Below are 72,089 nucleotides of genomic sequence, written 5' to 3'. Positions count from 1 at the left end.
TTGAAAAGTACTTCATATGATGTCATATTCATTTTGAAGGTACTTCATATGACAATACTTCATATTCATTTTAAAAATGAAAAAAATTGTGACCTGGGGAAGTGGGAATATTAAGGAAGTGAAATGACTTACATGAAGTCACCCAGGCAAAAAGCATTGGTCAGTATTCAAACTGGTGTTCTTTGACTGTAGAACTAATACTCTCTCTACAGTATCATAAAAATTTTTAAAAAGGGTCTGTGAACTTCTATAATGAAAGAAAAAAAATTGGAAGAGTGTTTGTAAATGAAATTAAGTATTGTGTTTAAATGTTTGAAATAGGTCTTCAGAGGTCTACTAAAACCTGTAAAGTTTGTGTTTCTTTGGGGATTGTTTAAACATCCTCATTCTTTCTACCTCAGGACTTTATGAAATTTAGTTTAGTATATTGAGGACTAAAATGATAGACAAGTTTTAGAGAAAAGGAAAAAGCTAGACTTTAATTTTTGTTATTGTGAACTTAATGAAGGATCTATGCAAGATGATGGGGTTATAAATATTAAATGAAGAAACAGTACATCGTCTCAATGACTGTTGTAATACTTATTAACAAATACAAACTTTTTTAGATACGAAGAAGAACATGTTTAGATTTCCTATTAGGATCCTCAAAGTTTTCTCTCTAGATAGTGATGCAAATGAACTTGCATCTAGTTCATAATGCATTTTTTTCCTGAGATCTTTGCCATGGGAATACAGTAGTGAGTTATGACTGAATCCTCAGGAGTGGAAAGAGTTTGAAAATGTTTCAAAAGAAACATTGCATCTTTTCTTTTTCTTTAAGAAGGAGTAAGCACCCTTATTGTTATACATATTGTCATGAGAAATTGTGAATATATAAATTAAAGAAAAGACAGAAATGTTTTGGAGAGTGTTCAGTAGGAGTTTAGATTGGGAAGATACACAACACCAGAGCATTTGCAGGCAAAAATTTTTCCTTACACTTGAGGAGAGTAGAAAGCATGAGTTACCATGCACAGGATGGGGCTTTTCCTTCAGCAAACATGGATTATGATTACAGGATAGAGAGTGCCAAGCCTGATTCCTAATGCAAGGCTACACTAAGGACTGTGGTAGAGATCTATAAAGAAGGCATATAAATAGTTGTATCTCATGATGTTATTGTAAGGAAAGTACTTTGTAAACCTTTGTATAACTTAAAAATAATTTTTAAATTTTCTCCATCCTTTTTGTAAAGATGTCTATATGAGTATCATATTTGTTGCTATATTTCTCTTGCTTTCCCCCACAAATTCTACAAAGAATGGTATATTATATGTGAATGTATTTTTCTAAGAATCCAAATGTCTGATAATATAAATGACTATAGAATGAAGACCATGTCATTCTTCATTCTTGACTCAATCACATACATCAATAGGAGTATTTCTAAGATATATATACATATACACACACACACACACACACACACACACACACACACACACACACACACACATATAAATTCTTAATGCAGTCACTGGGGAGGCTGAATAGGAAAGGAACAAGTTAGGACTTGAAGTCAAAAGATGGATTAATTTTCAGCTCTGTAACTTATTGAGTAATCTTGGGCAAGTTACTCAACCTCTTACTGAATTATTAGAACTAATACCTTCTTTAATGCATTCTTTCTTTTTATTTTCCCCATTTCCTCCCTATTGCTTTGTTTCAGGAATTCATTTCTACACCCAAATCTGTGTGGATCTACTTTCTTCTTCTGACTAGAACAGATGAGAATGAGGTTCATGGATCAATTCATTTGTCATTTTGTATAGATGTCTACATGAGAACCAAGATTATGTGACAAAATTCTTTTTACCATCATCCTCTTCATCTACACCCACACTAGATTTTTGTTCTTCTCTTCCCTTTGCATTATTTTAATGAAATAAAGACATAACAGTATAACACTTTCTGTCTAAATATTTTTCTCTCTAGGAAAACATATAACTTCATAGTTTAAAGGAGAAAAAATATATCATTTTTCCATATTAGAATTTAAACACTTTGATCTTATTTAGGCCATTATAATTTTTTTATATTTAACTTTTTAATATTTCCACTGACATTTGCAATTCAAAGTTTCTATTCAACTTATCTTCTCATCAGGAAGGTTTACTTAGAAGTCTTGTATTTCATAAAAAAGGTCAATTGTTTTACTTTCCAAAGAGTTAAATTCATTTTTATGGGGTAAATTATTCTTAATTGTAACTGTCATGATTTACCTTTTAGAATATCTTATTGCCATCTCACAGATCATTTACATGCTGACTACTAATATTCCACCATCCTGTGATTCCTCAATAATTACTTTTCAACTTGGCATTTTTTTCTTTACCTAGAAACACTGAATTTTTACTCTAATATTTCTACAAGTTTTCATTTTGTGATTTCTTTCAGGGGGTAACTGATTCTTTTTTCATTTTACTTTAAGATTCTAAGAGATTTAGACAGCTTTCCTTTATGATTATTTTGAAATATGACATCTAAGATTCTTTTTTGGTCATAATAGATAGGAAGTTCATCGATTCTTAAATTATTTCTCTTCAATTCCTTTTTTCCTGGTGAATTTTTTTCAATGAAGTAACTTACATTTTTAGTTTTTTTTCACCTTTGTTTTTGTTTTAATGTCTTCACATTCTTTGTGGTCCATTTTAGCTTTTTGGGAATTTAATGCTTGATTGAAAGATTTATACCTCTTTCCTCAAGTTGCAAATTCTCTTTTCAAATATTTCTTCTATAGCTATCATTTTTTGTTTCTAATTTTCTTTCTAGAATGTTCATTTAATTTATAAAAATATTCTATTTTATTTTTCAACTCAATTTCTTTCCTCATGGAATTCTTGTTGAAATTGTTCTCAAATGGTGTTTTTCTTTGGTACTTAGCTTATAAATGCCTTTGACTCTTTCTCTTGTGAATTTCCATATTAGCATCTCTGTCATGGCATATCATAACGAAATTCTTTTTTACTTTTTGCTTATTTTTCCAACTTGCTCCTTGTCTTTCAACTTTGTATTTTGATGAGATTTAGAGTGTCTTTACTGTTCCTGCTGCTGCTTTCTTGGATTATTGAATGGCTTTTCTATTTATATTATCAGTAAGAACAGGTTGGGCATCTATAAGTTTTCAGTTCTCTCAAAGTGGATGACAGGAAATGTTTTATAATTTCTCTCCAGGTGTGAGTTGTATAAATTCTTAACCTGCATTTTGGTCTGAATAATAGATCTGTGTACCTATTCTTATTCAGAATGTTAGAAGGCTATTGCTGACTCAGTGACTATCAGCCAACAAAAAAAGGTCTATTAGTGGTTGAGTGATAAGATTTCAGATCTCCCTTTGGTCTAGGAGATCAACCCTGCTTTTTTTTGTCCATGAGCTTCAGAATATATTGGAAGATAGAATAAAAACCATATTTTAGTCATAAAGCAGTATGGCAAAAGTCTATATTTTCCCATTTTTTGGACAAATTGTACAATATAGAATTTTTTTCCCTTTGGATTTGATAATTTGAATAATAATTTGTTAATGTGGAAATAAGTTATCTCCCAGATACTTTTCCTTTTGAATTCATTTATTATTTGTTTAATTTCTGTTTATAAGAGATCATACTGCTTAATTTTCTATTTTTCTATAAAGTTAGAGTCATGTTTATATAAATATTTTTCTTTTAAATTGAAGGTAATAATTTATTGGGAAAATAGTGTCTAATAATTTTCTTTATTCATATATTTTCTTATTTTTACTTTTGGTATTGATAATTTACAAGTATTCTTTCTTTTAAAAATAAAATTAGCATTTATCTTCTCTGTCATTATTTTACTCCATGAGTGTAAGCTTGACTTTTATCAATTAAATATTTTGCTTTCAATTTTGCTAATTTATCCTTTGATTTTTAATGTTCTATTTTGTTGTGGAAATGCATTTTTAACAATTTGTCAATTGGCATGGCAAACAAAGAGTATTTACATTGTAGTATGCTAAGTACTAGAGACACAAAGAAAGGCAAAAGCTGCAAGGATTTTGCAGTCTAATGTAGAAGAAAATATGCAAACTATTATGTATGGTGAAGCTATTATACAAAGCACATTATAGATAATCAATGAATGGACTGTATTTGAATTAAGGAGGACCAACAAAGGCTTCCTATATAAGTTAGAATTTTGACTTATATTTGACAGAGTCCAGGAGACAGGTAGAGATGGCATTTCAGAAACATGGAGGACAGTCAGTAAAAATAAATGCCTTGAGTTTGGAAATAAAGTATCTTGATTGAGGAATACCATGAGCCAGTGTCACTAGAATATAACCTCTAAGGGTGGATACGTAGAGGGATAGGGAAGAAAGGTATAAAAAGACTAAAAATATTGGGAGGTAGGTTATCAAGGGAATTGTATAGGGATAGGAATAATTTATATTTGATCCTGGAGGTGATACAGGGCCATTGGAAGTGATCCAGAAGGAGATCTGCTCTTTATAAAGATGACTTTAGCTATGAGGCAAGGAGACAAATGTTGATTGCAACAGTCTAATTATAAAGAAATACACCGAGAAATGCACTTAATAGAAGTGTCAAAGGAAAAAAGGGGTCATATATGAGAGATGTTTAAGTATAAATTAATGTCTTGGAAACCCCAATTAAATACCAAATTAGAAATTCTAAAAATTAAAGGAGAAATTAATAAAATTGAAAACAAGAAAACTATTGAATTAATAAATAAAACTAAAAAGTTGGTTTTATGAAAAAAGTCAATAAAATTGATAGACTTTGGGTCAATTTGATTAAAAAAAGAAGAAAACAAAATTTCTAGTGTCATAAATGAAAAAGGTGAACTCTCCACCAATGAAGAGAAAATTAAAGTAGCATTTCAGCATTATTTTCCCCAACTCTATGCCAATAAATTTGATAATCTAAAGGAAATGGATGAATATTTACAAAAATATAAGTTGCCCAGATTAAATGAAGAGGAAATTAAAAACCTAAATAACATTGTCTCAGAAAAAGAAATTCAACAAGCTCTCATTGAACTCCCCCTAAGAAAAAAATCTCCAGGGCCAGATGGATTCACAAGTGAATTCTATCAAACTTTTAAGGAACAATTGCTTCCATTTTTATATGAACAAATTAAAAAACTCCAATTAAATACCAAATTATAAATCTAAAAACTAAAAGGAGAAATTAATATAACTGAAAGTAAGAAAACTATTAAACTAACAAATAAAACCCAAGAGTTGGTTTTATGAAAAAAATTAAATTGATAAATCTCTTATCAATTTGATTTAAAAAAAGAAAGAATAAAGCCAAAATGCCAGTATCATGAATGGAAAAAGGTGAATTAACCACCAAATCAAGAGGAAATTGAAATAATAATAATTCATAATTGTTTTGCCCAACTCTATGCCAATAAATTTGATAATCTAAGGGAAATGAATGAATATTTAGAAAAATATAAGTTGTCCAGCTTAGATGAAGAGGAAATTAAATACATAAATAACCATATCTCAGCAAAAGAAATTCAACAAGCCATCATTGAACTCCCTAAGAAAAAATCTCTAGGGCCTGATGGATTCACAAGTTAATCCTGATGGATACACATTAAAGGAACAATTGGTTCCAGTTTTATATAAACTCTTTTGAAAAATAGGTGAAGATAGAACTCTGCTTGACTCTTTCTATGACACCAATATGGTGCTGATACCTAAATCAGGAAGAGTTAAAAAAGAGAAATAAAATTATAGACCTATCTCCCCTGATGAATATAGATGCCAAAATCTTAAATAAAGTATTAACAAAATTACTACCATAAATTATCACTAGGATGATACATTATGGCCAAGTAGGATTTATCCCAGGAATTCAGGGTTGGTTCAATAGTAGGAAAACTGTTAATATAATTAACTATATCAATAGCAAGCCTAAAAGAAATCACATGATTATCTCAATAGATATTTAAAAAGCCTTTGACAAAGTGCAGCACCCATTCCTAATAAAAACACTAGAGAGCATAAGAATAAATGGATTGTTCCTTAGAATGATAAGCAGTGCCTATCTGAAACCATCAACAAGCAATATATGGAATGGGGATAGTCTAGAGGCATTCCCAAAAAGATCAGGGATGCCCATTCCATATATAGCTTGTTGTATTAGAAATGTTAGCTTCAGCAATAAGAGAAGAAAAAGAAGTTGAAGGAATTAGAATTGGGAAAGAAGAGACAAAACTCTCACTCTTTTCAGATGACATGATGGTATACCTACAGAATCCCTAAAAAATCACCTAAAAACTGCTAGAAATTATTCACAACTTTAACAAATTCACAGGATATAAAATAAACCCTCATAAATCCTCAGTACTTCTATATATGACTAGCAAGATATAGCAGAAAGAGCTAGAAAGAGAAATTACATTCAAAGTCACTTCAGACAGTATAAAATACCATGGCAGACTCAAAATCTTTTTGAAAACTATTATACAGCATTTCTCACCCAAATAAAATCAGATTTGAATAAAGGGGAAAACATCAAATACTCATGGATAGGCCAATTTAATGTAATAAAATGACAATTCTACCAAAACCAAACTACTGGTTTAGTCCCTACCAATCAAAATTCCAAGAAAATTACTTTAATGAGTTAGGGAAAAAATGTAAGTAAATTCATGTGGAGAAATAAAAAGTCGAGAATTTCCAGGGATTTAATTTAAAAAAAAAGTGCAAAAGAAGGTACCTTAGCTCTACCAGATCTAAAATTATATTATAAAGCATCAGTCATCAAAACTGACTGGCATTGGCTAAGAAATAGAGTGTGGGATCAGTGGAATAGACTAGGTGCAATAGCAGGAAATGATTATAATAATCTGCTGTTTGACAAACCCAAAGAGTCCAGCTATTGGGATAAAAACTCTCTCTTCACAAAAAACTATTGGTAAAATTGGAAGTTAGTATGACAGAAACTTGGATTATACCAGCACCTTACACCCTAAACCAAGATAAGATCAAAATGGATACAGGATTTAGACATAAAAATAATATTATAAGCCAACTAGGAGATCAAGGAATAGTTTACCTGTTAGTTCTATGGAAAGGGAAGGACTTTATGATCAAGGATGAGATGGAGAACATAATTAAAAATAAACTAGACAATTTGGATTACATTAAATTAAAAAAAGTTTTTGTACAGATGAAACCACTGTAACAAAGATCAAAAGAAATGTAGTAAACTGGGAAATAATTTTTGCAACTGGTATTTCTGACAAAAGACTCATTTCTAAAATATACAGAGAATTGAGTCCAATTTTTAAAAAAGACAAGCCATTCCCCAATTGACAAATGATCAAAGGATATGCAAAGGCAAATTTACAGATGAAGAAATCAAAGCGATCCATAGTAATAAAGAAAATTGCTCTAAATAATTAATTATTAGCAAAATGAAAATTATTAGTGAAATGCAGACTGGCCAATGTGACCAGAAAGGACAATGATCAATGTTGGAAGGGATATGGGATTTCTGGGACACCAATACATTGTTGGTGGAGCTGTGAACTCATCCAACCTTTCTGGAGAGCAATTTGGAATTATGCCCAAAGGGCAACAAAAATATGCATACCATTTGATTCAGCAATACCATTACTGGGTCTACATCCTGAAGAAATTATGAAAAAAGGGTTAAAAACATCACTTGTACAAAAATATTCATAGTGGCCCTGTTTGTGGTGGCAAAGAATTGAAAATCAAATAAATTTCCTTTAATTGGGGAGTGGTTTAGCAAACTGTGATATATGTATGTCGTGGAGCACTATTATTCTATTAGAAACCAGGAGGAATGGGAATTCAGGGAAGTCTGGAAGGATTTGCATGATCTGATGCTAAGCGAGATGAATAGAACCAGGAAAACATTGTACATCCTAACAGCAACATGAGGAGTGATGATCAATCTTAATGTACTTGCTCATTCCATCAGTGCAACAATTAGGGACAATTTTGGGATATGTGATGGAGAATACCATCTGTATCCAGAGAAAGAATTGTGGAGTTTGAACAAAGACCAAAGACCATTACCTTTAATTAAAAAAAACTGCCATTTTATTATGTAATTTTGCTATCTCTTATACTTTGTTTCTTCCTTAAGGACATAATTTCTCTCTCATCACATTCAACTTAGATCAATGCCTACCATGGAAACAATGTAAAGACTAACAAACTGACCTCTATGGGGGGAGGAGGGGAGGGAAACAAGATTAGGGGATAAATTATAAAATTCAAAATAAAATTTTCTTGGAAAAATAAAGTTCTTTATGTGGTATTTAAAGCTATTAATGAACTATCCCTTTTTTACCTTTCTTATCTTCATATACATTAGTCCACTCTGTGTACTCCACAATCTACCTATACCTGTTTTGTGTTCCTTTCACAAAATTTTTCTATCTTTTTCAAAACTTTTCTCTCTATCATATTTGGATTGATTTCATTACTCATCTTTATTACTTAGTATATCCCTGAATCATCATTAGATTCAGGAGACCTTTTATACTCCACTATATGCTAATGACTTTCCCTATAAAGTTACTTTCTACTTACTCTCTATTTTTTTTGCCAATTCTATGGATAATTTTCTCATCATTAGCATCAAGCTCTTTGTAGGCAGGAGCATTTTGCCTTTCTTTAATTCTTCATGGCTTTTAGTAATATTTCTTCCAAAGTTAGTGTTTGATAAATTATTGCTGATCAATTGGAAAGCAGTCCATTATATATTGAGAATTAAAGAAAAGAGATATCATTCCTAGTGCTATGTTAAGACCCCTGAAATAGTAAAATAATCAGAGTAGCAAGTTTTAATGAATTAATAGAACAGTTATGGAAAATTGTGAAAAAAATATGAGCATGAATTTTTTAAGTTGCAAAAAGAATGAAAATGTTGTGGTCTGCCTTGGAGAATTGATTTTGACTCTGTTCAATCAGATATTGAGACTCACCAAAGTGTTAAAGTGCTGCATGTTTTCATGGGCACACATTGTAAATTTTGGAGATAGCATTCCACGGAAAGATTATCAGCCCTGGAAGAAAAGCAAATATGAGTCTGAATACTAATTACTTTCCTACTTGAAAAGATGTGGTCTTAATCCAGTGAATTTCCTTTCAGAATTGTTCCAGCAGGAGAGTTATTTCCAAGGTCATTTGGATTTAGCATCAGAAATGTTTATAGAATGTGTTCTGCCAAGTTATAAAGGTGCACAGCTGACAGTTTTATTTTAGTCAAATGGAGCAGTTGGCACAGAACTCAGTGATACTGCTATGGCAGTCTTTCTTTTTGTCACAGTTAGAAGTAGGAGGCATACAAATAACTTTTGCAGTAAGAAAAAGAGGGATGGAAGTTTATGTGTATATGTTCACAAATGTATGTGTATATGTGTGTTTGCTTGCACAGTGTTATGATAGGACATGGCATGCAAAGGGAAATAATCCAAAGAAACTTTAGTTCTTTGAAAATTGCTTGCTTGTATGCTCAAAGGGCAACAAAAATGTGCATACCCTTTAATCCAGCAATACCACTAGGTCTATAATACCCTGAAGAGATGATGAAAAAGGGTAAAATCATCACTTGTACAAAAATATTCATGGTAGCTCTGTCTGTGGTGGCAATGAACTGGAAATCAAGTAAACGTCCTTCAATTGGGGAATGGCTTAGCAAACTGTGGTGTAGGTATGTCATGGAACACTGTTGTTCTATTAGAAACCAGGAGGGATGGGAATTCAGGGAAGCCTGGAAGGATTTGCATGAACTGATGCTGAGTGAGATGAGCAGAACCAGAAAAACACTGTACACCCTAACAGCAACATGGGGGCAATGATCAACCTTGATGGACTTGCTCATTCCATCAGTGCAACAATCAGGGACAATTTGGGGCTATCTTCAATGGAGAATTCCATCTGTATTCAGAGAAATAACTGTGCAGTTTGAACAAAGAACAAGGACTATTACCTTAAATCTAGAAAAAAAAAACCTGATATCTTATTATCTCATCTTGCTATCTCTTATACTTTGTGTTTCTTCCTTTAGGATATGATTTCTCTCTCATAACACTCAATTTGGATCAATGTATTCCATGGAAACGATGTAAAGACTAACAAATTGCCTTCTATGGGGGGTAGGGGGGAGGGAAGTAAGATTAGGGGAAAAATTTGAAACTCAAAATAAATTAAAAAAGTAAAAAAAAAGAAAATTGCTTGTTTTTTTAGTCTAATATATATTTTCTTTTCAGAGAGGTAAGGGAAAAGCTCACTTTTCCATTCATTAGCATACCTATTTGGTGTTTTCTATTTTGTACCCGTTAGCATTTATCACAGTGCATCACATACAGTAAAAGCTTCATTACTATTTTTTTAAAAATCAAACTGTACTTGAGTACTATGAATAATGAAGTGATTTCTGTTAGGATTAAACTGTCTGGAGGCAGCTAGGTGGTGCAGTGGATAAAGCACCGACCCTGGAGTCAGGAGTATCTGGGTTCAAATCTGGTCTCAGACACTTAATAATTACCTAGCTGTGTGACCTTGCCACTTAACCCCATTTGCCTTGCAAAAATCTAAAAAAAAATTAAAAAATCAGATTAAAATGTCTGCCTAATCTTTTGAGCTACACTGCATAGTCTTGGTATACATGCCTCATTGTTTTGCTAGTTTTTGCTATATTGCTGGAAGGGACTAGGTTTTAATCATTATTATATAGCTAGCCATTCAATTAGTGGGAATAAGGAATTCTGTAAAATGTTCATATTACTTGAATTTGAACAACATTTTTCCAATGGGTTAAAACTAATTGCCATGTTATAAATAATTATAACTCTGAATAGTGCAAATTTGATTATATCCTACCATAATGCATTACAATAGTAGCTTCTCAAAAGTTAAATGAAAGAATATAATAATTTTAAAAAGTAACATTTTTATTTGATTGTTTATGCATCATGTGATCATCCGTAGCACTGCATTTTAAATAGGCCATGAACTTATGAAATAAACACAAGCAGAACAAAACACAAATTTCAATAGATGTGCACCTATCAACAATATTGCAGACATAATAGCTAATCAGTAATAAATAAAGCTAGTAGAATGCTCAAATATTAAAAAATAAAAGTTTTCTTCTCTTTCATCTAGTTGCAATATTTGATGCTCTTGGCTATCTTCTCTATGACTGTTTCCTTGATTTTGTGATATACTATCTAGATTTTTCTATTTGTTTCTTTTGTTCTCTATGTGCTTTATCTTTCTTTCTGTCTTTTTTTTTGCTTCTATCTCTCTTCCTATCTGTATCTGTGTCTCTCTGTCTGTACATTCATATGCTTTCATTTGTTCAGCAATTTATTGATATTTTGTATTGTTCCCAGGAAGTGTAACTTTTGAATATTACAATGTTTTGAGATCTTTCTCTTTCTCTTTGACCATCTTGAATGTCATTTGTAGGATGGATGGTCAAAGGTTGAGAAAATTTTATTGTCTGATCTTGCTTATTTCCAAATTGTTTGGAATTAGAATAAATCATACCTTAATCAATTTTGTGCTATTATGACCATTTAGTCATAATTTCTGCCATGTTGATTGCTTCTTTTATCATCTTTACAGACTACTGTGAGGTTAAATACTTTTTTTAGCATTTTGAAGCATTCATTCATTCTTAGGGCTGTTCTTAATGTTATTTTCCCTTTGTTAACTTTTTGTGCTTATATTTCGAAACTTGTTAAATAACTCTTCAACATATGTTTCCCTATTTATTTTAGATCTTTTATTTGTAAATTGTATTTATTTTGGGTAAATTTCCTATTTATTTTAGATATCTGATGTTTATGAGAGATATATATTTTCATGAATATTTCCCACAATCAACAGTATTTCTTTTTCTGATTATATTTGTTTGGTTTAAAATTTCTCTTTTTTCTCAGCTGTTTTGAATTTTTTTAGACCACTTCTATCCCTTGTTTAACTATAAATTCTGTACCATCTTCACAACTGTGAAAGGTACTTTTACTCTATCTTCATCTATCTATCCTATTAGTTTTTATTTCTAGTATCTTTTACAGGAGTAGTACAGTTCTGTTATCTTTTATTTGAAAAAGTTAGGGGATTTGATGTACACAAAAATTATTTTTTGCGTATAATGTAGGCATATATCTATTGATAACTGTATTATTATCTCATTGTCAATGTGTAGCATGATATATTTTTCTTTTTATCTTTGCTTTTTATCACAATATATTACTGTTATCTTATCTGAAAAAATTATCACATCTCTTGATTTTATTTGAGTCACTTGAAACATGAGAATTTTTCCAGTTCATGTTCATTTTTCTATTTTCTATATATTTTGAATAAGCTTCTTAGATTCAGAAAGTATTTGAGTTGGGTTTTATTATTGATCTTCCATTTTTTTTCTTCTCATTTGAAAATACAAGCAAATTAAAATTTGAATTATGTTTATATTTGTCTTTTATTTTATAGTATGCTAGCAAATTTTTATCAAATAGTTCTCTATAAAAATGTATGCAGGGCACATTTTTCAATAACAACTGCATTATTTACATTTTTCATTAGTATTTTGAAGCTTTCATTCATTCATTCATAGGGCTGTTGTTAATATGTATTTCTTCTTTTCTTAACTTTTTTTGCTTATATTTTGAAAATCTTGCGATATAACTCCACAACTCCATGTATTTTCCTATTTATTTTAGATTTTTATTTGTAAATTTTCTATTTTAGATAACTGATGTTTATGAGAGATATATTTCTCCTGACTATTTTCCCACAATCAGCAATTTCTCTTTTGTGATTATATTGTTTTAGTTTATGAATTTCTCTTTTATCTCATCTAGCAGTTTGAAATTTGATCTTTTAGATCACTCCTGTCACTTGTTTAGCTATAAATTCTATACTATCTTGACAATTGTGAAATGTACTTTTGCTCTATCTTCATCTTTCTTAAATCTTAGGTCTAGACAATCATCAGAACAGCAAATTAAGTCCTAATTGGTAGCATGTGCTTATTTTCAAGGTATAGTCAGACTGAAAATTTAACAATTGGCTCTCAAGTGTCAATTTACCCTTTTACATTTTCCCCCAAATTTCTTGAATTTACTTAACCAATTCTCTTTTTCTCCAACTGTCTGTCTTTATCTCTGTCTTTTTATCTTTCTGTTCTTCTCTCTCTCATTATTTTACTTTTACCAGGTCAGTTAAATATTTAACATGGAATTATTTCTCTCCCATACATTTTCTTGCTTTGAAGTATAATAAACTATAATGATACTTTACTGAAATCCTTTACCATTCTTTCATTCCAGACTTATTATTCTCCTATCGCATGAATGTATTTTAAAATTTAGACTCTAATTCTACCTGGCTAATTAATTCAATTATGCTTCTATCATACTGAGCCTGTAGACCACCACCTCAGATACTTTGCCCCTTAAATTCTCTTGTCTTTAGATGTTTTTACTTTTTTCTCTCCACATGATTATTAAATCAAATAAAATGGTTTTTTTACATAAAAAGGCAATAAAATTCATTGAATTTTCCTAGTTAGTTAAAACTTTTAATTTCAATAATTAATCTTACTTAAATTTTTTTCTTCTTTTGAATATTGATTGCACTTTTTATTTGCTTGTTTCTGTTATTTTTTGGATTTTTTTCAAATTCCTTTTGGTGGCAAAGATTCAGGTTATGGTACTTCAGAGATGGAAATGAATAGTCCTTTCAAGATTTTAAATTTCTTCATCTAATTGACTTTTCATTCTAGAAGAGAAATTTTGTGTGATCTTAGTCAATTATCTTTAATACAGAAGGGTTTCCTTGCTCCTATCTATAACATTTGTGATTTGATGGTGAAGTTCTTTATTGGATCATAGTTCTTGATGAGGTTAACTTTGGACTTTCTCAGTGGGTACTGATTTTTAACTTTGCTTTCTACTTCCATTATTTCTGAACATATTTTTTTTTCATTTATCCTGTTGTGTAACAGCTAAATATGTTAATTAATTGTATTTCTATAAAAAAAATCTTTATTTGATTTATTCTTCTTCTATCTTCCAGCAGTTTGCTTAGCTTGCAAAGATTTTGTGTGTCTTTCCAAATTTATTTTTTTATCTTGTTCACTGAATTTTGTTTTACCTTTGCATTTATAGCATTTAAAATCTATAATTCTCTTTTGCATATCATATACTATTTTGGAGATTTTGTTTTTCACTTAAATTCTCAAATGTTTTGTTTTTTTGATTGTTTTATTTTTGAGGAGGCTAATTAAATCTTAATTTCTCCCTTTAATTATGCTATTGCTCTTTTAATCCATTCAGGACCTCTTCACAATCACTTTGTTTCATTTCTTAGAATATAAGAATTTATTGTAGAAATTGTTAGAAATATTTTGAAACTATTTTATAGTTCTTCAATGTGTTGGTACTTTATTTTTTGGTCATTTTGAAAAACAAAGTGAATTTCTCTACTAGATTTTCTTTAGTGCTATCCTATTATCATCCTTCTCAGTATGATCCCATGTCAGGCTGGTACAGAATTTAAACCAAACAAATTTGTTACTTATTTTGGAGGATCATGATTAAGGGTCCTCTAGAACTTTTAAGTCCCTCATTGAGGTGTAAGTCAGGTACCCTGCCATTGTCACTTCAATCATCACTTACAACTTGGTTCCTTAAAAGATTTGGGTATTTCTTTAGATACGATTTTGATTCTTGTGGGATACTCAGCTAAAATTCAGTGTGGTGTGTTTGGATAAGAAACATCTAAGGTTATATAGTGCCTTAGTGCCTTCACCTCACAACTTCAGGGTTTATCTTCAACCCATTAACTGAAGTGTATAATTCATTTTTCTAGAAATTTATTTTATTTTTTCTCCTATTGGCATTTTATTTTATAAATTATTTGTTATAATTTTTTAATGTTCATACACATGCATGTCTATATCTGTCTGTCTATCTATCTGTCTATCTATCTATCTATCTATCTATCTATCTATCTATCTATCTATGTATTTCTTTTTTGGGGTTTTTGCAAGGCAATGAGGTTGAGTGATTTACCCAAAGTTACCCAGCTAGGTAATTGTTAAGTTTCTGTGGTAGGATTTGAACTCAGGTCCTCCTGACCTCAGGGCAAGTGCTCTATTCACTACACCACCTATCTTCCCCTTGCATATGCATATTTATAATTTTCTTTCACCCTCCCTTCCCACCCCCCAGTGGTGTACAGTGTAGTTGACATTGTACATACAAATTTGTGTTTAACATGCTTGCATTCATTTTTATTATGCTTATAGTCATTTTCTGTATGAGGAATTAGATCTAAGGGAAAAGAAAGAAATGTATGAGATAAAAAGGAAAAAAACAAAAGAGACATTTTTAAAAAATATAATCTTCATTCTCTGTTTTGCTGTGTTTTGTTTTTCTTCCTCTGTATGTGGAAAGCATTGACCATAAGAGGTCCCCCAAGGTGGTCCTAGCTCTCTGAATTGCTGAGAAGAGCTGCATCCATCAAGGATGAAAAATTCTGTGTTGTTGATAATGTGTACAATGTTCTCTTGGTTCTGCTACCTTTGCTCAGTATCAGTTCCTGCAATGTGTTCCATGCTTCTTTGGAGTCTGACTAATCATGGTTTCTTATAGAAAAATAATACTCTCTAACATTTATATGCTATAACTTGTTCAACCATTCCCCAATTGATGGATATCCTTCAGTTTCAATTTTTTTGACACTACATAAAGGGCTGCTATGAATATTTTGGAACATGTGGGATGTTTATCATTTTTTAGGATTTCTTATGGCTATATAGATTAGTATTGTTATTGCTGGGTGAAAGGGCATGATCATTTTTATTGCTCTTTGACTATAATTTTACATTACTCTTCAGAATGGTTAGTTTGGTTCATAACTCCACTAACAATGCATTAATGTTCCATTCCCCCAACCTAAAAATCATCGATCCTTTTTCTCATCTTAGAAAATCTGATAGGTGTGCAGTGGTACTTCATAGTTGTTTTAATGTACATTAATGTACATTTCTCTAATGATTCAGAGCATTTTTTCATATGATTATATACAGCTTTAATTTCTTTGTTTGAGAACAGCCTGTTCAAATCCTTTTACCATATATCAACTGGGGGGATGGCTTATAAACTTAAAACTATGATTGAATTCTCTATATATTTTAGAAATGAGACATTTATCACAACCCCTAGTGAAAATTTTCTCACAATTGTCTGTTTTCCTTATTATCTTGACAGCATCGGTTTTATTAATGCCAAAGTATTTTAATTGACTTTATTAAAAAGTCAAATGCATCCATTTTGCAATTTATAATATACTGTATTTCTTATTTGGTCACAACTTTCTCCCCTTTTCATAGGTCTAACAGAGTATTACTTGAACTGTTAATTGGTCTATGATATCACCCTTAATGTGTAAATCTTGTACCCATTTTAACCTTATTTTGGTATAGAGTATAAGATATGGGTCTATGCCTAGTTTTGGGCATACTATTTTCCACTTTTCCCAACAATTTTGGTCAAATAGTGAATTCTTACCCCAGAAACTAATGTCTTTGGATTTGTCAAACAGTTGACTATCATTTTTTACTACTGTTTCTTTTGCATCTCCTAATCCACTGGTCCAATATTCAATTTCCTGTTTTTTTTTTGTTTTCTTGTTGTTGTTATTCTTGCAAGCCCATGGGGTTAAATGACTTGCCCAAGGTCATACAGCTAGGTAATTATTAATTACCTGATGCCAGATTTGAACTCAGGTTCTCCTAATTCCAGGGCCAATTCTCCATCCACTGTGCAAGCTAGCTGCCCCTGATATTCTATTTCTTATTCAGTACCAAACAGTTCTGACTGCTGTTTTATACTATAGTTTTTGATTAGGTAGAGCAAGGCTACCTTCCTTTATATACATATTTTTCATCAGTTCCTTTGTTAGTCTTGACATTTTATTGCTCAACATCAATTCTGTTACTATTTTTTTTCTAGTCTGATAAAACAGATTTTGGTAGTCTGATTGGTATGTCACTGAATAAACAATTTAATTTGGGTAAAATTTTCATTATTATTAAATTAACTTGACACACATGAGCATTTGACATTTTTCCAATTGTTTTAGATCTGACTTTATTAGTTGAAAAGTGCTTTGTAATTGTGTTCATGCTTCTGGGTTTGTCTTGGGAGGTAGATTTCCAAGTATTCAACATTGCCTACAATTACTTTATTTTTTTAATATTTAATATTTATTTATTCTCATTTTGTACAAATAATGTTTTAATACACTAATAAAGTATTCTTGTTTAAGAGTAAACAGAATACCCCCTCCCCCCCAAAAAATATAGACTCATTTGAGTGATAAAGTAAAGGGGAGAGAAAAAAATTAAAATAAAAAAAATAATAGTAATAATTGTAGGTATGGCCAGGTGGCACAATGGACAGAGCACCATCCCTGGAGCCAGGAGCACCTGAGCCCATATCTGGCCCCATACACCCAACAATCACTCAGCTGTGTGACGTGCAAGCCACGCCAAACCCACTGCCCTGCAAAAAACAAGAAAAGAAAAAAAAGACCCAAAGTAAAATAAAATAGTAATAATAGTAGGTGTGGCTGGGTGGCAGGCAGAACATTAGCCCTTAAGCCAGGAGCACCAGGGTCCAAATCTGGCCTCAGACACGCAACGATCACCCTGCTATGTGGCCCCAGGCAGGCCACCGAGCCCCATTTGCCCTGCACCCCCCAAAATAATAATAATGATAAAAAATGTGCTTCAGTCTTTGTTCCAACACCAACAATTCTGTCGGGGGTGGATCACATTCTTTATGATAAGTCCATCGCAAAAGTTACTTCCATATTTTTCCGCTATTGCCATTGCTGATCGCAACTCCCTCCTTTTGTATTTCGCCACTACCTTGTACTATATTTTCTCTTTCCTTTCACTAACTCTGCTGTAGGGTAGCTGAGTGGCGCAGCAGACAGATCCCTGGTCCTGGGGCCAAGAGACCCCGAACACCCCACGACCTCTTAGGCCCAGCATCCACCTAGCCCTTGGGTCCCGGACAGGCCATCCAATTCCAGACCCTTGCAAGAAGTAGAAAAGAAGATGTGTTATATCTGACTACTTTCCCCCCATGGTGCATCCTCTCCTCTATCACTCACATCACCCCCCTTCCCCCTGTCCCTCCTTTTCTTCTTACTCCAGATGCCTATGCCCCATTGAGTATATATGCTGTTTCCTCTCCTAGTCAGCTCTAATGAGACTGAAGATTCCCTCATTCCCCCTTGCCTTCCCTACTTCCACATCATTGCAATAGCTCATTGTAATAAAGAAAAATATTACTATATGAGATATCTTGGCCTATTCCCCCTCTCCTTTTTCTTTCTCCCATTACATTTCCCTTTTATTTCTATTGACTTCATTTTTACACCATATTTTATCTTCGAATTCAGCTTTCTCCTGTGCTTCAACTATTAAAGCTCTTTCTACCTACTCTATTAACTGAGAAGGTTCATATGAGTATTATCAGTGTCATTTTCTATGGAGGAATACATGCAATTCATCATCATTAAGTCCCTCATATTTTCCCCTTCTCCTCCAATCTCTATGCTTCACTTGAGTCCTGTATCTGAAGGTCAAACCTTCTGTTCAGCTCCAGCCATTACAACAGGAGCATTTGAAAGTCTCCTGGTTCATTGAAAGTCCATCTTTTTCCCTGGAAGGGGACATGCATTTTTACTGGGTAGTTGATTCTCGGTTGCATTCCAAGCTCTTTTGCCTTCTGGTATATTGTATTCCAAGCCCCATGAGCTTCCAAATTAGTTGCTGCTAAGTCCTGTGTGATCCTGACTGCAGCTCCATGATATTTGAACTGTGTCCTTCTGGCTGCTTGTAATATTTTCTCTTTGACTTTGGAGTTCTGGAATTTGGCTATAATATTCCTAGGGGTTGAATTTTTGGGATCTCTTTCTCAGGGGTGGGGGGATCAGTGGATTCTCTCCATTTCTATTTTGCCCTCTGCTTCTAGGATATCAGGGCAATTTTCCTGTAGTAATTGTTTGAAAATGATGTCAAGCCTTTTTTCCTGATCATGACATTGAGGTATTCCAATAATTTTTATACTATCTTTCCTAAATCTATTTTCCATAGCAGTTGTTTTTTCAATGAGATCATCCCCATTTTCTTATAATTTTTTATTTTTTTGGTTTTGAAGTAATGAGTCCTGATTTCTCATAATTTCATCAATCTCCCTGAGTTCTATTCCTTGTCTGAATGATTTGTTTTCCTCAGAGAGTTTTCTTGTCTCGTTTTACATCTGGCAATTTTGCTTTTTAAAGCATTCTTCTCCTCAATAACTTTTTGAACTGTTTTATCCATTTGACTTAAGATGGTTTTTAGCATGCTATTTTCTTCAGCATTTTTTTTTGATTTCCTTGACTAGGCTGCTGACTTCATTTTCATGCTTTTCCTGCATCTCTCTCCTTTCTTTTTCCCAGTTTTTCCTTCTAACTCCCTCCTTTGATTTTCAAAGTCTTTTTTGAGCTCTGTCATAGCCTGATCCCAATTTTTGTTTTTCTTGGAGTCTTTAGATGCAGGACTTTTGCTTCCTCATCGTCAGACTGAGTATATTAATCCTTCTTGGGATCATAGATAATGTATTTCTCAATGGTGTTCCTCTTGTTTCTCTGCTTGCTCATTTTCCCAGCCTGGGCCTGTTTACAGGGTGCTTCCTGAGCTTTTGGGATACTCCCACAAGGATCTCAGTGTGTGAGGCTCTGTCCTTCCTTCTGGTCTGTGAATGACCATATGCGCCCCCCTTTGCCACAGGATTGAGGTGGAAGGGGCCCCTGCTGTTTGCAGCCTAGGCTGCGATCAGGATCTGAATGTGTTCAGAGCCCCAGAGTCCTGTTCCAGGGACAGAGCTCAGCAGTCTCTCTTCATCCCCTCCCTAGGTTCAATGGGCTCATGCCCTAGGGGCTCCTGCTTACCAGCTCCTCCTGCTTGTGTTCCTGGATGGTGGCCATGCTGCTGCTCTCTGTGTGTGTGTGCCCTGAGAGCTGGGCTTTACATGCTCACTCTGGCAGAGGTCCCCCTGCTGTTCCCCCAATTTGTGCCTGGTTCCCTCTGGGGTGTAGCTCAGGAAATTCCCCTGCTGTTGTGACCTGCGGCTCCCAGTGCCCTGGGGCTGCCTCCAAAATGCTGAAGTTCTTTTGCTCTGGCAGGCCACCCCTCTGGTGGGCCATCCCTCCAACCCTGGGGAGCAGAGTTTTTCTGCTCTTTTCCAGGTTTCCTTGAGTAGGAGAACTGCCTCACTGGGTCCCTCTGTGGGTTCTGTCTCTCAAAAATTTAGTTAAAGTCCTTATTTTCGAAGATTTATGAGAGAGTGCCTGACACGATCCACTCTTGTCACAGTCTTGGCTCTGCCCCTGTAATTACTTTAAATGTAACTTTTTTATCTCTTGCCTTTGGGATTTGTTGTTTATAAATAGAAATGCTGATGATTTCTGTGGGTTTATTTTATATCCTGACACTTTGCTGTATTTGTTAATTGCTTCAAAGTGTTTTTAAAATGATTTTCTTGCCTTCTCTAAGTACGCTATCATATCTTCTGCAAAGAAGGAAAGCTTGGCTTTTTCATTGCCAGTTCTAATTCCTTCAATTTCTTTTTCTTCTCTTCCTGTTAAAGCTAACATTTCTAATATTATATTGAATAGTAATGGTGATAATGGATGCCTTTTTTCACTCCTGATTTTTATTGGAAATATTCCAAGTTTATCCCCTTTGCATATAAAATTTGTTGATGGTTTTAGATAGATATTATTTTTAGAAAACTCCATTTATTCTAATATTCTCTGCTATGAATAGATTTTTTTGTTAAAGACTTTTTCAGCATCTATTGAGATGACCATATGATATCTGTTTGTTTTGTTATTGTTAAAGTTCAATTATGTTAAATGTTTTCCTGTATATACTGCCTACCTGCTATAAATCCAACATGATCCTGGTGTATATGCAAGTAATAACTTGCTATAATCTGTTTGCTAATATTTTATTTAAGATTTTTGCATAAATGTTCATTAGGGAAATTGTCTATAATTTTCTTTGTCTGTTTTGATTCTTCTTGGTTTAAATGTTGGCACCATATTGGTGTCATAAAAAGGAATTGGGCAAAACTCTTTTTTATCCTACTTTTAAAAATAGTTTATGAAGAATTGGAATCATTTATCCTGTAAATGTTTTTTAGAATTAATTTGTGAATTTATGGGGCAGCTAGGTGATACAGTTTATAGAGCACTGGCCTCGGAATAAGGAGGACTGGTGTTCCAATTTTACCTCAGACACTTGACTCTTACTAACTATGAGAACTTGGGCAAGTCATTTCACCATGATTACCTCACCTCCAGTATCATCTCCATTTATCTTGATTCTTGTCTGGCTACCCAATGGCTTTGGAGGAGAAAATAAGACTAGTGACTTAGCACAGCACCCCTTCACTCAAATCCAATTCCTATGCTTGTCATGGCATCACTTCCCTGATGTCATGGTCTTTTTTGAGAGGGAAAGACAAACACTAAATTAAATTAAATTAAATTAAAATAATTAAATTAAATTAAAGCCATATGGATCTGGAAACTTTTTCTTAGGGATGTTATTAATAGTTTCTTCAACTTCTTTTTTCTGGAATAGGGTTATTTAAATATTTTATTGATTCTTCTTTAAATCTGGGCAGTCTATTTTTATAAATGTTCATATATTAAACTAAGGTTATTATATTTATTGGCATACAGTTCGGCAAAGTAATTCAGAATTATCTCTTTAATTTCCTGCTTGATGGTGATTTCATCCTTTACATTTTTGACAGTGGTAATTTGGTTTTCTTTTTTTTCAACAGATTAACCAAATGTTTATTTTATTTTATTTTTTTTTTACAAAACTAACTTGTAGTTTTCCATTGTTGTTGTTATTTTTTTTGCAAGGTTAATTTACTTGCCCAAGGTCACACAGTTAGAATTATTAAGTGTCAGAGGCTGAATTTGAACTCTGGTCCTCCTGACTCCAAGACAAGTGCTATATCCACTGTGCCACCTAGCCAATCTTAGTTTTTTTGGGGTCGTTTCTTGCTTTCTATTTTATTAATCTCTCCTTTGATTTTCAGAATTTGTAATTTGATTTTTAATTGGGGATCTCTAATTTGAGCTTTTTCTAGATTTTAGTTGCATGTCCAATTCATTGATCTCTACTTTCTCTATTTAATTTATATAAGATTTAGAGATATAATATTTCCCCTAAAAACTTCATTAGCTGCATCCCATAAATTTTGGTGGCTCATGGTTATCATTTTCTTGAATGAAATGATTATTTCTGTGGTTTGTTGTTGATCCACTTGTTCTTTAAAATTAAGTTACTTAGTTTCTAATTAACTTTTGGTTTATCTTTTCACAGTCCTTTATAACCTGTAATTTTTATTGCATCATGCTCTCAACAGTTTGCATTTATTACTTCTGCCTTTCTGTTTTTGATTGCAAGGTTTAAGACATGGTCAATTTTGGTATAGGTGCCAGGACAACAGAGAAAAAGGCATATTCCTTTCTATCTCCATTCATTTTTCTCCAGAGTTCTATTGTATCTGAGTTTTCTAAGATTTTATTCGCCTTCTTAACTTTCTTCTTGTTAATTTTGTGTTTAGATTTATCTAGTTCTGAGAAGAGGTGGCTGAGTTCTCTCATTTTCACAGTTTTGCTATCTATGTCTTTTTGTAATTCATTCAGCTTCTCCTCTAAGAATGTGGACACTATACCACTAGTGCATATGTGTTTAATAATGATATAACTTCATTGTGTATGGTGCCTTTCAAGAAAAGGGAGTTTCCATCCTTATCCCTTTTAGTGAAATCTATTTGCTTTTGCTTTTTTTGAAATCAGGATGCTACATCTGATGTTTTTATTTCCAGTGAAGCATAATATATTTTGCTCCAGCCTTTTACCTTTACCCTGTATGTATATCTCTGCTTCAAATGTGTTTTTTGCAAAGAACATTTTTGTAGAATTCTGGTTTTTAATCCATTCTCCTATCTGCTTCTGTTTTATGGGAAAATTCTTCCCATATATATTTACAGTTAAGATTACTAATTCTTTATTTCCCTCCACATTTTCTTTCCTCCTTCTACTTTTCTCTTTCCTTTCCTCTTATTCCTCCTCACCAATGTATTGCTCCTTTTCCCCTTTACCTTTTCTTTTAAATTTTAACTTTCAGTTTACTTCACTTACACTTTGCCTTCCCTTTTTTTTAGAGTATAATTATTTTTGCAATGCAATGGGGTTAAGCAAGTTGCCCAAGGTCACCCAGTCAGGTAATTATTAAATGCCTGAGGCTGTATTTGAACTCAGAATTTTCTGACTCCAAGGCCAGTGCTCTATCCACTGCATCACCTAGCTGTACCCCCTTCCCCTTCTATCATCCCTTTATTCCCTTTTCTTTATGTTTTCCCTATACCCTCCCCCACCTCCACTTCCATGCAGGGTGGGATAGATTTTTAAACCCATTTGGATTGTATGTTATTCCCTCTCTGGGTCAAATCTATTGAGTAAGATTTACTCAGTACTCACACCCTCTCTTCTTTTCCTGTACTGTTACAGGTCTTTGTGCCTCTTCACTTGATGTTATTTATCCACTATAGTCTAGTCTTCTTCTTTTTATGTTTTTATTGTTTTAACTCTGCCATGTACTCAAATTCCTTTTCTCAAATTATACTCTTTTTATCTGACCTGCTAAAAGCATTATCAAAGTACAATCAATTGATTGATTATTTGATTATTTGATAAACATAATTGCCTCATATCATTAAGTACCCTCCCCTCTTTTGTATCATTAGAAATACATTTTTCAAGAGTCATGAATCACATAAAATTACAATCACTTTCTACCCGACCCCTTTTTCATGTATCCTCCATGGATACGCAATCTTCATGAATCAAAACATCATTCAAAGTCAAATCATTTCATGAATCATTTGTACCACCTCCCCACCCAAGGATATCTGTCCAATTGTAGCCAAAGCTTTAAGTTAAGCAAAATCTTTTCAGCATACTTTCATATCCATTCCCATTAAGTATACTTTCTCTGTTCATCCCTATAGTACTCCAACCATAGTGCTACAGCTTTCCTCCACCAAAGTATCAGATACACTTTGTCCCACACTCTGCCCCTTTAGTTCCCAACCAAGATACTTAAACCCTAGTTAATTAAATTATGGATTAAGGTAAAATCACTTCATAATCCCTTTATATTCCACTCTTCCAAGTAAGTTCCCATTCTTTGCCCCTGTGGTACTATAAAGTTCTAAGTATCTTGTAAAATAAAGTCATTTCTGATTTAATTAAGTGTAGAGCCTCCAAGTTCTCTAAGTACTTGGACACCCTGAGGATCTCTCTTAAGAACTTTAAAATTGCAAGGTATGGGAAACACTGGGCACAGGACTGCCCAGCATAGGATACCCTCATGAGAAGAAGTGCTGAGTTCTATGTGCAAAACAGAATTAAAGCAGGTGAAAGGAAATCTGAGTCACTTAAGTTTAAACACCCCAGCTTTTCACCTGAACTTTTGTGCAAGACCTATAGTAAAACATTCTGAACTCAAGTTGATCTGATAATTCACAGTAGGATGTCTGTCTAAAATATAGTGATGTCATTTTGGTTTTCTTTGATAAGCAACTATACCCATATCCTCTCAGTATAATCTCTTCAACTATATTCAACCATTTAACTACCCTAAGAGAAATACAATTCTCAAGAGCTACAAATGTTTCTTCCCTTGTTGTGTTGTATACAATTTAATGTTGTAACTAACAGTTTTTTTTTCCTTTTTCTTTTCCTCTTTCCACTGACCTTTTTATAAACCTTTGGTGTCTTGTATTTGAATATCAAATTCTGTGTTCAATTCTGTTCTTTTTATTAGAAATTTTGGAAGTCCTCTATTTCATTGAACATTCATTTCCCCTGTCAGAATATGATGAATTTTGCAGGGTAGGAAACTCTTGGTTGTAATCCAAGATCCTTTGCCCACTGAAATTCTTTATTCCAGGCCCTCTGATCCTTCCCTTTTTTTTTACAAGGCCATGGGGTTAAGTGGCTTGCTCAGGGCCACATAGCTAGGGAATTATTAAGTATTTAAGGACAGATTTGAACTCAGGTACTCCTGACTCCAGGACCAGTGCTCTATCTGCTAGCTGCTCCCCAAAATGATCCTTCACTTTTGAAGCTACTAAATTATGTGTAAATTTGATTGCTTTTCCTTTGCATTTCAATTGCTTCTTTTAGGATGCTTGCAGTACTTTCTCCTTTATATGAGAACACTGGAATTTGGCAATAATAATTCTTGGAGTCTTTATCCTGGGTCTCTTTCTGGAGCAGTTCTATGTATTCTTTCAATAGACATTTTGTTTTCTTGATCTAGCAAATTTGAATAGTTTTCCTGATAATTCCCCCACAAAAATTTTTTTTTCTAAACTTTTTTTTTTGTTCTAGGCTTTCTGGTAGATCAATCATTCATAAGTTATTTCTTATGGATCTATTTGCCAGATTGTTTGTTTTTTTCTTAATAGTACTTTTCATTTTCTTCAATTTTTTTAATCTTTTGACTTTGTTTGATGGAGTCTTGGTGTCTCATAGATTCATTGGTTTCTATTTGACCAGTTCTAATTTTTAAGGTTTTATTTTATTCATTTAAATTTGTGTTTCATTTCCCCCTTGTTTAATTTACTTTTTGCTGAGTTGTATTCCCTTTCCAGTTGATTGATTTAAGTTTCAGATGAGTTCATTCCTTTTCCAGTTGTTCAATTTTACTTTTTGAAGAGTTACATTCTTTTTTAGTTGGTTATTTTTATTTCTAGGACAATTGATTTCTTTGGTTATTTTTTCATAATTTTTCTGCATGATTCTTATTTTTTTATTCTATTTTTCTTCTTTGGTTTTTTAATAATTTTTAAACATGTCTATAAAGTTTTGGATTTGAGTCCAGTTCATACACTTCTTAGACACTTCCCATGTAGGTAATTTTTCACTACTTTTTCTTCTGAAGTAGCATTTTTATTTTCATAAAAATAGTAGCTCTATCTGCATAGTACCTTTCAGTTGTTAGCACTCTTAGTTTTTATGATCATTTTGATTGTTTGAACTCTGCTCCTTTGGTTTAGGGAGCATAGACCTAAACATTTTGGTCTGGGATTAGGATCTGATACCTGGCTTATCACTGACCAAGATGTTGCCTATGCAAGCCCAAGCATTGCCTGTGCAGACATTGTTTCCTCCTTTATGTTCAGGCCATGCCTATGCAGTGGTTTGTATCCAACCCATCACTGTCTTTTGCCCCAGTGTTCCTAGGATTCAGACTTTGTCTGTCCCTGCAGGCTAACTACCTAACTGCTGTGACCATGCTGTTGTCTAGCTGGTGGTACCTGGATTGCACTGTAATTTAAAGTCTCCCATTGTATTTCACATTTTTCTGCCCAGCTGGGCTTTATTTCTCCACTTTCTCTTAAGAGACAGCCTTTAATTTAAGATCCTCCATGATATATACAGTTGAAAACTTGTTTCAATCTTTTCTTTTTTTTGGATGGGATCTGTAGCTTTAATATCTGTGTAGAGGCTTCATTAGAGTTGTATAGGGAAAAGCTCTTCATTTTTATTTTTGATAAAGGAAACTGGCAAGCTGAATTCTTAACTTTGAGATAAGGATTGACTCTAAGGGCTGGGTCATTTGGACTAAGGTGTGAAGCAGAGATGTAACATGATAAGTCACTGCTCTCCATCCTGGCACTCCTTAGAGAAGTATAAGATATGAATGATGAGCTGACATTGTTCTAGTATTAAAGTTGTTGCTAATCATGTCATACCAATGAGGTGCTCCAAAGTGGAAGGTCTGAGAGGAAAGGTTGATTAGTCTATTGATAGACTTGTTAGGATATGTTGCATTGTTGCCAGATATCACATGCTGGTGCTTGCCTGGCATTGGCAGTGTGCTAAGGTGCCTTGTGAATATGGGAGGAAACAAAATCAATTTAAGGTCAAAAGACTCCCACATTACCCAAACCATCTATCATGAAGTGGAACAATTCTGATAAAGGCAAGTGAGAAGAATGTCTTCCACAGCACATCCCTCACTAAAATAAGCATAATTATTAACTCTTGCCACCATTATTTTGGCTGGTGGATGTGATCTTCAATACTGAAGGACTAGTGGTAGAACTCTGCAATTAGCAATCTCACTTTGAACCACAGACTCAGTAGAGGTTAGAGCCTCAGACTGTGGGAAATGTCATAGATTGAGATATTTGAATGAAGAGAAGAGTTCCACTTGACCTAGGCAATGGACAAGCTGGTGAAAAGAGCATAGATTTGCACCTAGGCTTGGAATCAGGAAAGCCCTGGGAAGGGAAAAGCAGGTATTCAGTTTATACCTGATCTGGGGTAGAATAGTGTATGTGGGGGGGGGGAAGGGGACTAAGGTTTGACTACTCTAGAAAAGAAGACTTGAATTGTACCTATGTAGAACCATCAGATTGGGCCACAGTTTGTATGGGTGGGGGGAAAGGACAAGTAGGTTCTGAGCATAAAGGGCTATATTCAGGGCATCTTTGCCTTTCTTTACTTTTCTTAAAATCCCCCCCCCACTATTATTTCCCTTTTTATGATATGAGGTGAAGAAAAGTTTAAAGTTATATTATTCATCCTTCTATCTCCTTCCCTGAAAGAGTTTAGTGGTAATAAAAGGAATGTCATATTAAGGTCTGCCTTTTTTCATATTTTATGATTTGTATTTGTCTGAAACAGGAGATGGTATCTTGTAAAAACTCAAAAGAAACAGAGAGTTTAACTCCATTCTCCCCTCTCATGAGGAAGAAAGTATACTCAGGCTCATGGTACCTGAGAGAGAACCTCAATCTTAAAACAGCTGCATTAGAACTAATTCGGGAGTTTCATTTTTGGTTTCTAATTTACTGTGATTTTTATCCTCAGAAAGATTATTATTCTATCTGGAAGCAAACACTACAGAGGACTCAAAATTTTAGCATAACAGTGTACTGTATTACAGACAGTTTGAGAGACCATTCTGTCATAGCAAAATAGCCTGTCTCACCCAAGACAAGTGGTTGCTGAATCTGTGACATTAATGAAATCACACTGCTTCTGACTCTGAATATTTCACCATTAAAGCAATGTCTGCTGAAAATGTAGGCTAAGAAGTGTGTGTGGTGGGCAGGGAGGCTGGAATAAGAGAGCACTGCCATATTCAGAAATCTGATACCAAATGTCCCCGAGGATATACAGATGGAGTCTCATCCTATAAGGTGATTAATTCTGAAGGTTAATATTTGTACTATGACTTCAAAAATGTCTTTTACCTCTGTCTATTTTCCCCAAGACCATCTGGCTAGTTTTAAACAAAAGCTTTTTCTCCTATCAACTTTCGACCCCAAATCATGGGAAACAGTAATCTGACCCCGGTTGGATAGACTAACAAACAACTGTTTGTGCATAATTTTAGTTTTCACAGATGTTTCTAAAGAATTGTGTTATCCTAGTAATGGGTGACATTTGTTTTTATCTTCCATGTAAAAGATTTATGTAAGATCTATCAATTTATGAGCAACTATAAGAATTTTAAAATGTGGTCGCATTCAAAAATGACTTTTGACAGTATTTTCACAGATTGTAAAAGAGGGAAGAATAGATAAATTTACCTCCAGGCATGGAGGCAGCCTAGCTGCATTGGAATGCATCATCAAACATTTTTCATTAAAACTTCATTCTGATTAGAAACTAAAACTGTGAAAAATGAACTCTAGAAGGGACATTGAGAGGTCCTCTGTGTTAAGTATGCTAGGAGACAATATGGTTCAATGTTAGAATCTATGATTCTTTTGAATTCCAGTGGTTTGTGTGGTGCAGTGATTTAGAATAGAGTTAGTAGAGAAGAGTTTTTGTAGCAACAAAAGCCTGTCATTTGAAAGCCTGCTCATCTCTTGATTAATTCACTACTATTACCTCGAACATATTTCTCTAGAAATGAGAGTGGGTAAAATTAAACCATCATTGACAATGTCAATTCATTTTTCATTTGCAAACTATTTGATGTCTACCCTAGTCCTTTAGCAGATTTTTGCTTAAAATACTTGTTAAGAAAGATCTGGTAGAGTCCAATGTCAGTCAGCCAACATCTGAAATTCATCTGTCTAGAATCTTCTATGCTTAAACAAAAACCTTTAATTAGAAATACTGAAATATTGACAGTCTGTGAAGCTATATATATATGGCATTACTAGAACTTCCACCATTATTGCTTCTGCCCTTAAAGTGATTTGTGAATTATTGGTTACAGGGTGCCATTCAATATCAGAAAATGACCTTAAATTTAGATCTTGTCTTCAAGTTCAGAAATCTTTTTCATTATTGCAAAAGTGTGCTTTTTGTTTCAACCCCTCAACATCGTAGTCTGGGAGATAACAAAGATACTATAAAATGTTGCCTTTTATATATATAGTTTCCAGTAAAGTCTTTTTTTTTTAGGTTTTTTTTTTTTGCAAGGCAAATGGGGTTAAGTGGCTTGCCCAAGGCCCCACAGCTAGGTAATTAGTAAGTGTCTGAGACCGGATTTGAACCCAGGTACTCCTGACCCCAAGGCCAGTGCTTTATCCACTATGCCACCTAGCTGCCCGCCCAGTAAAGTCTTTCAATGGCATTTAATTGTTGACTGAAATAAATTTAACATTTAAAATAACCAAAAGGAAGTCCATATATGAGAGTATAGTAAAAAGAACAAGAAGATCTAGATTTGAGATGTACAGCTTATAATTCTACCTATATGACATTAAGTAAATTTTATAACTTCTTATTGCCTCATTTAACTAAGACATTATTTTTTTTTGTTTTTTGTTTTTTAGGTTTTTACAAGGCAAATGGGGTTTAGTGGCTTGTCCAAGGCTACACAGCTAGGTAATTATTAAGTGTCTGTTGCTGGATTTGAACACAGGTACTCCTGACTCCAGGGCCAGCGCTCTATCCACTTAGCCACTCAGCCACCCCTCTATGACATTATGTTACTGATCATCTGCTAATTTTAATTCCTTATAGAAATATGAAGAAAGGAAATATGTCAATTCCTTATAGATAGCATAATTATGCACAAAAGAAAAGTATCCAAATTTACTGTAAATGTTGTTACTCAAACTGCCCAAACATTCATAATTGATTAAAGACGTTCCACACTAAGAGTTCTTTGTTTTGAATTTCAGTTTAGAGAATACTCTATTCTCTAAAATGCTGGGTGTACTTATTTATATTTTTTATTACTTTTTTCATTTTAGAAAAATCTGTTTTTACTTTCATTTCATTTCATAACTGCTTGAAAGAAAAAATATAAATAAAATTTCTGTAAAACATGCATATTTAAGCAAAATAAATTCTCACATTCAATTTTTTCCAAAAGTATTTGTCTGAATAGCATTTTCATCATCAGTCCTTCAGAATCATTGTTGGACATTGTGTTCAACTGAATTGTTCAAAGCTGAGTTATACAATGTTGTCATAAGAAATTTCTCCACAGATACTGTTCAGTTCATCTTGGTTCAATTCATACATGTCTTGCCAGATTTCTCTGAAACCACCCTTTTATCATTTCTTTAAAGCACAATATTAATTCATTACATTCACATTCCATAATTATTCAATCATTCATCAACTGATGGACACATCTCTTAGTTACCAAACACAAAAGTTCTGCTGTCGATATTTTTGAATGCATGAATTTTTTTTTATTTGATCTATTCTTATCATGGTATTCAGTTTCTATGTCAGGGTAGGCACAGATTCCCAGAAAGAGAAAGCAAAGGCAGGTGCTGACAAAAACTGACTTATAATCTGGTCCCCATGAACTAGCAAAGTGTGCTAAGTTTATAAAACAAGCTCAGGGTATACTGTCCTGAATGCTATTTGTTGTCTTGTATACCAAATTAGACTCATTTTGGCTCAGTTGCTTTGTTTGGAGGTTAGCTGTTTATCTCTTAGATTATTATTAATTTATCTCTTAGACTACACTTGAGGTTTGTTTTCACCTTCTCTGGCCCCTCCAGACTTTCCTTTTGACTTGAGTTCATCCGCGTTTAACCTTTTTCTGGGTTTTGATTCTGAGCATGACTAATCTTTCTCTGATTTGTGAACAAAGCCAGCTAACAGTTATTGGACCTTACACCTGTGATCAATAGAGAATGAATTATTCAGTCTATCTTCCTGTTTCTGTTTAGGACCACATTTTTTATCTGCTTAGAGAACAGTTGTTCTCTATTTAAAAATCATCAGAGGATACTTAACAATGACTCTTGATGATGATTTCTAATACTTTTTTTTGCAAGAATATTTTTCAAGTGAGCCTGTGTAATGGCAATTTCTATAATAAAAATAATAATAATGATAATAACAATGATAATGATGAGAATACACAACATTTAAAATGTTCCAGACACTATAGTATGTCATTAACACTTATTTTCTCATTTGATCCTTACAATTACCAGGAGAAAAGTGCTATTATTATTTCCTTTTTTCAGTAGGTGAAACTGAGACAGTAAGAGTTAAGATCATACAGTTAGTAAGAATATGAATCTGAGTTTAAAATCAACTCTTCCTTGATACAATACCAGTACTCTATCCACTGTGCCACCCAGGAATTTTAATGTAGTACATGTTTGTCTTATGCACAAGCAGCTTCAGGATATAGGGAGAAGATTTCTGTACTTGCAGTTAAGGAGGTGGAAGAATTTAGATTTGAATTCTGCTTCTGATAAATGTATCATCATGAACAAATAATTTAACTTCTAAGTAACTTAAAAAATTAAATCATCTTAAAAGGAGAGATAATAATACAGCCACTGCCTTCTTCACAATGTTGTAGAATATTAATAAGAAATACAATACAATACATCTGACTGAGGGCAGTCAGATGGTGCAGTGGATAGAGCACCAGCCCTGGAGTTAGGAGTACTTAAGTTCAAATCTGACCTCAGATACTTTATAATTGCCTGGCTGTGTGACCTTGGACAAGTCAATTTAACCTCATTGCCTTAGATGAATTGAAAACAATTAAAAAAAAGAAATATAATTTGATAATTTCAAAATACTGTCATTATTGTCCCCAGGAAATTTTTTGCATCCTTCCCTTTCTCATTACTCATACAGTCAGCAATTCAGTTTAGGTCCTCATCACATCAAAGCTCATCTATTCTAATAGTCTCATAACTTGTCTCTCTTTCTCAAGGATCTCCTCATACTAAGCCAATCTCCATATAGTTGCACTCCCCACCCCATGTGATAATCCCTAAATACAGGTATGATAATATCAATTTCACCTTCAAATACTCAAATATTGCTTGTAGGATGCAATATATACTACTCTGCTTCACTTTTAAATTCCCCTAAACCTAGAAGTATTTTTCTACATTCAATATATATAGGATGTCCCAAAAATCTTAGTGAAATTTTCAGGGGTGGAGCCAAGATGGCAACAGGAGAAGAGCCTCTCTTAGATGCTCTCTTTCTATAATATTTCAAAACTTATAAAATAATGACACTAACTAAATTTTTGAGAGACAGAACCCACAGAGGGATCTAGTGAGGCAATTCTCCGGCCCAGTGTAATCTGGAAAATAGTGTAAAGGCTCTGCTCCATGAGGTTAGAGGGGCAGCCACCAGAGTGAAGGAATTTCAGCCTCCTGGAGGCAGCAGACCAGGGCACCTGGTAGCCACGGGCACAGCAGCAGGGGAAGTTTCCTAATTTACACCTTGGGGGAAGACTGGGCACAACTTGGAAGATCAGTGGGGGGAACTCTGCCAGATTGAGCTTGTGAAGCCCAGCCCTCAGGGCACTCAGCAAGCAGCATAGCCATGGAAGCCCAGATTAAGGAAATATAAGCAGGCAGAGCCAGTAATCAGGAGTCCCCAGGCAACTGAATCTTGGGTACTCAGCTTACCAAAGGGAGGGCAGTGGAGAGAGACTTCTGAAATTTGTCCTCTGTACCTGGAACAGGACTCTGGTTCTCTGACAACATTCAGATCCTGATCACATTCTAGCCCCCCTCCCCCATGGAACAGCAGGGCCCTGTCCCCCTGCCCACCTCAGTCCTGTGGCAGAGGAGTGCATGTGGTCATTCACAGACCAGTAGGGAAGACAGAGCTTCACATACTGAGATGCTTGTTGGTGGGTGTCCCAACAATACTCAAAAGCTCAGGAAGCACCCCAAGACCATGCACAGGCTGGGGAAATCAGTAAACAGAGAAAAAAGAGGAACACTATTGAGAAATACATTGTCTATGATCCCAAGAAGGATCAAAATACTCAATCTGAAAATGAGGAAGTAAAATCTCATGCATCTAAAGACTGCACGAAAACCAGAAATTGGGTTCAGGCTATGACAGAGTTCAAAAAAGATTTTGAAAATCAAGTAAGGGAGATAGAAGAAAAATTGGGAAAAGAAATGAGAGAGATGCAGGCAAAATATGAAAAAGATGTCAGCAGTTTAACCGAGGAGATCCAAAAAAATGCTGAAGAAAATGCCATGTTAAAAACCAGCATAGGTCAAATGGATGAAACACTTCAAAAAGTTATTGAGGAGAAGAATCCTTTGAAAAGCAGAATTGGCCAGATGGAAAAAGAGATAAGAAAGCTCTCTGAGGAAAACAAATTCTTCAGAAGTAGAATGGAACTAAAGGAAGCTTCTGACTTTATGAGAAGTTAAGACAGAATCCTTCAAAACCAAAAGAATGAAAAATAGAAGAAAATGTGAAACATTTCATTGAAAAGACAACTGATCTGGAAAACAGATTCAGGAAAGATAATTTACAAATTACTGGGATATCTGAAAGTCATGATCAGAAAAAGAGCTTTCATTTTTATAGAATTCCTACAGGAAAATTGCCCAGATATCCTAGAAGCAGAGGGAAAAATAGAAATTGAGAGAATCCACTGATCTCCCCTGGAAAGAGATCCAACTAAACCCAACCCTCATGAATATTACAGCCAAATTCCAGAACTTCCCAAGTCAAAAAGAAAATATTACAAACAGCCAGAAGGACACAATTCAAATATCGTGGAGCAGCAGTCAGGATCACACAGGACCTAACAACAACTATATTAAAGGCTCATAGGGCTTGGAATAAAATATTCTGGAAGGCTAAAGAGCTCAGAATGCAACTGAGAATCAACTACTCAGCAAAACTGAATGTCCTCTTCCAGGGAAAAAGATGGACTTTCAATGAACCAGGGGAAATTCAAATGTTCCTGTTAAAATGGCTAGAGCTGAACAGGTTTGATCTTCAAATACAAGACTCAGTTGAAGCATAGTGCAGGAGAAGGGTAAAAGATGATGGACTTAATGGTGATGAACTACATGTATTCCTCCATAGAAAAATAATATTGATAATACTCATAAGAAACTTCTCATTTGGGGGGCAGAGCCAAGATGGTGACAAGAAAGGATCCAGTCTTAGGTGCTCTCTGATAAAACGTATAAACTAAGGACTCTAACTAAACTTTTGAGAGATAGAACCCACAAAGGTACCCAGAAAGGCAGTTCTCCTATTCAAGGTAACCTGGAAAAGAGCAGAAAGGCTCTGCTCCCCGGGTCAGAGGGGTGGCCCGCCAAAGGGGCAGCCTGCCAATGGGGCAGCCTGCCAGAGCAAAAGAACTTCAGCCTCCTGGAGGTGGCCCCAGGGAGCTGGGAGCCAAGGCTCCCAGCAGCAGGGGAGTCTCCTGAGCTATACCCTGGGGAGCACTGGGCACAAAGTGGGGGAACAGCAGGGGACCTCTGCCAGAGGGAGCATGTGGAGCCTAGCCCTCAGGGCACATAGCAAGAAACATGGTCTTTCTGCAGCCTAGATCCAGAAACAGAAGCAGGCAGAGAGCCCCAAGTCTATATTTATGGGGGGAGGGGTATTTTGTTTACTCTTAAACAAGAATATTTTATTAATGTAAAAAAACATTTGTACAAAATGAGAATAAAAGATAAAATAAAGTGATGATAAAAAAGAAAAAACAAAACAAACAAACAAAAAGAAATGACAAGAAGGATAGTTTCAGAAAAAAACTTGAGAAGAGTTATATGAACCAAGTGATCATTGTATACAGTAACCACAATAGTGCAATGATCATCTACTTAACTAGCCTTAGCGACTCTAATCAATACACTTATCTGAGACAATTCCAAAGGACTTCAGATGAAAAATTGTTATCTACTGCCAGAAAAAGAATTTAGTACAAATTGAAAAAATATATATATATTTCAATTTCTTTATTTTTATTAACTTTTACAAGAAACATGGCTAATATGGAAATATTTCGCATGATTTCATATGTATAAATGATATATTGCTTGCCTTCACAATGAATGGGTGCTGAAGCAAGATAATTTGTAATTCAAAAAAATTTAATGAATATTAAAAAAATTTTTAAAAGAAAAAAAAGAAACTTCTCATTTAATAGAGCAGGTAGAAAGAGCTTTTATAGATGAAGCACAGGAGAGAGATGAATTTGAATATATAAAATATTGTAAATGGTGTCAATGGCTAAAAGGGAAATGTAATGGGAGTAAGAGAAGGGAGAGGTGGAATACACTAAGCTATTTCATATAATAAGATTTATTTTATTCCAATGAGCTATTGCAGTGATATGGAAGGGGGGAAGGTGAGGGGGAATGAGGGAAGCTTCACTCTCATCAGAGGTGGTTTGGAGAGGAAACAGCATATATATATATATATATATATATATATATATATATATATACACACACACAATGCGGTATAGACATCTAGAGTAAGAAGGAGAGAAGGAGGATGGGGGAAGGGGGGTGATGGAGTGATGGAGGAGAGGGTGGACCATGTAGGAGAGTGGTCAGATATAACAATTTTCTTTTTTACTTCTTGCAAGGGACTGGATTAGATGGCCTGTCTGGGATCTCAGGGCTGGGTGGTTGCTGGGCCTTAGTGGGGGGTATGTGGACTCATAGTCTCTTGGCCCCAGGGCCAGTGATCAGTCTGCTCTGCCACTCACCTACCCTACAGCACATTTAAGAAGAGGGGACAGAGTGAAAGGAGAGAGAAAATATAGTGTATGGTAGTGGGAAAGTATGAATGGAGGGAGTTGCAATCAGCAATGGCAACAGTGGAAAAATATAGAAGTAACTTTTGTGATGGACTTATCATAAAGAATGTGATCTACCGTGACAGAACCAGTGGTGTTGGAACACAGACTGAAGCACATTTATTATTATTATAAATTATTATTATTATTATTATTGTGTTGTTGTTACTATTATTTGGGGGGGTTTGCAGGGCAAATGGGGTTGGGTGGCTTTCCCAGGTGTCTGAGATCAGATTTGAGCCCAGGTGCTCCAGGCTCCAGGGGCAGTGCTCTGTCTACTGCATCACCTAGCTGCCCCTATTCTTCTTCTTCTTCTTCTTCTTCTTCTTCTTCTTCTTCATATTATTATTTTTAATTTTTCATTACTTTATTGCTCATGAGGGTCTATATTTTTTGGGGGAGGGGCTATTATCTTTACTCTTAAACAGGAATATTTTAGTAATGTATAAAAAACATCATTGGAACAAAAATAAAAATAAATATAATATATCAAAAAATAAAAAATAACTTCAGAAGTATAAAAACTACTAATTTATAAAAGTGTGATTTAAATATTTGCTCACTTACTTTGCATCTGTATCATTCAGTTTTGTGAATTTTGAATAATATTTTTTAATTTTAATAAATGTGTCAACCTATCATTTCCTATCGCATGTGTGACAGTTTCTGGATGACACTTTCTCAGACTAGTAGATACAGGGAGGAGGTCCTCTTGCTTTTCCATTTTAGTTATCTGTCTATCTCTCTTGAATGTTTTTCCTTATGGAGTCAAGTGAAAACTGGCATTTATGCATCAAAACCTTACTCTTTCAAAGATTTTAAGGATAGGATTTCAAATGAAAACTTTTTAATCATGAGCAGCAATTGATGAAAGATATTTCAGTGTTCATTTAGAACAATGTTTACCTAAAGACAGTGGCTATGTTGAAAAACAATGACGAAGTATATTTATTTTAAAATGTCAGGAATTAGACTTTCAGCCAAAATGGTGGAGAGAAGACAGACACTGTGATAGTGCTCTTTCTTTCCCCTCAGACATAACATAAGAGAAAGCAATGAATAGAAATTCTATCAACAAAACCCAGAAAGAGAAGCTAGGAGAAGAACACCTACCAAGAAGGTCTGTCTCAGGGGACCATGGGTGAAATGGGAGAACAAAGCATGGTATCAGCGCTGGCAATGGCAGCTGGGGGGGTAGCCAGAGGGTCAGCCTCAGCCATAGAGACTTTGGTGAGTGGTGCGTGTGAGATCCTACTTTAGCTGTGGAGTCTTTGGCTGGGGAGAGAAAAGATATGGGAGGGTGAGTTCCAGCACAGAGTCTCAGAGCATGCCTGGAGAAAAACCAACTGGAGCCAGGGACCTGAACTCCATACTTTCTGCACAGCCCTTTGCCCAGAACAGACAATACCCCCCCACACACACACACACACTCACTCTCAGGGCAGCAGAGCTCACTCACCATAAAGAAGTTAACTCCCTCCCCCCAGGGCCCAGCACAGTTTTCAAGGTCAACTCAAACCCTACTGTTGAAGGACCTCACTCCAGAGAAAGCAACAAGGATACCCTACTGGTTGGCTTGGAATTACTAAGCCAAGTGAACAAAAACTCTAGGATCCTCTGAAGCAAACCTCTGATAGTCAGCTCCCTGTTCCCCCAACACAAGATGAAAAAAGGCCAGAGGAAAGGGGGGCCCATGGAGAAATACTTAGAGGAGGCATATTTTAACCCAGAGAGGTCTAGCACTGCTGAGGAGAATGTGCATTGGTCTTCAGTCCAGAAAAACTTCCTTGAAGAAATCAGGAAGGAGTTTAAAAATCAATTGGAAAAAATGGGAAAAGAAACTCAAGAGAAAAATTAACAACATGCAAAAAGAAAACAAATTCTTGGAAAATACAATTGGACAAACACAAAATAAGAATAGCTCTCTCAGATATTCAATTGGGCAAGTGCAAAAATGAAAATGATTCTCTCAAAACTACATTTGAACAAATAAAAAAGTCCATCAAAAATAGAATGGACCAACTGGAAAAGGAATTGCAAAAGATAAATGAGGAAAAGTCTTCTCTAAAAAAATAGAATTGGAGAAAACTAATGATTTCATGAGACAACAGCATTGTGTTAAAACCAAAAGATCAAAAAAATGAAAAAATAATGTAAAATACCTCATCAGCAAAACCATTGACCTCGAGAACTAATCGAGAAAGGAGAATCTGAGAATTATTGGCCTTCCTGAGAACATTGAAGAGAAAAAAAGGCCTGGACTTAAGATTACAAGACTTAGTGATGGAAACTTGCTCTGATATCATGGAATCAGAGGGCAAAATACTTATTGAAAGAATACATCGATCCCCTCTGGAAAGAGATCCTAAAATGAAAACACCAAGGAATGTTGTGGATAAATTCCAGGACTATCAGATAAAAGAAAATATCCAGTAAGCAACCAGAAAGAAAAATTTAAATACCAAGGAGTCACAGTAAGGATTATGCAGGACCTGTCCATAGCAACATTACAGCATTAAAAGGTCTAAAATGAGATATTCTGAAAAGCAAGGGAGTTTGGAATACAGCCAAGAATCACCTACCCAGCAAAGCTGAGCCTTATCTTCTAGGAAAAAAGATGGACATTTAATGAAATGGGAGACTTCCAAGATTTCATGAGGAAAAGACCAGAGCAAAATAGAAAAAATTTGGACATCAAACAGGAAGCTCAAGAGACACATGAAAAGGTAAAAATAAACCCCCCAAACTGCTATACAATAAGATGAAACTGGCAATATGCCCACTTGGGGGAAAGCATTTCATACCTCTTGAAAATTGTAACTCTTTTAGAGAGAATATACATAGCCAGCAGTGATGAACACTCATAACTTTTCTGTGTCCCAGATAAAATGATTTAAAGACAATACCTCCTTTAAAAGGGGGACAGCAAGGAGAAGGAAGGTTGGAGGGAGACTAAATGAGTAAATCTCTTTACATCAAGAGGTACAAAAGACCTATTATAATTGAGGGGAAGAAGGGAGGAGGTGAGAACCAGCTGAATCTTCATCTCATAAGACTTGGCTTAAAGTTAACTTAGACACACTTAATCAAATTAAGAAACTTATCTTACCTTTCAAACATTAAAAGGGGAAAAGGGGAGGGGGGACTAGGAGGGGGATGAAAAGGGGAACTAAAAGAAGGAAGGGAAGAAGGAAAGAAGGGAAAAAAGGGAAAGGGGAAAAAGGGGGAGGGTGTCAAATTAAGAGGGCAAACACACTGAAGGTGGCGGTATTCAGAAACAACACTGGGGAATATGGATAAAGGGAAAAAGGGGGGGGAATACAAATAGAAAGAAGATAGCATGGAGGTCAATAAAGAGTTAGTAATTATAATTTTGAATGTGAATGGGATAAACTCTCCCTTAAAATGTAAGGATAGCAGAGTGGATTAAAAACCAGAATCACACAATATGCTACTTTCAAGAAACTCATTTTAAGGAGAGAGATAGACATACAGTAAAGGTAAAAGGTTGGAGCAAAATATATTTTGCTTCAGCTGAAGTGAAAAAAGCAGGGGGTAGCAATCCTTATCTTAGACAAAGCAGCAGCAAAAATATATAGCATTAAAAGAGATAAGGAAGGAAAATATATCCTTCTAAAAAGTACCATAGGCAATAAAGGAATTTCAATACTAAATATGTATTCACCCAATGAGCATTGAAATTCTTAGAGGAGAAGTTGAAAGAGTTACAGAAAGACATAGACAACAAAACTCTACTAGTAGTAGAACTCAACCTCCTGCTCTCAGATTTAGATAATTAAAATTATAAAATAAACAAGAAGGAAGTTAAGGAAGTAAACAGATTGTTAGAAAACTTAGATATGATAGACCTATGGATGAAACTGAATGGCCATAGAAAGGATTATTTTTCTCTGCAGTACATGGCACTTACACAAAAATTGACCATGTACTAGGATATAAAAATCTAATGATCAATTGCAGAAAGGCAGAAATAGTGAATACATCTTTCTGAGATCATAATGCAATTAAAAATCATATGCAATACTGGGCCAGGGAGATATAGACCCAGAACTAATTGGAAACTAAATAACTTCATTTCAAAGAATGAGTGGATCAAGCAACAAATTGAAGAAAGAATTAATTATTTCATCCCAGATAATGACAATAATGATACAACATAGGAAAACGTAAGGGATACACTCAAGGTGGCAGTCCAGAGACATATATCTTTAAATATTTACATGAATAAATTACAGAAAGAAGAAATCAATGAACTAAATATGCAACTAAAACAATTAGAGAAAGAAAAAATTAAAAACCCCCAATTAAATACCAAATTAGAAATTCTAAAAATTAAAAGAGAAATTAATAAAATTGAAAGCAAGAAAACTATTGAACTAATAAATGAAACCAAGAGCTGGTTTTATGGGAAAAGCCCATAGAATTGATAGATGTGTGGTCAATTTGACTAAAATAAAGGGGAAAAAATTCTAGTGTCATAAATGAAAAAGGTGAACTCACCACCAATGAGGAAGAAATTAAAGTAACATTTCAGAATTATTTTGACCAACTCTATGCCAATAAATTTGACAACTTAAATGAAATGGATGAATATTTACAAAAATATAAGTTACCCAGATTAAATGAAGAAGAAATTAAAAGCCTAAATAACCCTAACTCAGAAAAAGAAATTCAACAAGCCCTCATTGAACTCCCTAAGAAAAAATATCCAGGGCCAGCTGGATTTCCAAGTGAATTCTATCAAACATTTAAGGTACAATTGGTTCTGTTGTTATATAAACTTTTGGAAAAATAGGTGAAGATGAAACTCTGCCAAAATCTTCCCATGACACCAATATGGTGCTGATACCTAAACCAGGATGTGTTAAAATAGAGAAAGAAAATTATAGACCTAGCTCCCTGATGAATATAGATGCAAAAATCTTAAATAAAATCTTAGCAAAACTATTACAAGTTATCATTATGATAATGCACTATGATCAAGTAGGATTTATCCCAGGAATTATGGGTGGGTTCAATATTAGGAAAATTGTTAGTATAATTAATTATAACAATAACATACCTATCAGAAATGATATGATCATATCAATAGATGCTGAAAAAGCTGTTGATAAAATAGAGCACCCATTCCTAATAAAAACACTAGAGAGTGTAGGAATAAATGGTTTGTTCCTTAGAATAATAAGCAGTGTCTATCTGAAACCATCAACAAGCATTATATGCAATGGGGATAGATTTGAGGCATTCCCAATAAATTCAAGGGTGAAAGAAGGATGTGCATTATCACTACTACTATTCAATATTGTATTAGAAATGTTAGCCTCAGCAAGAAGAGAAGAAAAATAAATTGAAGGAATTAGAATGGGCATGGAGCAGACAAAACTCTCACTTTTTGCAGATGATGTGATGGTATATCTAGAGCTACTAGAAAAAATAAGCATATATATGACTAGCAAGATATAGCAGAAAGAACTAGAAAGAGAAATCCTATTCAAAGCAACCTTAGACAAAATAAAACATCTGGGAGTCTACCTGCCAAGGTAGATTCAACCACTTTTTTAAACCATTTACAAAATTTTTCTCATGCAAATAAAATCACATTTATATACCTGGGCAAACATCAGCTGTTCATGCATAGGTCGAGCTAATATAATAAAAGTGACAATTCTACAAAAACTAACCTACTTGTTTAGTGCCCTACCAATAAAAATTCCAAAAAATTACTTTACTAAGTTAGAAAAAGTTGTAAATAAGTATATTTATATGGAGAAATAAAAAGTCAAGAATTTCCAGGGATTCAATGAAAAAAGTTCAAACGAAGGTGGCTTAGCTTTACCAGATCTAAAATTATATTATAAAGCATTTGTCATCAAAATTGTCTGGTATTGGCCAAAAAATAGAGTAGTGGATCAATGGAATAGACTAGGTACAATAGTAGGAAAGGATTATAGTAATCTGCTGTTTGATAAACCCAAAGAGTACAACTATTGGAATAAAAACTCTCTCTTTGATAAAAACTGTTAGGAAAATTGGAAGTTGGTATGAAAGAAACTTAGATTAGACTAACACCTCACAGCCTATGCCAAGATAAGATCCAAATGGATATACAATTTAAACATAAAAACAATATTATAAGCAAACTAGAAGATCAAGGAGTAGTTTACTTGTCAGATCTATGGAAAGGGAAGCAGTTTATGACCAAAGAAGAGATAGAGAATATCATTCAAAACAAACAAGATAATTTTGACTACATTAAATTTAAAAACTTTTGCACAGACAAAACCACTGCAACCAAAAGCAAAAGAAATGTAGTAAATTGGGAAACACTTGTTGCAACTAGTATTTCTGACAAAGGACTCATTTCTAAAATATATACAGAGAACTGAGTCAAATTTTCAAAAAAAACAAGCCATTCCCCAATTGACAAATGGTCAAATGGTATCCAAAGGTGTTTTACGAGTGAGGAAATCAAAGCAATCCACAGTCATATGAAAAATTGGTAGAAATCATTAATTATTAGAGAAATGCAAATTAAAGTATCTCCGAAATATCACCTTGCACTTCTCAGACTGGCCAATATGAGCAGAAAGCTCAATGATCAGTGTTGGAAAGGATGCAGGAAATCTGGGATACTATTACATTGTTGGTGGAATTGTGAACTCATCCAACCTTTAGGGAGAAAAATTTGAAATTAAGCCCAAGGAGCAACAAAAATGTGCATGCCCTTTGACCCAGCAATATCACTACTGGATCTATACACTGAAGAGATGATGAAAAAGCCTAAAAACATCACTTGTACAAAAATATTTTTTGTGGTGCAAAAAAAATAGAATATTAAGTGAATGTCCTACAATTTGAGGATGGCTTAACAAACTGTAGTGTATATGTCATGGAACACTATTGTTCTATGAGAAACCAGGGGGGGTGGTAATTCAGGGAAACCTGGAGTGATTTGCATGTACTGATGCTGAGTGAGATGAGCAGAACCAGTAAAACACTATACAATCTAACATCAACATGGGGGTGATGATCTACCATGAGGTACTTGCTCATCCCTTCAGTGAAACAACCAGAGACAATTTTGGACTATCTGCAATGGAAAATACCATCTGTATCCAGAGAAAGAATTATGGACTTTGAACAAAGACCAAAGACTATTACTGTCAAATTAGGGAAAAAAAAGCTTTATATTATTATGCAATTTTACTATCTCATACTTTATTTTTCTTCCTTAAGGATATTTCCCTGTCATAACATTCAACTGAGATCAGTGTATAACATGGAACCAATGTAAACACTAACAGAATCCCTTCTTTGGGGGGTGGAGGAAGGGAAGCAAGAATGGGGGAAAATTGTAAAACATGAAATAAATAAAATCTTTCTTTAAAAAATGTAAGGAATTAGACTTTTAAATGTAATTTATTTTGTAAGTTTGTAATATTTGTACATTTAATGTTATCAAAGTTTAAAACTGCACTAAGAGTTTGGAGATACTCTTTTATATTTTATCCCAGATTAAATATGACTCAATTTGGACTAATTATTATCTTTTTGAAAGGCAATAGGGGTAATCTACTTGCCCAAGATCATACAGCAAGTAAGTACTAATATCTGATGCTTGGAACTGAACTCGGGTCCTCCTGATTCTGAGGCTGGTCTGTATCCACTCTGCCACCTAGTTGCCCAATTTTTGATTATTCCTACAGAAGATAAATCCTTCCTTGACTCTATACTTGACACTGCCTATCTCTAAAACTATAATCTCTCCTTTGCTTTTTAAAACCCTTACTTTCCTTTAAGACTTAGTCAAAGATCTACTTCCTAATCAAGTTCCTCATTTTCTGCTCCCTAGCTATGTGTGCTCCTTTCTCTCATGACTTTATATTATTTTGAATTCATTTATTTATACTTATATTTCTGTTACCTACTTATATATAATAATAGAATATTAGTATTTGAAGGGAAGAGAATATCTGCCTTATCCTCACTATTTTACTCCTTTCACTCTCCTTTCCTCCCTTCCCCCTCTATCTTTCTGCCCCTGTTTCTCTGTCTTTCTCTTACATTTACACACAGACATACACACATGTACACATACCTATTAGTGGCATATAGTATGTATTCAATAAAACATATTAATTGACTGAGAAAGGCACTATATAAATATGAGTCATTGTTAATTACTAGAAGTCTTCAATGGCTAGAAGTCCAATTGAGTTCTGTCTCTCTTAAATACTGACTAAACAACCATGAGAAATTGTCTTATATCACAGTGCTCTAATATAAAATATATTCTAATTTTAAACATAATGTTGTAAATAGATAGTTTGTATTGGTGGACAGAGTTACCACACCAGCAATTTCCTTACACGGATGAAATCAATGGTATGGGGGGCGAAGAAGTAGGGTATATAAGAAAGTGTGACTCAGAATTTCAGTGATTTTCCAAATGTATATTTTCTAAATAGAAGAATTGAGACTCAGGTTTCTTCCCTGTGGTTTAGTTTTCTATTTGTTACACCAAGAATCATTTTTTGAAAGTAAAAAATTAAAACAATTGACTGCCCTTTGGGCATAGTTCCAAATTAGCATCTTGCATTATAATGAGAGAACACAACATATTTAAGGACAACTTTGGTGAGGGTGGGATACCTCATAAAATTTCCTGATATGGAGAGGATCAACGAGTTACATAGAGATTCAGTTCCAGTAAAGGTAAGAGGAAAGGCTCATTTATTAGTGACCTGAGACTTATAGGTACAAACAAATGTTTTGATGGAGAAGAGATAAAAATGAAGATAGATTGAGTCATGAATTTGACAAGTATATTCAAGAAATAGGAAACTTTCTTTTATTCTTTTCTTCTCTGCTAAACTCCCATCCTTGATTTTTGCAAGCCTTTCTATGGGTTCCAAATTTACATGCTAATCAATACTGTTCTTGCTCCTTTTCCTCTGTCCCTGGGTGCCTTAATTTCAGTGGTACATCTGTAATCAATGTATCATGTATAACAACATAGAAAAATGTTTTATGCATCTTTGTGTGAAATTTTACATGAAATGATAAGAATATCATTTTAAGGTCAATTGATGTGACTATGAATGTTTACAAATATTTATGTTTTATTTTAATATAAAATTGTTTTTGAAAGAATACATTGATCTACTCCTGAAAGAGATCCTAAAATGAAAACACCAAGCATTGTGATCAAATTCCAGAACTACCAGATAAAAGAGATAAACCTGCAAGCAGCCAGAAAGAAACAATTTAGATACCAGGGAGGCACAGTAAGGATTACACAGGACCTGGCTGCATCAGCATTAAGGGATCAAAGGGCCTGAGAAGAGATATTCGGAAGAGCAAGTGAGCTTGGAATGCAGACAAGAATCCACTGAATCTTCTCTTCCAGGGGAAAATATGGTCATTTAATGAAATGGGAGACTTCAAACATTTCCCGATGAAAAGACAAGAGTTTAATAGAAAATTTGGACATCAAACAGGAGACTCAAGAGACACATGAAAAAGAAAAAAAAGTGGTAAAGGAAAAAAAAAACTACTATCTAATAAGATGAAACTGACTATATCCCCTCCTGAGAGAAAGATCCTCATAATTCTTGAGAAGTATAACTCTATCAGAGAGAATATACTTAGCCAGAAATGATGGACACTCATGACTTTTCTATAACTCAGACAGAATGATTTAAAAACAACACCTCCTTAAAAAGGGAAACAGTAAGGAGATGGGAAGAGAGAGGAGACTGAATGGGGTAAATCTCATTAAATTAAGAGGTACAAAAGACCAATTGTAATAGAGGGGAAGGAGGAAGTAGCTGAGAACCACCTGAATCTTCCTGTCATCGGATTTGGCTTAAAGTTAATTTACAGGGGGCAACTAGGTGGCACAGTGGATAGAGCACTTCCCCTGGAGTCGGGAGGACCTGAGTTTAAATCCAGTCTCAGACACTTAATAATTACATAGCTGTGTGGTCTTAGGCAAACCACTTAACCCCATTGCCTTGCAAAAACCTTAAAAACATAAAATAAAGTTAACTTACATAAGCACTCAGTTAAGTTAAGAAACTTATCTTACCTTTCAGGTATTAAAAGGGGGAAAGGGGAGGAAGGAGCTGGGGAGGGGGAGAAAAGGGCTAATTAACAGAAGGACAGAAGGAAGGGAGGGAAGAAGTGGGAAAGAGAAAGGGGAAAGAAATTGGAGGGAGTTGGACATAGGAGGGTAAAAATTCAGAATTATTTTGCTCAACTTTAGGCCAATAAATTTGGTAATGTAAGTGTAATGAATGAATATTTAGAAAAATATAAGTTGCCCATGTTAAGTGTAGAGGAAATTATATACCTAAACAACCTTATCTCAAAAAAGAAATTCAACAAGCCATTATTGAACTCCCCAAGAAAAAATATCCAGGGGCAGATGGATACACAAGTGAATTCTAGAAAATAGTTAAGGAACAACTCATTCCAATTATATATAAACCATTTGGAAAAATAGGTGAAGATGGAATTTTGCCTAACACTTTCTATGACACCAATATTGTGCTGATACCTAAACCAAGATGTGTTAAAACGGAGAAAGAAAATTGTAGACCCATCTCCCTGATGAATATAGATGCAAAAATCTTAAATAAAATCTTAGTAAATGATTACAAGTTATCACTAAGATTATACACTATGACCAAGTAGGATTTATTCCAGGGTTGGTTCAATATTAGGAAAACTGTTAGTAAAATTAATTACATCAATAACATACCTATCAGAAATCATATGATTATATCATTAGATGCTGGAATGCTTCTGACAAAGTACAGCATCCATTCCTATTTAAAACACTAGAGAGTGTAGGAATAAATGGTTTGTTCCTTAGAATAATAAGCAGTATCTATCTGAAACCATCAACAAGCATTGTGTGCAATGGGGATAGTTTAGAGGTATTCCCAGTAAGATCATGGGTCAAACAAGGATGTCCATTATCACCACTACTATTCAATATCATATTAGAAATATTAACTTCAACAAAAAGAGAAGAAAAAGAACTTGAAGGAATTAGAATTGGGAAGGAAGAGACAAAACTATCACTCTTCGCAGATGACATGTGGGATACCTAGAGAACCCCCCAAAATCATCTAGAAAACTCCTCAAAATAATTAGCAACTTTAGCAAAGTTGCAGGATATAAAATTAACCCTCATAAATCCTCAACATTTCTATATATGACTAGCAAGATTCAATAGAAAGAAATAGAAAGAGGAATCCCATTAAAAGTAACCTCAGACAGTATAAAATACCTGGGAGTCTATCTGCCAAGGCAGAATCAAAAACTTTTTTGAAAATAATTACAAAACACTTCTCACACAAATAAAATCAGATTTAAATAACTGGGCAAATACCAACTGCTCATGGATAGGCTGAGCTAATATAATAAAAATGACAATTCTACTCAAACTAAATTACCTGTTTAGTGTCCTACCAATCAAAATTCCAAAAAATTACTTTACTAAGTTAGAAAAAGTTGTAAGTATATTTATATGGAGAAATAAAAAGCCAAGTATTTCCAGGGTTTAAATGAAAACAAGTGCAAACGAAGGTGGCTTAGCCTTACCAGAGCTAAAATTCTATTATAAAGCATTTGTCATCAAAATTGTCTGGTATTGGCTCAGAAATGGAGTGGTGGATCAGTGGAATAGATTAGTTGCAATAGCAGGAAATGATTATAGTAATCTGCTCTTTGATAATCTGCTTGATAAACCCAAAGAGTCCACCTACTTGGACAAAAATTCTCTCTTCAATAAAAACAGTTGGGCAAATTGGAAGTTATTATGGAAGAAACTTAGATTAGACCAACACTTCACATCCTATACCAAGATAAGATCAAAATGGATACACAATTTAGACATAATAAACAATATTATAAGCAAGATTGATAATCTAAGAGTAGTTTACCTGTCAGATCTATGTAAAAGGAAGCAGTTTATGACCATGGAAGAGATGGAGAACAGCATTAAAAATAAACTAGATAATTTTGATTACATTAAATTAAAAAACTTTTGCATAGGTAAAACCATTGCAACCAAGATTAAAAGAACCATAATAAATTTTGAAACAGTTTTCACAACTAGTATTTCTGACAAAGGAATCATTTCTAAAATATACTGAGAACTGAATCAATTTAAACAAAACAAGCTATTCCCTAATTGACAAATGGTCAAAGGCTATGCAAAGGCAATTTACAGATGAGGAAATCAAAGTGATTCATAATCATATGAAAAATTGCTCTAAATCACTAATTATTAGAGGAATCCAAAATAAAACATCTCTGAGATACCTTCTCACATGTCTCAGACTGACCAATATGAGCAGAAAGGTCAATGATCAATGTTGAAAGGGATGTGGGAAATCTGGGACACTAATACATTGTTGGTGGAGCAGTGAACTCATCCAACTTTTCTGGAGAGCAATTTGGAATTATGGCCAAAGGGCAACAAAAATTTGCATACACTTTAATCCAGCAATAGTACTATGGGGTCTATACCCTGAAGAGATTATGAAAAAGGGTGAAAATACCACATGTACAAAAATATTCATAGTGGCCCCATTTGTGGTGGGCAAAGAATTGAAAATTGAGTAAATGTCATTCAATTGGGGAATGACTTAACAAATTACTGAAACCAGGAGGCATGGGAATCCAGGGAAGCTTGGAAGGATTTGCATGAACTGATGTTGAGTGAGATGAGTAGAACCAGAAAGATATTGTACATCCTAACCACAACATGGGAGTGATGACCAAATTTGATGGACTTGCTTGTTCCATCAGTGCAACAATCAGGGACAATTGTCTGCAATGCAGAATACCATCTGTATCCAGAGAAAGAATCATGGAGTTTGAAAAAAGACCAAAAAATATTACCTTTAATTCAGAAAAAGAAAAAAATTATCTTATATAATCTTGCTATCTTTTATACTTCATTTTTCTTCATTAAGGGTATGATTTCTCTCTCATCACATTCAACTTAAATCAGTGTATGCCATGGAATCTTTGTAAAGACTAACAGAGTGCTTTCTGGGTAGGGGGAGGGAAGGAAGATTGGGCAAAAAATTGTAAAACTCAAAATAAATGAAATCCTAAAAGGGAACAAAAAAAAAGTTCTAGATAAAAATCACAAGATAATTACATTGACCCTAGGTTGTTAGACCTGAAATAAATGGTAGTCAATGGGAGAATTATGTTTAAATCAGATGGGTACAGTCAGTGATAGTACTTTATCATATAATATCATTATCATTATCATTAAAATAATATCAATATCATTAAAATAAAGATATAAGTAAGAAGATATATGTTAATAAATTTGAAAAAGCTTCTTCTTAAATGACATAGTAAGCAGATAAAAGAACAATCATTGACACTTTCTTCATTTCCTAAAAAAATTAACAAATGTAAATATCTTTCCATAATGAGATCAACAAGAACTAAGAAAATGTCACTGCCAGCAAAAGTTGTATCTCCTTGCCAAGCATAAAAAGTGATAGCCAAGTGAAACACTAATTTAGAATATAAATTAATTTGAAAAGTCTTACTAAGAAGGATGGTAAAAGATGAGCATCACCACTTTATAAAATAGTGAGAATGTGGAAAAAATAAATTCAGAGACCACTTATTAAGAAAATCAGTTAAGTAGTTGTCTGTGGTGTATTTGATAATGAGATTGGAAGAAGGAAACCAAACAGTTTAAATATGGAAAATATTTGTACTTCAAAAAGACAAATTAATCCTTTCATCATCAATGAGAAGGAAGACCCCACATTTGTACTCTAATTTCAAAGTCCTTGATATTCTATGAGTGAAAGAAGAAGGTATGCTCAAAGAAAGAGAGAGATGGGAAGGTCTAGATTAAGCACAGGGGTATTTTAGATTGGAACCAACTGAGCATCACCACATTTATGTTAAAAAAAAAGAAAAGAAAGAAAAGCATTTTAGAAGAGGCTTGGATAGTTCTCTCCAACTCTGACTTTGCTCATTTCAGAGCTTTTTTTTTAACAACAGGAAACAGGTAACACAATATGTACTGCTTAAATTCCTTAAATGAATATATAGTATCATGTCTTTCTCTGAGTCTCTTTGGTATGATATTTGTCTCCCCCCTATATACCTATATATGCACTTGTACATATATAAATCAAATATATTTACATATGTGTATATACACACATATATATAATACAAATACACATACTCAATGCATAAGAATTACATGCACACAGCATATAAGGTAGACAATCCCAATATCTTCCAAGAATCTTATAATTTGAAAAACATCATTCCTGTTTTTTTAAAAATATGTTATCTCCAAGGAAGATTTTATCTGTGTTTTTTTATATTCTTTAATTTAATAATATAATAAAAATTTGAGCCAACACATATTAAAGAAAATAATTGAAAGGCATGAACCTGAAGAATCCTGAGAAATAAAAGAAAATAAAATTGACTACCTACTCCAAGCTTAATAATTGCAACTAAATGCATGTATAATACAAAAAAATTAAAATCAAGCACACATGCATGCACATAATACATGTGTATGCATATAAACATAGTTGTATAATCATATGCATATATATGTAGATGTGTGTACACACACACACGCACATATATATATACATATATATATATATATATATATATAAATATACAGACATAAAAACCCCACATATTCACATATATATTTAATATGTGCCAGGCATTTGCTAAGCACTTTACAATTATTTTCTCGTTTGATCCTCACAACAATTCTGGAAGATAGGTGTTATTAGTATCCTAATTTTACAAATGAGGAAATTGAGACAAAAGGGTTAGGTGATTTGTCCGTGATCATGAAAGTAGTGTCTGAGATTCACATTTGAATTCAGAACTCTTGACTCCAGGCTAAATTCTCCATCTGCTGTGATAGTTAATAATGTTTATTTGGTAAGAAAAACCTGGTTGACAAGGGAAATATCTTTGTAGAATCACTGGTAGCACTGAGACAGGATGAGACCTGTCTGAATTTTTCATGTGGAACTTCTTTTCACTATATATAAAGCAACTCAATTACTCAGTCTGAGCTCTATTTCTGTGTTTGTATGATGGAAGTAATCATACCTACAAGATAGCAGAATTACAGATTAATAAGAACTAAAGTAAATAAGTATGATTAATAATTATCATTAGTATTTTCATATTTATTCTTGTCAAAAATAAACCCTTACTCTTCTGGGTATATAAGTAGGAATTGAGAGTGATAAACCCCAAAAGAAATAATCATTCTACTATTCCATTCTAGATTGTTTGTACAAAACATAAATATATATATATATATATATATATACATGCATACACACATACATATATATGTATGTATACACACACATTCAGACATACATAAACACTTTAATTCCCTTCTGTTAGTTTTCATTTGGTTTTATTTGAAAATGTTCTCAAGCCTGGAAGGATTTTCATGAACTGATGCTGAGCAAGATTATCAGAGCCCAAAGAAGATATAGTACACCCTAACAGCAATATGGAGTAGATGATCAATCTTAACAGACTTCCTCATTTCATCAGTGCAACAATGAGGGACAATTTTAGGGTATTTTATTGGAGAATACCATCTGTATCCAGAGAAAGAACTGTGGAGTTTAAGAAAAGACCAAAGACTATTACTTGTAATTTGAAAAAAATAATAATGTAATTTTGCTATCTCTTATATTTTATTTTTTCCTTAAGGATATGATTTCTTTCTCAACACATTAATTTTTATCAATATATAGCATGGAATCAATCTAAAGAGTATCAGACTGCATTCTGTGGGGGATGCATGGGATGGGAGTCAGATTGGGGGAAAAATTATAAAGTTCAAAAAACAATAAAAAAGAAAATGTTCCAAGAAAATTCTAATTTATTTGGGACTCATGTTTGTTTTTTTCCTGTTTTTTTCAGGTGCTACTGTTCAAAATTTTAATTGCTTCTCCACAATATTTTGGAAAAAAATTGGAATTAAAAAATGACTATTTTATTTCTCCATTTGACAAAGGAGATCAAATACTTTCTGAAGGGAAGATGCCACTATTCTCTTTGCCCATCATAACAGTTTCAAAGATTTAGACTTGGAGGAGAACTTGAAGGGGATTTTGTCCAATGCCTTGAACTTATAGAAGAGGAAAATGGGATCCAGAGAAATTAAGTTATTTGTTTAGGTTCATAAAAGTAAGTGGCAAAGGGAGATTTTGAACTCAGGTCCTCTGACTCCATATTGAGAGCACTCTCTTTCCTTCTTTTTTTATTCATTATATTTTAAAATTTTTGAAAAATTTATTTATTTATTTGAATTTTACAATTTTTCCCCTAATATTGCTTCCCTCCCATCCCCACCCTCCCAGAGAAGGCCGTCTAATTAATCTTTACACTGTTCCCATGGTATACATTGATTTAAGTTGAATGTGATGAGAGAGAAACCATATCCTTAAGGAAGAAAAGTAAAATATAAGAGATAGCAAAACTACATAATAAGATAATATTCTTAAAATAAAAGTAATAGTCTTTGGTCTTTGTTCAAGCTCCACAATTCTTTCTCTGGATACAGATGGTATTCTCCAATGCAGATATCCCCAAATTGTGCCTGATTGTTGCACTGATGGAATGAGTAAGCCCATATTAAAGTTGATCATTGCCCCCATGTTGCTGTTAGGGTGTACTGCTTCTGCTCATCTCACTCAGCATCACTTCATGCAAATCCTTCCAGGCTTCCCAGCATTCCCATCCATTCTAGTTTCTAACAGAACAATAGTGTTGCATCACATACACATACCACAGTTTATTAAACTATTCCCCAATTGAAGGATATTCCCTTGATTTTCAATTCTTTCCTACCACAAACAGGGCTGCTAGGAATTCTTTTGTACAAATGATGTTTTTACCCTTTTTCATCTTCTCTTCATGGTATAGTCCCAGTAGTGGTATTGCTGGATCAAAGGGTATGCTCATTTTTGTTACCATTTGGGCATAATTTCAAGTTGCTCTCCAGAAAGTTTGGATAAGTTCACAGCTCCACCAACAATCCATTAGAATTTCAGATTTCCCACATCCCTTCCATCTTTGATCACTGTTCTTTCTGGTCATATTAGCCAGTCTGAGAGGTGTGAGGTGGTATCTCAGAGATGCTTTAATTTGCATTTCTCTAATAAGTCGTGATTTAAAGCATTTTTTCATTTGACTATGGATTGCTTTAATTTCCTCACCTGTAAATTGCCTTTGCATATCTTTGGACCATTTCTCAATTGGGGAATGGCTTAGTTATTTTTTAATTTGATTCAGTACTCTGTATATTGAAGAAATGAGTCCTTTGTTAGAAATACTAGTTGTAAAAATTGTTTCCCAATTTACTACATTTCTTTTGATCTTGGTTAAAGTGGTTTTGTCTGTACAAAAGCTTTTCAATTTAATGTAATCAAAATTACCTTGTTATTTTAATGATGTTCTCCATCTCTTCTTTGGTCAAAACCTTCCTCCCTTTCCATAGATCTGACAGGTATTCTTTTCCTTGTCTTACTAGATTGCTTATAATATAGTTTTTTTGGTCTAAATCCTGTATCCATTTTGATCTTATCTTTATATAAGGTGTGAGGTGTTGGTCTAATCCAAGTTTCTGCCATACATACTTCCAATTTTACCAACAGTTTTTTTGAAGGAGTTTTATCCCAAGACCTGGACTCTGGGTTTATTAAGCAGCAGGTTAGTATAATCATTTCCTCCTATTGAGCCTAGTCTATTTCACTGATCCACCACTCTGTTTCTTAGATAATACCAGCCAGTTTTGATGACTGATGCTTTATAATATCATTTTAGATCTGGTAAGACTAAGCCAACTTCTTTTGTACTTTTCATTAAATCTCTGGAGATTCTCGACTTTTTATTTCTCCATATGAATTTACTTACAATTTTTCTAACTCAAAGAATTTTTTTTGCAATTTTGATTGGTAGGGCACTAAGCAAGCATTTTAATTTTGGTAGAATTGTCATTTTTATTATATTAGCTCAGATTTCATTTGTTTGACAAGTGTTTTGTATTAGTTTTCGAAAAATTTTTGACTCTGTCTAGCCAGGTAGATGTCCAAGCATTTTATACCATCTGGATTGGCTTTGAATACGATTTCTCTTTCTAGATCTTTCTGCTGCATCTTGCTAGTCATATATAGAAATGTTGAGCATTTATGAGGGTTTATTTTATATCCTTTGACTTTGCTGAAGTTGCTAATTATTTACATTTTTGATGATTTTTGGGGGGGGATTCTCTAGGCATACCATCATGTTATTTGCAAAGAGTGAGAGTTTTGTCTCTTCCTTCCCAATTCTAATTCCTTCAATTTCTTTTTCTTCTCTTCTTGATTATTTCTAATACAATGTTGAATAGTAGTGGTGATAATGGGCATCCTTGTTTCACCCCCTGGAAATGCCTCTAGCCTATTGCATATAATACTTTTTAATTTTTCAGACAGATACTGCTTATTATTCTAAGGAACAATCCATTTATTTCTTTACTCTAGTGTTTTTAGAAGGAATGGGTGCTGTGTTTTGTCAAAAGCTTTTACAACATCTATTGATACAATCACATGATTTCTGATAGGTTTGTTATTGATATAATTAATTTTAATAACAGTTTTCCTATTATTGAAACAACCCTGCATTCCTGGGATAAATCCTCCTTGGTCAAAAATGTATTATCCTAGTGATAACTTCTTGCAATCATTTTGCTAAGACTTTATTTCAAACTATTGCATCTATATTCATTTAGGGACATAGGTCTGTAATTTTCTTTCTCTGTTTCAACTCTTCTTGGTATAGGTATCAGCACCATATTGGTGTCATAGAAAGAGTTCGGCAGAGTTCCATCTTCACCTATTTTTACAAAGAGTTAAATAGAATTGAAACCAATTGTACCTGAATTTTTTTGTAGAATTCACTTGTGAATTTACTTTGCCCTGGAGATTTTTTCTTAGGGAGTTGTTCAATAATGACTTGTTGAATTTCTTTTTTCTGAGATAAGGTTATTTAGGTATTTAATTTCCCTTTCATTTAAACTGGGCAACTTGTATTTTTGTAAATTTTAATCCATCTCACTTAGATTATCAAATTTATTGGCATAGAGTTGAGCAAAATAATTCCGAATTATTATTTCAATTTTCTCTTCATTGGTGGAGAGTTCACCTTTTTCATTTATGATACTAGGAGTTTGGTTTTGTTGTTTCTTTTTTTAATCAAATTGACCAGAGGTTTACCAATTTATTGTTAATTTTTAGTAATACCAACTCTTGGTTTTATTTATTAGTTAAATGGTTTTCTTGCTTTTGATTTTATTAATTTCACCTTTCATTTGTGGAATTTCTAATTTGGTATTGGGGGTTTTTAATTTGTTCTTTCTCTAATTTTTTTTAGTTGCTTGTTTGCTTCATTGATTTCCTCTTTGTCTTATTTATTCATGTAAGCATTTAAAGATATAATCTATCTCCTGTCAGCTGCCTTGGCTGTGTCCCATAAGCTGTGATATGTTGTTTCATTTTTGTCATTATCTAGGATGAAATAATTAATTCTTTTTAGAATTTGTTGTCTGATGCACTCATTCTTTAAAATTAGATTATTTAGTTTCCAATTTGTTTTGGGTCTATATCTCCCTGGCCCAATATTGGATGTGATTTTTATGGCATTATGACCTAAGAAAGTTATATTTACTATTTCTGCCTTTCTGTAATTGATTATTAGGTTTTTGTGCCCTAATATATGGTCAATTTTTGTGTAAGTGCCATGTACTACAGAAAAAAACTATATTCCTTTATATTCCTATTCAATTTCCTCTATAATTCTATTGTACCTAGGTTTCTAACAATCTATTTACCTCATTAACTTCTTCCTAATTTATTTTATATTTAGATTGATCTAAATATGAGAGTTAGAGATTGAAGTCTCCCACCAGTAGAGTTTTGCTGTCTATGTATTCCTGTAACTCCTTCAACTTATCCACTAAGAATTTGATGCTATACCATTTGGTGCATACATATTTAGTATTGAAATTATTTAATTGTCTATGGCACCTTTTAGGAGGATATACTTTCCTTCCTTATCTCTTTTAATGATATCTATTTTTGCAGCTGCTTTGTCTGAGAAAACCATTACTACCCCTGCTTTGTTCACTTCAGCTGAAGCAAAATATATTTTGCTCCATCCTTTTCCCTTTAATCTATATATAAGCTCTACTTCAAATAAGTTTCTTGTAAGCAGATTATTGCAGAATTCTGGTTTTTACTCCACTCTGCTATTCACTTATATTTTAAGGGAGAGCTCATCCCATTCACATTCAATGTTATAATTACAAAGTCTTTATTGCTCTCCATGTTATCTTCCATTTGTATTTTCTCCTTTTTTCCCTTTATCTGTATTCCCCATTATTTTGTTTCTGAATACCACCACCTTCAGTGTTTTTGTCCCCTCTCCTTTCTTTCCTTCCTTCTGTTAGTTCCCTGTTCCACCCCCCTTCCCCCCCCCCCCTTTTAATACTTGAAAAGTAAGATAAGTTTCTTAACTGAGTGCCAAATCTGATGACAGTGAGATTCTGGCAGTTGTCACCTCATCTTTACTTCCCCTCTCTTATCATAGGTCCTTTTTATCTCTTAATGTAATGAGACTTACCCCATTCAGTCTCCTCCATCCCCCCATTTTCTACTGTCCTCCTTTTTAAGGAGTTATGGTTTTTAAATCATTCTAAGTCACAGAAAAGACGTGAGTGTCCATCACTTCTGGCTAAGTATATTCTCTTTAAAAAATTTACAATTCTTGAGAATTATTAAAACCTTTCTCTGGGGTAGGGATATAACCAGTTTCATCTTCTTGGAAAGCAGTTTATTGTCTCCCCCCCCTTTTTTTTTACCTTTCCATGTGTGTCTGGAATCTATTGTTTGAAGTACAAATTTTCTACTAAACTGTAGTCTTTTCATCAGGAAAAATTGGAAGTCTCAATATCCATCTTTTCCCCTAAAATAGATAGCTCAGTTTTGCCAGATAGTGAATTCTTGGCTGAATTCCAAGTTCCCTTGCTTTTCAGAATATTGCATTCCAGGCCCTTTGATACCTTAATATTGACAAAACCAGGCACTGTATATTCCTTACTGTGACTCTTTGGTATCTAAATTGGGTCTTTCTGGCTGCTTGCAGGATTTTCTTTTTTCTGATAGTTCTAGAACTTGGCCACAATATTTCTTGGTATTTTCACATTGGTATCCCTCCATGGAGAGAACTGATGTAACCTTTCTCAAACTATTTTGTCCTCTGGTTCCATGATGTTGGGGCAGTTTTTCCATCAATAAATCCTGTAATATTAAGTCCAGGTTTTTTTTTTTCTCTTCAACATTTTCAGGAAGTCCAATGATTCTTAAATTGTCTCTCCTGCTTCTGTTCTCTATGTCAGTAGTTTTGCCCATAAGGTATTTTACATTTTCTTCTCTTTTTTTTTGATTTTTTTGATTTTGTTTAACAGATTCTTGTTGTCTCATGAAGTCATTAGTTTCCACAGACTCCATCCTTTTTTTTAGAGAAGAATTTTCTTCATTTACCATTTGCAACTCCTTTTCCAATTGGTCAATTCTATTTTTGAAAAAGTTTTCCATTTGACCAATTGAGGTATTGAAAGAATTATTTCTTTTTGCACTTTTTCAATTGTATTTTCCAAGGATTTGATTTATTGGTGCAAAGAATTATTTTTTTTTCTCTCAAGTTTTCCAATTGATTTTTAAATTTCTTCTTGTTCTTCAAGGAAATTTTTCTGGGCTGGAGAAGAAATCATATTCTCCTCAGAGGTTCTAGATCTCTCTGAATTAGGGTCTTTACCTTCTAGGAATTTTTCTTTGGATCCCCCTTTCCATTGGCCTTTCTTCATTTAACCTGAGATCTTGTGTTGGGGAAGGGGCTGGTTCACAGAGATTTGGTGTTGAGATCCCTATAGGCTTTACTCACTGAGTTTAATAAGTCCACATAGGTTGGCCAGTAGGGAGTGCTGATTGATTTCTCTGGAGTCCCTGTGATCTTGATTTGAGCTCTTTCCCATTTTTCAGAATCTATTCAAATTGGTCAGGTTAAAACTGCTATTGCATTGTTGTCTTCTCATCTTTATCCTTTGTTATAATTAAGATTTCATTTTCACTTTAAAAAAAATTACAATGAATTTCGTTATTATAGGAAGCCTATCCTGAAATAGATTTCTAATTCAGAATCAATCTTTACCTAATTTTTAAGTATAAAAGTGGATGTAATTAATTTTATTTTATTCCTTACATTTTTTCATAACAATGCATCTAATGACATTTCATTTTCTTTTTGAATTATTTGTTAAATTAGGATCTTATTAGATTCTTCATTTTTTTTCTCTGCTTCTTCAACTGGTATAGCAGATGCTTGCACATAATCTGTAATTATCTTGATGATGGTCTGTTTGCTTATGCTCATCATGAACAGTGTAAGGCAAGATGATGACATGTCCTATGAAAACAGTTTTCATTTTTGCCTTTAACATACAGGAAAATCAAATTCTACTTATATTTTCTACTTATTTTAGAAGATAACCTATGTATTCTTTTCATTCTTAGCTTCTTTATGAGTTGGGCTGGGCTTCATTCATAGCAATAAAGTCAGTCTTCATGTGGTTCTAGTCTACCTATCATGTAATGATGAAATTCAGATACCACTAATTAAGTTAATGCTATATCCAATTTGGTTAGTATGATTTTTAGCATCTTTCATATTCTTTTTAATAATCTGTCACTGTCCTTGGAGAAGAAGGAGGCCATGGAGGATGAATAATCATTTTGCATTTCTGTATTGTGTTAAGAAATATTTGAAAATATTTGGAATAAGAGGAAATAGTTCTTAGACATACTCATGTCAGAAAAATTGACAATAAGTGGTTGAAAAATCAACTCATTTACTTGTTGCATACTTCTGTCTGAGAATGAAGATGAGTTTAGATTATCAATAAATCCTTCTTGACTTTGAAAGCAAAATACTATAAAATTCCAATTTCACTGAATTTATTTTTGATTCCTCAAGGGTGCCTTAATACTTTAAAATATCTTGCAATGAGATAATCTTTATTATCTTCAAATATTCATTTCACATCTACTTCCTGCTACCATATTAGATATTACTGGGATATCAGATGTTATTTTAAAAGAGCAAGGATCCCTACTGTATTCAACAATAATCTGGGGGGAGTGATGTTGATTTGGGGAAATTCCAAATGTTTTATGGGTTAGCATACTTTCTTTCCATTGTTAAGCCTGAGGTAATGTTAGAGAAAATATATTCTATTTGCTATAGCTTGATTGAAAATTTCTGACAAATTTGAAATCTGTCATACATTAACCTCCCTGAATTTTTAAAAAAGCTCTTTTCATTCCAAGAGGCTTGTGGGTAGCTACAAAAAACAATTTTCCCTTTTCTTATTTCAAACAGGTTTGCCAAAATCAACTTGACTTTCAATAGGAAATCATTAAATGAAAATTCTGAAGCTGGATACTAAATATGAAAACACATATACCTCCACAGCTACCCCCAAATCCATTCCTGTCCCAGTTCTTGCAGGTTTCACATCTGAAAAATTTATATTTTGATGCCCTAAATAGTAATATATTAATGGATCTCATAAGCTTGTACAGATTACTGAAGAATTTGAAAAGGCATAGAGCCTCATGGTAGAGAAGAATAGAAGCACATGAAGGCTGATTTTATTGCTATGAATGAAGCCAACTCATAAATGTCATATACAACTGATTTCTTGATAATCTCAAATTAATATGGTACTGTTATATGATTGTGAATATTTCACTAAACATTCTCTTATTGTTCTATTAAACAGAATAATTATTGAATATATTACAGTGAAACGATTACAAGCATAGACAATGCTCTAGTAGAAAGATTATAAATATAAAATTATAGAGTGATCAATCACACCTAGCAGCTTTATGTTTGTTAAACAATATGTATCCAATTTTGTCAACATAGTCTTTAAAGGAGTACATTACTTTAGTTCATTAGACAAGTCAATAAATGCATAAAGATATTTTTTAAATGAGGAATATATAATCACATAATTATACTAAGTAGAGGCAGCATAGATTAGTGGATTGTGGAAGTTTCTGCTTGAAGTGAAATAGGTAGGTTCCAATTTTCTTGATAAATACTTGTAGCATGACCATAAGGGAGTTACTTAAGCTCCAGTAATGCAGGCAGAAAAGATTAAGAGTTGTGGGAGGAATTTTGTTCTGCTTTGGAGGAGAGAATTATCACATTCAAATTCTCCTATCCTGTGGAGTTTTTAGAGAATATGGAGATTGGTGGTGCATTATTAATACCACAGAATAATGTTTCATTAGATTTGGACAAAATTTAAATGCCAGTGAGTGGAATAAAATTTTATAAAGACATGGTGATTTCAAGTATAGATTATATTGATTTTGTTTTTTGAGTGACCATTATGTGAGAGAGTTGAAAATAACTTTTTTGATATTTACTTCTCATACTATTCAAATAGTTTTGGGATCTCATCAATGTTTGTATTCTCTCCAATGATCTCTTTTGTAATACATTCATGACTGCCCACTTTGTATGATTCTTGCCCATAGACTTCAAGGAAATCATCACAAAAGAGGAAGGGGAAGGTTATAGCATATATGATGGAGGCTTTCTTATTTTCCCCTTGCATTACAGGTAGTAGTATGGGTGTTTGACTTATCTTCATGACTTTACCATGTAACAAATCTGCCTTTTATTGTTGTACATTTTCTTCTTGATATCTTTATTTCCATTCTTTGAAATTCCTAAGTGATTGAAATCTCCTCACATCCTATGACTATATTTATTCATTGCTCTCTTTATGGTACTACTTTTCAATTTGTCAGAGACTGTTTCCACATCTTACAACAATAATAGAATACTGCCATAGAAAGAGATGGACCTTTGATTTTGGGAGGAACTCGGGGTCATTAAAGGCTCTCTGCAATTTCTTGAAGATGACCTAGCTCAATCTTCTTTGATGCAGCTGGTTGTGCATACAAAAAACAAGCAATTGATAGGGAGCAAGAATATTTTGAAGCCAAATCAGGACTCAGACACTTACTAGCTATGTGACTTGGAACAAGTCGTTTAACCTCTTTTCCTGAGCTTCAAATAGCACCTAATATCACAGGATCATTGTGAGGGTCAAATGAGATATTATTTGCAAAGCACTTAGCATGATGTTTTGTACATTGTAGTCACTATAAAATATTTGTCCCCCCTTTCCACTTCAAGTATAGCTTCACTTATATAATTAATTGTCTATGCATACATTCAAGTTCTATAGAATGTGTCATGTCATAATACAAATAATGGTTATTTTTATTTAAATAACTTAGGCATAGTTCTGGATGTCAATGAGCTTGAAAATGAAGGAGAAAAATACAAATGCACATATAAGTATATGTAACATATTCAAACAAAATATTAAAATTCAAAGTTTGAAAAATTTTAGGTATCCAGTCATTACACTATTTAGTGTTTTTCTTGTTATAACTTCAAAGATAACATAAACTTGGTGCCAGAGCAACGAACTTGTTCCACCACCTTCTAGCTATGTACTCTTGGCTCAACTTCTCTGGAGAAAACATTATTTATACATTGAGATAATAATAATTGTTCTATAAACCTCACCAAAATTATTTGTCAATTTCAAAATGTTCTTTAAATGTATTGTCATTAAATGATGACAATATATTTTTGGCAAAAATGTGCCAAAAGCTAAAGAAATATTTTTAACCTCCCAATTCATGTGCATCTACTTTATATTATCACATTTACAGACTCATTTGACCCTGCCATTTCATCTATTTGATTCTTTGCTCTAGTGAATCAACTTCCAACTCATTCAAGTCTGCATAATCTGTGTTATTGTCACTCATGGACTGTAAAAAATTTGGGACAGAGAGTTCTATGTGCTGGATTTCCTTGCTTTTTCGCCAACATTGGGGAAAAACAAAGCAGTCTGCTCTTCATCTTTTGCCTTCATCAGATCAGTTAACTTAGTTCCTTGATTTTTTTTTACTCATCATTCTCATTGGTTACATGTTGCATGTATGCTGCTCATACCCAGGATAAGCTTTTATGTTGCCCTTAATATGAATTGTTTTAGTTCTTCAGGCTATTTATTACAAGTACTGATGCCATACAGAAGCATCAATAAAAATATTTGTGTTGAAAAAACTGCCCTCTTGTTATCAAAGCATAGCTTCAATAAATTGCTTTGCGGTTTTTGCAGTCCAGAACACTTTCCTCATTTTCAAATCTGGGACCAGTTCTTTTTCTATCTGCATTATCTATTCTAAGAAAAAATATTCTTTTAGACAAGCTCATATGAATGCTGAAATCTGGGGAAGAGGAGATCTTCAACTGTTTTTTTTTTCTCCTGTGTAGAAGCACTGGTAAAGTTCCTATGAGTGATTGATTATAGATTTATTTCTGAAGGACTAGATAATATATTGGGGCTTCCAGAAATCTGGTCATTCTATACAGCCAGCATACTGTCACCTGAAAGCAAGAGCACCTGGAGAACCTCTTAACACCTATAGATATTTCCTCAACTTGGAATCAGTATTGGATTTCCTCAGTCCCAGTCTTGAATATATTGTGAGCAGATACCTCACTGTCTTTTGTCTTGGAGAGGTTTACTATCAGAAAATCATTGAAAAAATGTTCCATTTTTCAAGGAATCCTGAATTATCTTTATATATAGAAGGAAGAAATTATACTTTAAATAAAGTATACCATGGTATATCCATTGTTGTTCTATCAATTTGAATGCTTTATGGTAAAAAACAATGTGTACAATGGAATCTTCTACTTTTTTCAATTGTAATATGGGTAAAGCTGCAGTTTTGATGAATAATGCTTGTAAAAGCTTGTTTATTTACAAATAACCTCAACAAGATGTTATCCATTAGAAAGAAGTAGTAAAGCAGGATTAAATTAATTAAATAAAGTTATTCCAGACTAATTCAATGGTTAAAATGGTATGAAAATTAAAACAAAAGTATTTCTACAAGGGGATACTGAAATCCACTAAGTTTGGGCCCTAACCTTCTTGGGAAAGGCAGTGAAAACCTGCGTGGAGACTTCTGGAGCTTCTCACACTGGTATATAAACTGTAACTCCTGATACACACATACATACATACACACATACATACATGTAATATATACATATATGTATGTATGTGTGTATATCACACCCTAAACCTAGATGAGGTTTATCACATGATTAAGATATAAAGGATGCTACCATAAACAAATCAGGAAAACAATGAATAATTTACTTATCAATCTCCAGAGAAGGGAAGAATCTATGACCAACCAAGTGAAGCAGAATATTATCAAATGAAAATTAGATAATTTTGATTACATTATATTAAAAAGCTTTTACATAGACAAAACCAATGCAACTAAGATAAGAAGGAAAGCAGAAAGCAGAGAAGCAGTTTACAATCTTTTGTTCCTGATAATGGCCTCATTTCTAAAATACCTAGAGTACAGAGTCAAATTTATAAGAATGTAAGTCATTCTTCCACTGATCAGTGATTAAAGAGTAGGAAGTCAGTTTTCAGATGAAGACATTAAAGCTATGTTAATTCACATGAAAAATGCTCTAAATTGCTATTGATTAGAGAAATTCAAATAAAAAACAAACAAACTCTGAGGTACCAGCTAATGTCCATCAGTTTGGCTAATATGACAGAAAAAAAGTGAAAAATTTCAGAAAAATCTGGAAAGACTTGAAATGATACTGAATGAAGTGAGCAGAACCAAGAGGGCATTGTAAAGAGTATCAGCAACATAGTGCTATGATCAATTATGAAAGAATTAGCTCTTTTAAATACAATAATCAAAAACAATTCCAAAAGGATTGAGAAGGAAAATGCCAGAGAAAAATCTAATGAGTCTGAATGCATATTGAAGCATACTGTTTTCACTTTTTTGTTTTTGTTTGTTTTTTGTTTTCTTGTGATTTTTCCACTTTATTCTGATTCTTCTTTTTACAATATGACCAAAATAGAAATATTTTTTCACATTATTGTACATTAGATTACATGCAGTGTTGGAAATAGGGGAGAGAAGATTGAGAGGGGAAAAAGATACGGAACTCCAAATCTTACAAAAATGAATGTTTAAAGCCATCCTTTTTATGTAATTGGTAAAAAATAAAATATTAGTAAATGTAAAAAATAAAATAAAATTTAAAAACAAATCAAAACCAGGCTCAAATAAATATGATTTTCCCCATTGTTATAGAATTGCTAATTCTTAAAGATACATAATTTATATTCTAGAATTCTTTCCATTCTACATGTTTCCTAGACTTGAAGTAGGGAAATGAATACTATGTGTGAACAAACTGACTTTCCCCCTATTTTTCTTACTATTTTCTTGAGAAATTATATTTTATGTAGTTTTTAAATTCCTGGACCAGTTATGGAATATAAAATAAGTTTGTCATGCTCTATAAAAAGATATAAAATAACTTCCAACGAAATAGTATTTAAAAACATCTTCAAGAAGTAATGACAGGAATGTGGAAAGATTTTATTAAGAAACTGGTCTTTTGAGGTGGATCAAAAAAGAAAGAATTTTGAAAGTAGAGCTATGTTATGTTCCAGAAGAGAAAGTAACAACCTTCACTTCCTTATGGAATAAGGACAACAAATAAGACAACAAAATTTATGTTTGAATCTAAATGGTCATTCAATTTAGCCAGATCATAAGATGTAGAGTATCTCTCTCAATCTCTCATTTCTGTTTCAATCTAACTTTTTGTATGCATTCATACATAGTTATATATGTGTGCATATATAAGTATTTATGCACATATATACAGTAAAATGTATATAAGCACAAATATATATATATTGTATATCATATGGAAAAATAGAAGATAATGTTGACAAGACAATTGTGACTAGAATATAGAAGTCCTTGAATGTTAAATCAAGAAGCTTAGGTTTCACTCAGAAGACAATGGGGAACAATTGAAAGATTTTCAACAGGAAAAGAAAGTGATTAAAGTTTCATGTTAGGTTGATTCATCTAATAGCTATGTGTCATGCAAATAAGAAGAAGGAGCAGTGACTAGACCAGAACCCATTGTAGTAGCCTGAAGAGAGGTAATGAGTATCTTGAAAGCAGCAATATAAAGAAAGGGAAGCATAGGAGGGATATTGTGGAGGTAGCAATGTCTTTGAAGTAGCTGTGCTAGATGAATTTACTGCCAATTTGCATGTGATTTTTCTAATGATTATGGTGATGATGATTACAACTAAAATGAAGGCAATGAATGGAACCAGAATGAAAGCTTCATGTCCCTGGAGTTTGCCAATGAGATTTTACAGTTCACTGACAATTCAAGTTATGGGCAAGTAATTTGGCATCTTTAAATTTAATTTTCATTATGCTTTTGGCACATTTTCCATTGGTTGAGCTTAACTGTGTAATGATAGCAATGTAAAGGGTGAATTAGCTCAATATATTGGATCAATGAGTTGTGGTGGTTAATCAATCAAGGTTTTATAGTGCATGTGTGCATTAAGTTGATTAGAAGAGAGGATAAACTTTTTTATAAAGCACTAATCATTTCTATAAGAAAAAATTTGTCACCACTTCTACAATGTCTAAGATTTGTCTGAAAGCTTGCTCTGACATTTGACATTAAGGCTAATACTAAAACTTTTATTTCTTATTTGCATGCTTACTTAATATAAATGGAATTAATGTCTTAAATAGTCTTGAATATTCTAGCATTTTTTTAATTGAAGTAGAATACCACTTTGTGAAAATCTGTCTTGGTAAAAAAAGAAGAAAAAATAGGAAATGACTGTCTTGTGTGTCTTTTGCTGTGAGTTTATTGTATAAAACAAAAATTTCTTTCTAACTTTTCTTATTATTCAGATTGAAAATATACCAAATTCAAATCTCTTGTAATCTATTTGTAATTGATAATTTTAATGATGATGATGATGATAATTAAATTACCACTTTTTTTTTGGAAGGACCTTGAATCTGTGATATTACAAGTAAGAACCCCCCCTATACATGTACATCTATACATATACATGATTAATTTTATAAATTTAAGAGTGTTTATTGGGTAATATGTTCAGTACAGTTAATGTATTCCAGAAATGGGAATTGAATCCAGCCCTTACTCACTGTGAAGTTTTCTCTTTATTCACTATGCCACATTCACCTTATAACTAGTGATATTTAATGCTAGTTACTGGAAATGATTTAAGTGACATTGCAGATGAGTACCTTCTTTTGTCTATTGGAGAGTTCATTGATGTAGGAATAATGCTTAAAACTTCTTATTGGAGCTCTCATTTTTCAAGTTCACTGTTTAATTTCATGAGAATCATAGCTCTTTTATTATATGTCTTTGGGAAAGTAACAATTTCTCTAGGCATTCCTCATGTGCAAAAAAGATGGGATTGGAAAATATAATCTCTTGGGTTCCTCCCACCTATAAAAATATGATCTTAGTGACTCTTTCAATTTCTTTTCTTATATCCACAATAATGATTTCAGAAAGATGTTTGGATGTATTGTAGTTCAAGGAACATTTCTTTCTGTCTTATTATTTTGATCTCTTGCCATTATTTTCCCTTTCTACTTTATTGGACTCAAGTTATGTGACATGTGATTGACTCCAACCAGATCATTCTTTTTTTGTGTCCTTTGAAAGTTTCTTTCTTTAAATTTGGAATATGTTTCTAACTAAACTTCTCTCCATAGGATGAGTTTGACCCTGCCAAGAGGAAAATCTATTACTTTCTATCCTTCAAATTTGACAACGTTCAAAAGAGCTAGATCATTACCCAGCTGAGCAGGCTACTCCCTACGAGCCTGTCCATTTGTATGTTTCAGAGATCACTAGTGTACTGGAAGTTTATTTGAATTAATTCATGTAAATTTCCATCCTATCAAGTAGGCAACAGGGATTTAACTGGCATGATGTACTTGGAAAACTTGCTGTATATTAGTACAATAACAGTGTTTTTAAGGAGAGTCTAGATCTGTTCTCCCCCACCCCCACCTCTCCGTTTCTCTAAGCAGGCAGGAAGCCAAGGGCAGCAGAGCCAACTCTGGCAAGAAGAAGGTGCTGATTAAATTCCAAACTAAAGGACCATAGGAAACAAAGGTTAGCTGTTTGCTGAAGAAGTTAATAACCTTATATAATTACAAGAAGTAAACAATCTGTACCAAAAGCTTTTTCTATAGAAATAGAGATCATGGAAAACATATTGTGATCATCATATTAAAAAAAGGAATCGGGGCAGCTAGGTGGTACAGTGGATAGAACATCGGCCCTGGAGTCAAGAGTACCTGAGTTCAAATCTGACCTCAGACACATAATAATTACCTAACTGTGTGACCTTGGGCAAGCCACTTAACCCTATTGCCTTACAAAAACTTAAAAAAAAAGGAATTGATTTGAGGGTTGGTTAGTGAAACTGGTGACCCAAAATGCTGGGAATTCTTGGGCCAAAATGAGTAAGAGTGATATCCTAAAGAATGGTATCAAATAGAAAAGAACTTCTCAAATAGAAAAGAACATCTGGAGCAATAATAGTTGCATTCATTTTCCCTACTCATTTTTTTTCCTCTGATAAATTGAGTTGCAAAACATTTTTTTTGGTAAGACAATGGGGTTAAGTCACTTGTCCAAGGTTACACAGCTAGGTAATTATTAAGTATCTGAGGCCAGATTTGAATTCAGATCCTCCTGAACCCCTGGATGCTAATGAGATCACTAAGAGTGAATGTAGAGAAATGTAAGAAGATATCCTAGGATAGAACCTAGGATTAGCACGATCATAGCAGGAATCTTGAATTGCATTGAAATAGGCAAAACTACCTAAAATAAGAACTCATCTGCTCTATTCAGAAGACATCTGAAGTATTTTTTTTTTATTATTGAGCAACCCACTTTAAAAAGAACATTGATTTGATGAAGAGGGTCTAGAGGCATAATCAATATGGTAAATATTTTTGAGTCCATGTCATTAAAGATCTAGATAAATATAACAAAAATCTTCTAGAGAAAAGTCGTATACTATCAAAAGAAACATTGAAGTATAATCTGAATTAGAGTAGGATAACACTTCCAGATTTCAAATTACTATGGTCTTAAGCAATGCTATGTAGGTCATGGTATAGATAGTAAGATGAAAGTGTTGTAGTACTCCATCCAAATAACACTAAATCTAGAATATTGATTTCATTCTATCCACTACATTTTAGAAAGGACATTAATAAGCTAGAGAACATCCAGAATAAGATAGCCAGAATAATGAAAAAATTAAAAGTAAAGAAAGAGGGGCTGGCTAGGTGACTCAGTGGATAGAGCACTGGCCCAGGAGTCAGGAGTACCTGAGTTCAAATCCGGCCTTAGACACTTAATAATTACCTAGCTGTGTGGCCTTGGGCAAGCCACTTAACCCCTATTGGCCTTGCAAAACCCTAAAAAAAAGTAAAGACAGAAATAGTCATTTATTAAATCTTTCTATGAGTTATTCACTGTGTTAAGAGCTTTATAAATATTATTTCATTTGATACTTATAACAAGCCTGAGAGGTAGATACTATTATTTTAGAGTTGAGGAAACTGAGGCAAAGATTAAATGACTTCTTTAAGGTTGCAGTAAATGATCTAGTCACTAGTCATTAAGTGTCTAAGGACAGATTTCAACTTATCTGCCTGATTTCAGACCTAGTACTCTCTTATTAACTTAGGAGTTTCTACCTCATAAGAACCATTTTGGAGAAGAATCAGAAAAGAAGTGATGGTTACTTTTACATATTTGAAAGGATATAAGAAGGTATAATTATCAAGATTAATTTTTTCTTCTATTTAGTCTTAGAAAAAAAGTTCGGAGCAATGGTAGAAGGAAGCCTATAGACAGATTTAGGCTTGATTTCAGGAAAAGCAAAACAATTGCTTAGCAATTAGATGTGTTGGCAATATGCTGCCTCAGTCAGTAGTGGCTCCTTCTTACTGTGAATGTTCAAGCATGAGCAGTATTATTTTATTAAATATACTTTAAAAAATTCTTTGTCAGGTAAAAATTAAACTAAATTGTCACTGAGGTCCCTTTCGGCAAGAAATTCAATAATTCTATGGGTGTTTGAGGTGTATTTTATATGGAAGGAATTTTACTTTTGGTGGAACATTAAGTGAGCAGGTATGTTCTATTTTAAATAAACTGAATGTTTGAAGATATGAATTTAAGAAATAGTTAAACAAGTAGTGATCATGGATGTTACTTTATTAAGTGATTCAAAACAGGGTGCATTAAAAGACTGATCTTCCATCAAGTTTCATTGGTTCAAATCCTCTACCTAATGCCTACCACCTTTGTGACTTTGGGCAGTCACTTAACCATTATGACTCTAATTTTCATCAGCTGTGAAAAATAGACTTAGCCTAAATGACCTCTAATGTCTCTTCCTGTAGTTTTATGATTCCATTGCCCCATTTAATTATTATAACTATCCTATGTATAATATTTGATTAACATGCAGTTTTATAGAAGATTGAGAGAGAATATTCTAGGTATGGAGAACAGAATTACAAGGATCTGAGAATAGGGGGAAGAGTTTACTGGGTTCAATAATATGTCAATAATAGCAAGTTAAGAAATTATAAGTACAGCAGGAATGACAAATATTGAAAGAGAACATTTAGAAGGATTGAAGTTAATGTTGAGGATAAGGAGTAGGTTTAGGACAAGTAATATATAAGGAAAGACAGAAAGATAAAAAATAGAACACATAAAAAATCAAATTCTTGAAGTATGAATATAAAATGCTTATGACAAAGATCAAAGTTATGACTATATCTTAAGAAATGAGTGGTGAAAAGATTGAGGAAGAGGAAAAGTAGTCTATTTGATGAATCACCAACCTGTATGCTGAAATTCCTTAGAAAAAGGGAATATTTTGGGAGATGAATACTAAGAGTTAGGTACTTAACCACTTGAAAAAAGAGAGAGAATGTCCTAGGAAATCAGAAGATGGCAGCTTCTAGAATGTAGATCATGAAAGAAACCTGCATTTTATGAACTTCAAAGCAAATGACTTTGTTAAATGTTGGCAGTAGAAGGAAACTCCATAATTGTTGAGGGGAAACAAAGAATATCCCAAGAGTGAATAAGCAGATATGAATGAAAGTGAATCCTATTTTGGAATGTATTACTTTGATTTTGGGTACTCAGGAAGGTTCCTGGTTTCTATGAAAGGAACAAGAGAGAAAATTGTATAAAATGAAATGAACTTTCTTAATTATGCAGTATATAGCAGAGGTAAAACAAGTGGATGATTCTGGGTGGTAGGATTAAGGTAGTAAAAGTTCTATGAAACATAGTTTGCACATTCATGCAAGACAAAGATTGAATGACATAAATATAGAATGAATGTATTTTATTACATTGTTTCAAGTACTAATATTTTTCATAGAGCTAGTCAAGGTTTGCTTATAATGCAAAAATATTCATTCAATGAATGATTAATGGATTTCCCTCAGATGTCCACCAAGAGAGATGTAAAGGAACTCTAAAAAGTCCTTGACCTTAGAGTTTAAAATCTGGTTCAAAAGATAGGCTTATCTAAATGGGAAAGAAAAACAGACAATAAAAAAAATAAATGATCAAATGCTAGATTTTGTGGAACAGATTGTACCATCTATAAGACTTCAGAGAAGAATAAAATTAATGTGAACTAAAAATAAGAGATTCAAAGAATTTCTCAATTGCAAGAGGCCTCAGAGTTAAAATCTAGATCAAAATAAAATGAGAGAAAGCTAAATGTTAAAAGGGAAAATGAATGAAAGTTATAATCATAATATAAAATTTGGATTTCACAGATTATAGAATCTCAGAGTTGAAAGGGCCTTCAAAAACTGCTTTCTTCAACTCTAAAAAAAAAACCCAATCGCTCCTATAATATCCCCAACAAATGATCATCTAAAATCTTATTTTTTAAATTACTTTTCCTGTCAATAAAAATCTATTTTCATTCCCATTCCTATTTTAATAAAGAAAGGAATGAAAAAAAACATTAAAAAGATAAATTCAGTCAAAAACAAGAGAACCCAAAAAAGTCAAAATGCTTTATTAATTTCATTCTAAAAATAAGTTTCATTACATACCCTGAGTTCTTCACCTCTGTCAGGATCATGATTCACAATATGTACTTTGGAATCATGGTTATTTATTGCATTGATTCCATTTATTAAGACTTTCAAAGATGCTTGTCTTTACAATGTTTTTTTAAATAGTGATATATCATTCTTTCCTTGATTCTGCATTCAGCTCCTACAATTATTCCCAAGTTTTTATGAAATCATTCCTCTCACAATTTCTTAGAACACAACAGCATTATTCCATTATTCACATGCTACAGTTTGTTTTCATTCCCAAATTTATGCTTATATCTTTAGTTTCAAGATTTTTTTTGTCCCTACCAAAAAAACTGTTTGCAAAATATAAAAGAAATTTTATTAGTGAATCAAATGTTATACTAAACTTAGAAACTTTGGAGGCATAATTTGAAATTTCTTTCCATGACTGGAATAATAGACGGTTTGACCAATAATACATAAGAGTGCTTCTTTTCCCACTGTTCCTACTAAATGTTATTTTCTCTTTTTTTTT

Source organism: Macrotis lagotis, chromosome 5 (assembly GCF_037893015.1).
Source record: "Macrotis lagotis isolate mMagLag1 chromosome 5, bilby.v1.9.chrom.fasta, whole genome shotgun sequence".
Taxonomy (NCBI): Eukaryota; Metazoa; Chordata; class Mammalia; order Peramelemorphia; family Peramelidae; genus Macrotis; species Macrotis lagotis.
The sequence above is the reverse complement of the archived record's forward strand: the minus strand, read 5'-3'. Positions refer to the sequence as shown.